The sequence below is a fragment of the Notolepis coatsorum genome (assembly GCF_963971535.1).
Source record: "Notolepis coatsorum genome assembly, chromosome: 2".
In the NCBI taxonomy this organism is placed as follows: Eukaryota; Metazoa; Chordata; class Actinopteri; order Aulopiformes; family Paralepididae; genus Notolepis; species Notolepis coatsorum.
Window position 1 is genome coordinate 226,572,931 of NC_140166.1, and position 54,681 is coordinate 226,627,611.

Below are 54,681 nucleotides of genomic sequence, written 5' to 3' on the forward strand. Positions count from 1 at the left end.
GGGGGGGGGGGGGGGGGGGGGGGGGGGGGTATTCTGTGTTCGGTCAGTGGAGATCTAATGATACTGAATTTATATGATGCCTGTCAGATTCAGATTCTATTGTCACATCTTTTCATACATACTGAAATTATTTTGTTCTTGGCTCCTTGCCTAGCTGCAGCATCATCTTCAATAAAGTAGTATAGAAAAATAGTATAGAAATAGCTGCATAAGCAATCGATAAAATGGTACTAATCTACAATACAACTAGAATGGGTGGTCATTGGAGCACATATTATGTCCTCATGCTATAGTGCAGTGGTTCTCAAACTACGGGTCGCAACCGAAATTGGGGTTTGCGGGTAGGTAATACATTTTCTTTTTTTATTATTATTATTTGTTACTGTTCTGGCAACATACTGGCATACATACAACATACCGATCGGCCCGGTACCGGGTCACAATTTCTTTCACGTCACTACTAGATCAATACAGTCCGTATTAAGTGATGTTGCGTTTCTTTTTCAAATGTAGCCAATAGTAAAGACGCTAACCCTATCAAAACAGCAGCCAACGTGTATATTTGTATTACTACGTTTGTTTACCCTGGCCCCCCCCCCACCCCCCCCCCCCCCCCCCTTGCACAGACGGGCAAGCATCCGAACGGAAGTGAACATTAACTGAATTGAACTGACACTGACTGACACTTGTTATATGTGACTGTCCTGTATATATTTATGTATTCATGTATTTATTGTGGGGATTGGGAGGTGGGAGGGGGGCGTTTGATGTTCCATGTTGATGTCCCAGTGCTTAACGATTACCACCAACCATAATTGTGTGGCATTAAAGTATCTTGTATCTTGTATGTATTTTAAGTGTTATTAGCGAAATATGAGCTTATAGAAATCTATTTATCTATCTATTATTTAGATGCGAGGACAGGAAAGCTGTCATGAAATCGTTGTAGTCATAAGAAAGATGAGACCCAGGGCTTTCGATGGATGTCTTAATTTCATAATTTCAGTCAAAGTGTATATTTTCAGCACTACGTTTGTTTACCAATGATTTTAAGTGTTATTAGCGAAATTATGAGTTTATAAATATCTCAGCGCATCCCAACGGAAACCGGATTAATTAGACGGAAGTAAGCAAGCTGTCATAAGTGTTTGTGGTCTTATGAACGAGGAGACCCAGAGCTTTCAATGGGCTTTTGAATTTCATAAAACTACACTTCCCAGCTCACGCCAGCCCCTGTCAATCATCTTCTAGACTTGTAGCGTGAACTCTTTTTTTACGTTATTTTCGGGATCATATCTCACAGGTCAAACAAACCTGAACGTTATTGCCATAAAATAGAACGTAGTTAGTTTATTTACCTTTCTAGTGAACATCTAGGGGGAAAAATGTGGCTCAATCAGATGAAAAATGGCGGAGCAATTTACATTACAAGAAAGAGCACTCTGTCCTCTGGACCTGGTGGTGTTGTTGTCCAGCAGGGAGCACTCTGTCCTCTGGACCTGGTGGTGTTGTTGTCCAGCAGGGAGCACTCTGTCCTCTGGACCTGGTGGTGTTGTTGTCCAGCAGGGAGCACTCTGTCCTCTGGACCTGGTGGTGTTGTTGTCCAGCAGGGAGCACTCTGTCCTCTGGACCTGGTGGTGTTGTTGTCCAGCAGGGAGACACTCTGTCCTCTGGACCTGGTGGTGTTGTTGTCCAGCAGGGAGCACTCTGTCCTCTTGACCTGGTGATGTTGTTGTCCAGCAGGGAGCACTCTGTCCTCTGGACCTGGTGGTGTTGTTGTCCAGCAGGGAGCACTCTGTCCTCTGGACCTGGTGGTGTTGTTGTCCAGCAGGGAGCACTCTGTCCTCTGGACCTGGTGGTGTTGTTGTCCAGCAGGGAGCACTCTGTCCTCTGGACCTGGTGGTGTTGTTGTCCAGCAGGGAGCACTCTGTCCTCTGGACCTGGTGGTGTTGTTGTCCAGCAGGGAGCACTCTGTCCTCTGGACCTGGTGGTGTTGTTGTCCAGCAGGGAGCACTCTGTCCTCTGGACCTGGTGGTGTTGTTGTCCAGCAGGGAGCACTCTGTCGTCTGGACCTGGTGGTGTGGTTGTCCAGCAGGGAGCACTCTGTCCTCTGGACTAGTCAGTAACAATGCCCCTGTTATGGTGACAGGGACACCATACAGCTGCGAGTGCCGACCTTCAGATGAGACGTTAAACTGAGGTCCCAACTGAATTTGGTCGTTAGAGAACCCAAGGTGCCTTTTGCAAAGAGTAGGGGCTTCCCCGATGTTCCTGGCCAAATTCCCAATCAGGTCTCGAACATCAAGGCCACCTAATCATCCCTCCCCACTTAACCCCTCAACATTCGGCGTACCGTATACTTTGCCCTCGTCTGCCGGCCCCGGGCTGCATTTTATTACCATACATTGTTGGAAAGTTGAATTTGCCGCCTTTCGATCGCCACCACACTCAACCTATTGCGTGCTTCGGGTCTCGAGTTACAAGACGATATATATCCGGCGAGTGTCATTTGACAAAGCCGTTCGGACGAGTGACCACGTCCGGTTGTAAACGGTCCTGAACTGACCAGTCACCGCTGATGGCAAAAAATTATTGACCACCCGTTGTAGCCAAGGAGCGTCCCGAACGCGATCCCAGACGAGCGCCGAGGAAGGTTTGAATCATACGTGTTGTTGAGATTAGGGGGTGCTATTCCATTGAAATGTGGGAAGATTATATAGATTATGTATGAGATTATTATTAGGGCTGTCAGTTTATCGCGTTAATTAGATTAATTATCGCGTTATGAAAATTAACTCAAAATTAACACTTTGAGTGCCGGGACCCGTCTTTAGACGTCTTTCCTGGCCATGCTAAAGTTGCCGGGGGACGCTGTACAGCGTCCCTATATCAATATTTCAAAAATCTGCGATCGGATTCATAATGTCCCTCCGCTGGCCTGAGATCCACCAGCAGGACCCACTGAGCTCTCTGGCGGTTCAGGAGCGCCATCTGGTGGCCGATCGGCGCAACCGCTTAACAGGAAGCGCAGTAGAGGTTTTGCTGGTCGGCCATATTACTTCCGGGCACTCTGTATAGGTTCCGGCACTCTAGCTCGTCACACTACATAGCGATCGATTGCCAATAACTCGATAAACAACATGATTTGGACGTATATACCATTATACAAGCTGGAGATGGACCGGGTAATAATATATCCCATAATGATAACATTTCTACTCAACGATGATCGCCCAACGGCGCGCAGAGACTGGGGTGAGTTTCAGCGTGTAACGTTACCGTCTTCGATAATAACTGATATTATCAACATTTGACCCACATTAGATGATTGGTATAACGCTGCCCACGGAATTATAAACGCCCCCTCGCCCATCCGGTCAACATCAGATGACGTGTAGTAACTTCTAGAAGTACGTCTAGTTGGAATTTTTTATATCGCGCTGATTGCCATCAAACTGTATTTCATCATCAATATAATGCATTTGGGGCTATATATCACGTTCTGGAGAAAGCTGCAGAAAGAGATGAAAACATACTTATACATTAGACCATACTTTACTATGAATATGTGAATGAAAAAGTTTAACGTTGCTACACAATGAACAATACATATAGGACTTTGAATGGGCCCTAATAATGGCAATGTAGCAATAGAATTTAAAAAGTTATAGCCCTGCAAAGAAGGGGACTTTCTCCATAGACAAATAGCGCTGGCAATCTATGGTATATCATTAATTTAATCTTAGGCAACCAAAGTGTTAATTACACATTTTTTTTTTTTTTTTTTTTTATAGTTTTTTTTTTATCTCATTCATTCCATAAGAACGTAGAATACACATTACAGACTTTTTTTTATATGGTCCATTTGCATGTTCTTGGTATCTGATTCTAGGGACATCTATGGATCTCAGGGAATGTATTCCCAGGGTCAGAAATACTGTCTGTTACTAGGCTTGAGTAAATTGTAATGAACCAAATGAGAATATCAATACAATTTTTTTTTTATCTTTGACTGTGAATAACACTATGCTCAAATTGACCAGACCTGAAAAATCTAAGCAAATTAATAGATGGAAGATGATTAAACAGAAGGTTTTGTAGATACAGTACTGAATTCTGCCATCCGGACACATGCAATTTGAAATATGATTATAGAATATCAGGCATAAAATGGTTATGCGGTTAAAATGCGATTAATTAGATTAATTAATTACAAATCCTGTAATTAATTAGATTAATTTTTTTAATCGCCTGACAGCACTAATTATTATATGAGACAAACAATGATATGAGATGTAATTACAAATAAACTCGACCTGACTTGACTAGCAGCCTTTCCCTCTACCCCATAAAGAAACTACCTGCAGGGGAACTAGTACAGATATACTAAGCTAACCCCCCCCCCCCCAATAAATCAATCAGCCGTCGTTCGCCCACTCGCTCTCTCTCTCTCTCTCTGTAGGTAACCATGGCAATGCCTCAGGTAGAGTGGGACACGTTGTACTCAGTGACCTGCGGTAATAATGGAGACTCTATTACACACAGTCAGTCAGTCAGCTGTTGCTAGCCAATTATGGTCAAACTCCAGAGCGAGTGGAGTGCTCTCACCGTGTCCTTGTGTTGTGTGTGTGTGCGTGTGTGTGTGTGTGCGTGCTCTGTTGAATGAGGGAAGGAGTGTGCGGGGGGGGGGGGGGGGGATAAGAGAAGACGGAGAGAGAGCATCTAATAGAATTTTTGATCTGTCTTTTCATTGATTTTTATGTAGGAGTTGTGTGTGTGTATGTGTGAGTGTTATGTAAGGGTGCAGGTGCATGCATGCATGTCTGTACTTTTAGTGGGTTGGTGTGAGGAGGGAACGGATAACATACGTCCTCCACCCACTACTTCCTCAGCGACAATAAGCTCAGCCGATCAGAAGGCTTCATGTTCTGACAGCTGGGACCAGACCCACCAGGACCGGTGGGGGTCAGAACCCCAGTACAGCAGTGGGGCCGACATGTCTACCCCCTCTACGATGAGCTAGTCAAGATGAGAAGCACGTTCAGTCACAGACTCATACCCCCCCGACACTCAACTAACCGCCTCGGCCAGTCCTTCATACCAGCGGCCATCAGGCTCCACAACAGTGGGCAGGGACTGCTGCCAGACATCCAACTACTAGGAACCTAGTAGCTGACCCCCACCTAAAAGGACAATATATACTTACCTTATGCATACCTAGGCCTGCCACGATAACACATTTTGCTGGGCGATTAATTGCCCCCGAAAATATCGCGATAAGCGATATTATTGCGACCGGTTAGATAATTTTTTTGAGAAATTAATTTCCCAAAACTTTTATTTTGAAGCCCACCGCTCCGTCTTTTCCGGTTTAAGACTTTTATTTTGAAGCCCACCGACCGGACCGGAAGTATTGTTGTGATTATCCTAGCCGACAACTTGTCTCGTCTGGTTGTGTTTTTTAGTTTTAACGTTAGCTACTAACGTTAGATGCAGCTACTACAGGCAATCAACGATGAGGAGGACGCGTCAAAGCAGTATATAATAGAATAGCTGTGGTGCGTAGGCACTGCAGCACGACTCGAAAACGACCCGTTATAATAAATTAATTCATGTTTAACTTGTCCCCGTCTCCAGTGCTTTGACTAGCCCCACCCGTTCATTGTAAACAATGATGCATGTAATTGTATTAACGTTATTCTGTGTTATTCTAACGTTACACTACAAATAACGCTACTTGGTTAAAAGGAGCAACACTATTGAGAAATGTAGTTAAGCTATGTGGCGTTGCTACTGCCCCACGAAGCTCCCGTGCTCATAGGGTGCTGTGCTCTGTAGTAACGCCAGCGGCCAACCCACACGGAGAGAGACTGCAAGGGGCACTGGTTCCGCCTCATTAAAACAAACGCGCAAATAGCAATTAATCGCGCCCGTCAAAATCATTGCATTCATTTTAATTATCGCGGCAATTAATCGATTTATTGCTTATCGCGGCAGGCCTATGCATACCGCACCTTATGTGAATACTGTATACTTCATCAGGGCATATATTTAGCATTTAGCATTTTAGCAATTAGCATTTTTAGATTATATATTAGATTACATTTAGACTATTGGATTATTAGATTATATATTGCATATATTTAGCATTCTAGCATTTTGTTTTTTTTAGATTATATTGGTTTAGATTTAGATTATTAGATTATCTATTGTAACTATATTTATTGTAGGGCAAAAATACATACCCTCATCTCGCACCTTGTTGCCCATATGCGCATGTCCAGAGTTAATTATATTGTATATTTTTTACACTGCCTTTTTATTCTATTTTAATGTTTACTTCTCCACTGTACTATAATTCTGTGACCTGTACGCGTCTATTCTTTTACTAACAGATTTCCAGTTCCGTGTTCGCGTTCTGCGATCTGATTGGCCACTGACGTTTCTGGTGCGATCTGATTGGCCACTGACGTTTCTGGTCATGTGACATGTGCGCCCAATCGCGTGACGCGCCCATTTCCGCCTCGAACAGCAGCAAACTCCCTAATGCCTAGTTTATCACTGGTTAAGCTTAGGCGACTCTTTCGAAGTTGGTTAAGGTTAGAGTTTGGAATCAGGGCTGGTGTTCTATCGCCCTGCTCTAAGACAAACTCTAACCTTAACCAACTTCGAAAGAGTGCCTAAGCTTAACCGGTGGCAGAACTTGCCGTCACACGATTGGCGCGACCAGAAACATCAGTGGCCAATCAGAGCGCAGAACGCGAACGCGGAACTGGAAATCCGTTAGTAAAAGAATTCAGGCGACCTGTACCTGTATGTCTTCTACTACCTGTACCTCCGCTCCCCCCTCCCCATGTTGCTATGATACCGAATCTCCCCAAGGGGATTAATAAAGGAATATCTTATCTTATCTTATGTTAGAACCCCAGTTCAGCGGTGGGGCAGACTCTAAAAAGCTACAAGAAATACTGGAACAACACCCCTAGAATCTGTGAGAGCAGGGGTGGAAGAGGACTCACAGGCAGATGACACTGTTACAGGCCATGACTTCTGCTTTGGACGAGCAATTCAATGAGTAGGATGAATGTAGGGCTGGGCGATTAATCGATTTTATTGATTAATTCGAATGAGTGATTTAGGAAGATTTTTTTAAATGAAAATTGATTTTCCAAAAAAAATAATAATAATAAATAAAGAGTCACCTTTTATTTTACAAAAAGTGATGTTTGGTGAAAGTTTGATTTGCACTTTATTAATCCCAATAGGGAAATTCATTCTTGTTTGATGATCAAGAGGCACCTTTTATTTGTTTTAAGTGAAGTTTGGAGAAAAAGCTAGTTATTGCACTATTAATCCCAATAGGGACATTCATCTTTGTTTGATCAAGAGTAACCTTTTATATATAATATATATATAATATTTTTTAATTTAAATTGTTTAAGTGAAGATTGGTGAAAGTTAGGTTTGCACTTCAATCCCAATAGGGAAATTCATCTTGGTTTGATTTTTTTTTTGTCAAATAAAAACAAAGCTTATTTGAATGATTTCCTTGGCATTTCTAGTTTTCAAGAGAAAAAAATCGATAAAAATCGTAAATCGGATGTGGTGTGAAAAAATCAGGGGGTTTAATTTTTAGGCCATATCACCCAGCCCTAGATGAATGCATCAATTCATGGGCAGGGCTGGAGCGGTAGAGGGAGAGAAGCTCCAGACCTTTCTTTGTGGCAGAAAGTAACAGTAAAAGGCCTCAGAATACATCAGGGAAGGAGGAAGTAGAAACGAGTAGAGCAGGGGTCAGCAACCTTTACTATCAAAAGAGCCACTTTTCCCCCCTCCCACAAAATAAAATGCTCAGGGAGCCGCACAACCTTTTTACCCTTAAAATGAAGATAACACAGTGTATAACGTTTTATATATCCCCAAGCATACCCCACATTTAGCATAAAACGCCTGACAATTGCATACCCAAAGTAATTTGCGATTTATTATACTTTATACTTATAGCACACAGTTTGTTGCATTAATGGAATTATAAAGCAACAAAAAGAAAAATGTTGATTGAAAAAATACTGGCTGTGTAGACCTATTTTTAAATAAAACACAGAAGAGGAGACAAAACACTGGTGTCTGTAGACCGACTTTGAAATAAAACCCTGAACTATGCAGCTCTATTTGAGTCCTTCCCTTATTTGTGGAAAATCTATAAAATAAAAAGTGAATTTTTCGTTGTTCGCAAATTTCGCACCACATATCAGGCATACCGGTAAGCCTGCATCGTTAGTTGTGAAAGCAAATTAATCTGTCCACGCTGAATTAAACACTCTATTTTCCTCAGACTTTCCTTTTTTTGGATTTATCCATGGTTAGCTGACTGGGGGGTCAGAAACTCAAGATTAGCCACTTGCAGACGGCAGGGAGAGGCGCAGGGTGTGACGTACTGTATATTTTAGTTGATGAAATATTTTTGTTGACTAAATATTTTAGTTGATGAAATATTTTTTCATTTCAGTGTCATAGTATGACATCGATCTCCAAAATAAGAGAACAGGGAGCCGCAGCTGATTGGCTAAAGAGCCGCATGCGTCTCCGGAGCCGCAGGTTGCCGACCCCTGGAGTAGAGAAACCACAGTTCACAGGATATCAGTCATCCTGTCACTGAGAGAAGAGCTGTGGGCAGAAATACTCCTACTGTCTGACTTGATTAAGGCTGAGACCACTTATCGATAATTATCGATAACTGCGTGAAATCGATAAGTGGCGTCACTTATAGATTTTTTTGAATGTGTAAAAAAAAAACTATTATTTAACGTTAGTGTGTGTGTGTGTGTGTGTGTGTGCGTGCGTGTGTGTGTGACCTCCTCTCCCCTTTAGTGAACAGCTACGGTGACGACGACGATGACGATGACGATGATGCGTCTCCTTCCTCGGACAGTGAAGACGAGGCCCTGAAGCAGTTTGAGATCTCCGCGTCTCGCTCCCAGAGCCTCCGGAACGCCGCGGCGGCCAATAGCGGCACCGCGGGCCAGAAGCAGACCCAGAACCAGAACCAGAACCAGCCCCACCCGCCTGCACCGTCCAAACACAGACACAAGTTCACCCGCCTGCTGTCTGACCCGGAAGACGAGGGCGCGGGGCCATCGGACGGTGAGGGTGCGGGCATCGAACGCACGCACTCACACTCACACACTCACACACACACACACACACACACACACACACACACACACACACACACACGCACACGCACTCACACACACACACTCACACACTCACTCACACACTCACACACACACACACACACACACACACGCACTCACACACACACACACTCACACACACACACACACTCACTCACACACACACTCACTCACACACTGTTATGTACCATGTTAGTCCTGTGTCTTGGGCTGCAGCTGACGGCTGCTAATTAGCTGATTGCTGCTGATTGGACACCTGCCTGCAGGCTTAAAGGCACTTCCCCACCCACACATGCACGGTCACAGTTGCTAGAGGAGATGGTTGAAGCAGTGTCTTTTTCCCTTTCCACCACTTTGATCTTTAGTTTGTGCTAGTAATCATAATTAGAATAGTCTTTTGGTTTAAACACAGACCATTGGTGTCTGTGTGCACTAATGTTGCGTCCCTTTGAGCCAGGGTCGTAACAATTGGGCGCTGGTCCGGGAGTGAATTTGGAAACAGATACCCCTAGAATTTGTTTGTTGTTGTTTTTTTTGCATGGTGTGTCTTGGTGATGTGGTTTGGGTGGTGATCATTACATGTTGTGTAACGTGGGGGCTTGAGCCGGTCTTCAAACAGGTGAGTATGTCCTTATTTTTTGTGATTTGATTTGACTACTTGTATGCTGTTAAAATATATAGTTTAGTGGACACCACATGTAGGTAGTGTCATTATTTTCTGGTTGTTTGTCAGCTTCCTGTGTACCACTTACTCCTGGGGCAGTCATAGAAGTGATTAGTACCATCTACTTGTCTTGTACCATACCATATACTTGACGGGTGGGTGGTCAAGATGATCTTTGGCTGGTAGAGGGTTAGGTCTACAGTGCTTTAGCTTCAGGGTAGGTAGGTTAGGGTGCCAGAAAATACAGGTAGTGTGTTAGGGCCTGATGTCGTTTTTTTTTTAGGGTAGACATGTGGTGGGCCTGGCAGTTCTTCGTTTGACTGCAGTGTAGATGTAGAAGCTGTAAGTAGTCATATCAGATTATAAGGGGCACCTGTTTGAATTTGTTTGTTGTATTTAATTTGTTGTTTTGAGTGTAACACAGTGTTTGGATAGCCTACCTGTTAGCACCTGACCTCCTGCGCGTATGACACATCTGCTTATTTCAGGGTGGTTGGATTATTTGCAGACTAGAAAGGTGCGCTCAGTAGAGCACACATCTCCACCAGGTCGCACGCCGAACACACAGGCGGACAGGCACAAAACTGACTGCTCTCCTTATAGTTATTAGTGTTAGCATTAGCATGCTAACGCTAACAAGGGGTGCTTCAGTGGTGCTTCAGCTGTGCTTCAGCGGTGCTTACATTTACATTTACATTTAGTCATTTAGCTGACGCTTTTATCCAAAGCGACTTACAAGTTCTGTACGACAAGCCATCAGGAAGGGCACAACTCTATCAGCTGAGCAACAATGTTCATCAAAGTGTTGAGTGCTACAGTGTAGGTTAGTTTATTAGGACAAGTGCATGACAGTACGGTTAGTTAGGGTTAGATTTTTTTTTATTGTTTTTTTTTTTTTTTTTTTTTTATTCAGATAATGGTTGAAGAAGTGCGTCTTTAGTCGACGGCGAAAGATTGGATGTGATTCGGCTGTCCTAACTGGGGTGGGTAGTTCATTCCACCATTGTGGGGCAAGGACTGAGAATAGGCGACTTCTCTTTGATGACCCTCCCGGAGCTTGGATAGGAGTAGGTCTGAGGCGGCCAGAAGATGCAGAGCGTAGGGGTCTTGAGGGTGTGTAGTTAGAGACCATTGACCGGAGGTAGGCGGGAGCGGTTCCCTTTGCCGCACGGTATGCTAGGTCGAGGGCCTTGAAGCGGATTCGTGCAGCAATGGGGAGCCAGTGCAGGTCCCTAAGAAGTGGGGTGACATGGGCCGACTTCGGTAGGTTTGAGATCAGGCGGGCCGCTGCGTTCTGAATGAGTTGAAGAGGCTTAGTGGCAGTGGCCGGGAGGCCAGCGAGCAGTGCATTGCAGTAGTCGAGGCGGGAGATGACTGTTGATTGGACGAGGAGTTGGGTGGCTTCTTTTGTCAGGAAGGGGCGTATCCTTCTGACGTTGCTCAGGAGGAATCGGCAGGTTCTGGTCGTCGCTGCGATGTGAGCAGAGAAGTTCAACTGGTCGTCGAGGACAACACCAAGGTTCTTGGCGGTCGGGGACGCAGTCACAGCTGTATTCTCGACTGTGAACTGTGCTTCAGCGTGCTTCAGTGGTCCTTTATGGTTCTTCATGGTTCTTCAGTGGTTCTTTGTGGTTCTTCAGTGGTTCTTTAGTGTTTCTTCAGTGGTTCTTTAGTGGTTCTTCAGTGGTTCTTTAGTGGCTCTTTAGTGGTTCTTCAGTGGTTCTTCGTGATTCTTCAGTGGTTCTTCAGTGGTTCTTCAGTGGTTCTTTAGTGGTTCTTCAGGTAAATTGTGTGTATGCTAGGGTGGTTTTGGCAGCTTTTGGTAACTCTAAAGTGAGTAGTTTGTGGCGCTGGTACAGTGAGGATGGCTACCATAAAGGATTTTGTTGAGAACCCTTCTGACGAGATGTTGGAGAGGTTTTCCAAAGAGCAGCTTCTGAAGCTTGCTGTGCACTACAATGTGGAGCTTACTGCCAGTGAGAAGCGGTTAAAAATGACTGCCTTGGGGACTTTGAGGGCTATACTCATTGAGGAGCAGGTGCTTGTGGAAAAGATGGATGAGCCTCTTTTGTCTGAGGTGTCTCCACAACTCTCTGGCGTGGCGGAAGGTGTTGCCATTGATTGGGGGCCTAGGGAGTTAGCATTTAAGGAAAAACAGCTGCAACAAGAGCGTGAGCTTAGGGAACAGCAGCAGCAACAAGAGCGTGAGCTTAGGGAACAGCAGCAGCAACAAGAGCGTGAGCTTAAGGAACAACAGCTACGACAAGAGGTCGCACTTGAGGAGAAACGAATGTTGCTAGAGCACGAACGTGCGCTGAAGGAGCTTGAATTTAAGCATGCTGCCTTGCAGGCGGGTACTCTGCATTCAGAGTTGCATTCCGGTTTTGATGTCGGCAAAAATATTAGGATGGTGCCTCCTTTTTTTGAGAAGGAGGTGGATAGGTACTTTCCCCTTTTTGAACGGGTGGCAACCACGTTGAAGTGGCCTGATACGGCCTGGACGCTGCTGCTGCAGTGTGTTCTCGTTGGTAAGGCACAGGAGGCGTATACTGCTCTGTCCCTTGAACAGAGTGCTGACTATGAGCTTGTTAAAGCTTCCATATTGAGGGCTTATGAATTAGTCCCAGAGGCCTATCGTCAGCGTTTTAGAGGCTATCGCAGGTCGGAGGGACAGTCATATGTTGAATTTGGAAAAAAGAAGGAGAACCTGTTTGATAGGTGGTGCACCTCTCAGAAGGCGGAGTCAAAGGAGCAGCTTAGACAGTTGATTCTCCTAGAGGAATTTAAAAGATGTGTTCCTGATACCGTTTCCACTCATCTAAACGAGCATAAGGTATTGAAGATAGGCGACGCTGCTGTCTTGGCTGATGAGTTTGTGTTGACACACAAGTCCGTCTTTGTGGAGGAATACCGTGTTGAGTCCAGGGGTAGGCGTCCTTTTCAGGGGGGCCGTTTCCCAAAACCTGTGTCTGCTGGTCAGTTTACTTCACCTTCTAGGCATGGTGGTTCTGCTAGTGCATTCCCAGAGGGGATTATATGTTTCTACTGTAAGAAGCCTGGTCATATCGTTGCTGGGTGCCCTGTGCTTGAACAGAAACATGTCAAGACTGTGGCTCTGGTAGAAACCGTATGCAGAACACCTATGCTGACGTTGGAGGGTGATGGGGGAAGTATAAAAGGTGTGGACAGAGAGCTCGAGCGCTCCTCAAGATTTATGATGGATGGATTTGTTTCCCTGACTGATGCACTAGAGTCAAAGCAGGCTATAACAATATGGAGAGATACCGGAGCTTTTCAGTCCCTCATTCTGGAGGGGATTTTGCAGTTTTCAGAAAAGTCTTCATTGCATTCCGGTGTCGTTGTTCGTGGCTTTGGAGGTGGATTTGTGGATGCACCTTTGCATGAGGTCACACTCAACTCTCCCTTAGTATCAAGCAATGTTGTTGTGGGGGTATGTTCTCACATTCCCATAAGAGGTGTGTCCTTCATTCTAGGGAATGATTTGGCTGGTGACAAAGTGCTGGCTACTCCAGTTGTAATTCCCATCCCTGTGGTTTCTGAGGTCCCTGATGAGCTGGCACAGAAACATCCAGGAGTGTTCCCTGTGTGTGCTGTGACACGGGCAATATCCATAGCTGTCAACATTGGGATTTCAAAATCCGTACAGGTTTTAGCCCCGCCCCTTCTCCTGGCCCCGCCCCCTCAGCCCGCCCCCTCCCACCCGGCCCCGCCCCCTCCCAATGGAGCTGCCTCGTCGTTGCCATCTGCTGGTCAAAACCGGTATTATTTTGTTTTCCTACTGTGTAGAGTGTAAATGCTATAAAAATACAGTAAATTACCTTTTATCAAAATATTAACCATTAAATAAAGGTTGTAATCTGTAAATGCATTTGATTTTACTGTAATTTGACAGTATTTGGAAACCATAGATGCCAGACATTTAGTTTTCTTGCAGCTTTTTTTCTTACAGTCTACAGTCAGTGAATCCTAAATCTCCACTAGGCAACCACTTAGAACATGAAGAACATATTTAGTATAACAGCGAACAGATATAATAACTAATTGTAAGAATTCTGTGTTTAAAACTGTTTTGAAACAGTTTGTACTCTCCACAGAAGAGAGGTGGGGGGGGGGGGATTTTTGCATCTGAATAGAGCTGCGCCTTAGTTAGCAATCAATCAATGTATTACCAGTGTCTTTATACCTTCATAGGCTACATATGGTAAATGTCTGCTTTTTTATATAGCGCTTTTATCCAAAGCGCTTTACAATTTGTTACTTACATATTACCCATTCACACACCGACGGCGGAAGCAGCCACGCAAGGTGCCAACCTGCTCATCGGGAGCAATTAGGGGTTAAGTGTCTTGCTCAAGGACACATCGACACGCTGCCCAGGAGGAACGGGAATCGAACCGGGAACCTCCGGATTGCCAGACGACTGCTCTACCTCCTGAGCCACTGTCGCCCCTATATTATATTAATACGACAACTCAAGAAGAATCAAGAGGTTTATTTGTCACATACAGTGAAATGCAGGTGGTCACGCCCGCATTGATTGTGCAAAATGCAAAAAAATATAGACACAGGATATGCATGATAAAAAAAGACATGCCATGTTCCTGAAAAAGCTATAAAAAATACCTATGGTCATTAATTTAGCAGTGGGAAATGGGAATATCATTTTTGGAACAGTGTGTGTGTGTCTATTAAGTCTGTGTAGTATGTCTGTATTGAGCCGTACTGTATTGTACCCATTCTGCAATCTGTTAAATAAAGTTTTCATTCATTCTACAGAGAAAAATTAGATAGAAAAAAAGCCAATGCAATTTTGTGTTTTTCCTCAATATCTCTGCAATGCCTGCGAGTTACCAGTAACTGTATTTGTCATACCATGACAATTCACAACAACTTTTAAAACGGATAAATTTATTTATATGTATAAATCGCATTCAGGAAATTGGGCGTCAGTGAAAGCATGCTATCCGTGGAGGAATGGCAGGAGAAGGAGCAAACGGCTGTTAGTGTGTTCACCAACCATCACATTTACACATTCCTGCATTTGTATTGTTTTATCCACAGAAGATTTGCAAACCTTTTGTTCCAGAGACAAAAGCCACAGAGTGGGCAATCAAGAGACACTGGCTAAGTTGATTTGATGACACCCTCGGTCCGCGGCCGCCTCGGTGCATCATCTACTCTCTCCCCTGAGCTCTGAGCTCCGGTCGCGTCGCTGTCTTCTTCTGGTCGCAACGGTCTGACTTCCTGTGATAACGGTCCAATCTACACTGCTGCCACCTGTCGTCACGGAGGAGAATTGCACCCATTTTGTAAAAAATACAAAATACGTACCAATCCGTACGCCGTACAGAGGCCGTGCAGAGCTCGAAAAAACAGGAGAATCCCGGTCAAACCGTACACATTGACAGCTATGGCAATATCAAAGGACAAAAGTGATGTTGTTGATACTTCAAATTGTGACATTACACTTAGTGACACATTCTTTGTTGAATTGAAAAGTGACCCTGTTGAGAATTTTGGAATGCACACTGTGGATGTACCTCTGCATAAGCGCAGTGTCTCAAGGTCTTCCCAGCCTGTACGGTGGCTGAGGCCATGGACAAATTGGAGGATGAGTGTGGGAAGGATGCCATGAGAGATGTTGTTGATTCATGTGACACCGTTCTAGTTGAAGAGGCTACAAGGCCTGGCTTAGGCTGCCAGCCTTCCCACAGTAGCTCTATTGTTCATGATGTTTCACTTGTGGGCAGGGATGATCCCAGTATGTCAGTTGATGATTCTGATATTGATTCACGTGTCCACACTGACTCTCTGCCAGGCACTAGGTATGCTAGTCAACCTAGTTACCTGTGTCCTGTACAGCAGGAGCCGCCTTCACAACCTGGTCTGATGAGTGGCAACCATTTTGATCAGGACAATGTTATTTTGTGTGACGCCATTTTGGATGGTATTCCAGATGCTTTTGTGACTGATGTATTGCCAGGTTCCAGGGACGGTGGGGCTGTACCTAAGGCAGCGCATCCTACTCTGGATGTTCACGGTTTGCAGTATCCTGAACTGCCAATGCCAGGAGGAATGGAAATTGGGCGCTGTGGTGGTATCAGAGACCTATGATTTTTGTTTTTCTGTGTTCTGTCCTGTTGAGCGCAGTGAGCTTAGCTCTCATATTGATTTTGGTTTGCAGTCTATTTTTGACAGGTCGGTATCGGTGGAGAGGCCTGTTGAAATGGAGCTCATATGTGATAAGGTCTTGGTTTGTCGATGGGGTCCTAAGCCTTACGCCTCAGTGGAGGATGAGCCTGCCCCACTCCAGCCATATACCGCAGTGGAGGAACCTTTTGTGAGGTCTCGCTTGCCCGAGAGTCGGGACAGTGTTGTTTTTTGTTTTAAACAGCATTGTCGAATGTTCCACAGTGGGGAGCATTCGACGAGGTTGATGGTCGTGTTCGACAGGGGCCGACCCATGGCCGCTTTTTGGTATGACTCACTGTTTGGTGGTTTGATGTGTAGTGGTTGCCTCCTGTTATGTACCATGTTAGTCCTGTGTCTTGGGCTGCAGCTGACGGCTGCTAATTAGCTGATTGCTGCTGATTGGACACCTGCCTGCAGGCTTAAAGGCACTTCCCCACCCACACATGCACGGCCACAGTTGCTAGAGGAGATGGTTGAAGCAGTGTCTTTTTCCCTTTCCACCACTTTGATCTTTAGTTTGTGCTAGTAATCATAATTAGAATAGTCTTTTGGTTTAAACACAGACCATTGGTGTCTGTGTGCACTAATGTTGCGTCCCTTTGAGCCAGGGTCGTAACACACACACACGCACACACACACACTCGCACTAACACACACTCACACTCACACACACACACACTCACACTCACACACACACACACACGCACACACACACGCACATACACTCGCATAAACACACACTCACACTCACACACACACTCGCACTAACACACACTCACACACACACTCGCACTCACACACACACTCGCACTAACACACACACACACTCACACACACACTCGCACTAACACACACTCACACACACACTCGCACTAACACACACACACACTCACACCCACACTCACACACACTCGCACTAACACACACTCACACTCAGGGGTGCAGTAGTCGTAATATCAGAACTGCCTGGACGCCACGTGCACGCGCATACATGTTTCCTCGCGTGTGCACAGACCAGCTCAAGCAAAGCCCCCACAGGGCTTGTATTTTGGTCTTGCACTTCTCTTTCTTTGTTATGCTATGCAAAGACTAGGTGATAAGTGCCGGGTACTTGGCGCACGGCGCGACAGTAGAGTGAAAGTTGTGAACGCATTTTTGTGTGCGCGCGCGTGCACATCCGTGCGTGCACTTCTGCTCAGCGAACTGCTAGGACTGCGTGGTACAGAGTGTACCCACCACTGCATCACTGCTCACACTAACACACACTCACACTCACTCACACACTCACACACACTCGCACTAACACACACTCACACTAACACACACTCACACTCACTCACACACACACACGCACACACACTCGCACTAACACACATTCACACGCATGCACACGTACTGTACGCACACACACACACACACGAACACAGTCGTAAAGACCCGCTACTTCGGAATTTTAGATTAACATCCTTCACACAGAAACACCAAACACACATTATACATCGCAGATTAAATATCACACACACAATCATTTAGTAATTTAGGTTTCAAATGTACAAATACACACACGTAGTGCACACACACCTACAAATAAACACACACATGCAGATGTAAACATACAGATAGATACACACGCACACACACACATACACACACACACACACACACACACACACACACACACACACACACATAAACACATGTGCTTGTCCGCACACATGTACAAATACAAATACACCCTCGGAGGATTTCACAAAGAGATGGAGGGATTGGAAGCGATCTTACAAAACAGCCAACTAGGCTACGCAAACGGTCTGTGTTACGCAAACATAGAGTGCGCAAACAATTCGCCCCAGCCCCCCCCACATCACATCATATCCACACGCAAGCAACAAAAGTATCGGTAAGATCCTCTAATAATCCAGCGTGAAGCCAAATGAAGCGACCTGCTGGTCCAAAAGGCCCAGAATAACATCTTCATCACAGATTAGCGGCTGTAAAGCGCTCAGGCAGAGCTAAGCTTGATTGGACCACTCTGGCGCTGGAGGAGTCTGGAGTGGACGGATAGATAAATAGCAAAACTCTGGGTCGTTAGATTAATTAGGAAGCCGGTTTGCACTCGTGTGGGGGGGGGGTTCTGGTGTCTTAAGGTTGGTGTGAGGAGGATGAGGGGTAAGGGCTGACTGAAGGATTATACACAATGGCTCAAGAGGTCAAGTAACCATGCTGGTGGAATTAGATGATCTAATTCTCCCCGCTACACACACACATGCGTACGTGGGCGATCGTACACACAAATGCAGAGTTATACATTAGTAAGATGATATCAAAGAGACGTATAGCATTACAAACCTTATTATTGGTATATAGCCTCCGTGGTTTGAGCCGGAGGCGCTGAGTGAAAGAGTTCGATGAGGTCGCGTCGCCCCTCAGAAACGATGCCCCAGATGTGCAGCACGTCCTCCTGGCGTTGCCACGGTCACACGCCAAACATTCTGAAGGTCAGCTGACATAGAATCACTTCTCATATATAATCACTCACTTAGCAATTGATTGTTTACAAAATAATAATTGCGAATAGCGATCCACCAATCCAGTCCAGTCTTTTAGACCCTACTTCCTCCTCTTTTAGACCCTACTTCCTCCTCTTTTAGACCCTACTTCCTCCTCTTTTAGACCCTACTTCCTCTTTTAGACCCTACTTCCTCCTCTTTTAGACCCTACTTCCTCCTCTTTTAGACCCTACTTCCTCCTCTTTTAGACCCTACTTCCTCCTCTTTTAGACCCTACTTCCTCCTCTTTTAGACCCTACTTCCTGCTCTTTTAGACCATACTTCCTCCTCTTATAGACCCTACTTCCTCCTCTTTTAGACCATACTTCCTCCTCTTTTAGACCCTACTTCCTCCTCTTTTAGACCCTACTCCCTACTTCCTCCTCTTTTAGACCCTACTTCCTCCTCTTTTAGACCCTACTTCCTTTTAGACCCTACTTCCTCCTCTTTTAGACCCTACTTCCTCCTCTTTTAGACCCTACTTCCTCCTTTTTTAGACCCTACTTCCCCCTCTTTTAGACCCTACTTCCCCCTCTTTTAGACCCTACTTCCTCCTCTTTTAGACCCTACTTCCTCCTTTTTTAGACCCTACTCCCTACATTTCTATTCCTCTTTTAGACCCTACTTCCTCCTCTTTTAGACCCTACTTCCTCCTCTTTTAGACCCTACTTCCTCCTTTTTTAGACCCTACTTCCCCCACTTTTAGACCCTACTTCCCCCTCTTTTAGACCCTACTTCCTCCTCTTTTAGACCCTACTTCCTCCTTTTTTAGACATCGTCTAACCATTCATAAACACTAGTGTAGAGAGAGTTAGATGAGCGTGTTGGTGGTTGTTGTAGAGAGTGTATTCAGAGTTTCGTGACAGTGTGTGGTGGTAGAAAGAGAGAGGAGAACGGAGGTGATCATGTGTGTATCGACCCTGGACCGGCTACAAATCTTCCTTGTGTACATGACCCTCGACTGGACGACAAACCTGAGTATTTGAATAATCCCTTTTCTGGCAACGAACCGCCTTTGTGTTATTGACCGCCGGACTGTCTGACCATTCTATTTGCCTGTCGTGTGCTTGTGGTGAGAGGGACATTGGGACACGCAGTCTGCTGGTGCATGTATTTGTTTGGCTATTATTTGTGTGTGGAAATTACAAGTTCTTGTGGGTTTTTGGACTGTGGCAAGCCTGTTTTATACACGGTTTGTTACAATGTACACACCCTTTTTAAGGGACCAAAAGTAATTGGACAAACTAACATCCATAAATAAAATGGTTACCTTTAATACTTGGTTGCAAATCCTTTGAAGTCTGGAACCCATAGACATCACCAGATGCTCAGTTTCGTCCCTAGTGATGCTCTGCCAGGCCTCTACTGCAACTGTCTTCAGTTCCTGCTTGTTCCAGGGGCATTTTCCCTTCAGTTTTGTCTTCAGCAAGTGAAATGCGTGCTCAATTGGATTCAGGTCAGGTGATTGATTTGGCCATTGCATAACATTCCACTTCTTTCCCATAAAAAACTTTTTTTCGCAGTATGCTTTGGGTCATTGTCCATCTGCACTGTGAAGTGCCGTCCAATGAGTTCTGAAGCATTTGGCTGAATATGAGCAGATAATATTTCCATAAAATACTTGGGGCCATACATGCCCACGTCATAACACTACCACCACCATGCTCCACTGAGGTGGTATGCTTTGGATCATGACCTTTCCTTCTCCATACTCTTCCAAATCATTCTGGTAGAAGTTGATCTTTGTCTCATCTGTCCATATGAACGGTACAGGCTGTTTTAGATGTATTTTTTTTTTGTGGCAAACTCTGATGCTCACCGATGGTTTACATCTTGTGGTGAACCCTCTGTATTCACTCTGGTGAAGTATTTTCTTGATTCACCAGTGCATTCTTTCTTTTTAAGAATGTTAATTTGGCCACACCAAATGTTTTTGCTATATCTCTGGTGGGTTTGTTTAGACGTTTCAGCCTAATGATGGCTTGCTTCACTGATAGGGACAGCTCTTTGGACACATTTACTAATGTCATTAACTAGCTATCCTGCCAGTGTTGGGAAAGTTCACTTTCTACATGAACTAGTTCAGTTCACAGTTCACAATTTTTAAAATGAACTAGTTCAGTTCATAGTTCATAATTCAAAATGTTCATCGTTTCAAAAATGAACTAATTTATAGTTTATAGTTCTTTTTTCAATACGTTCCTGCTATTATTTGTAAAAATTATTGAACCACAGATAGCAATCAGAATACTGGCATTTCCATAACGCTTTGCTGCAGCTTTCTACAGTATATTTTCAAAAACATGAGGAAAAACTTTGCTTGAATTGTCTTTATTATGAAAACAAAAACAGGACTTTTGCTTATTGTCAATGTGCCGTTTAAGGTTTGCTGTCGATGTCATCGATGTACAGACTTGCTTCTTCAAACCGGGTGGTTACGTTAAAATCTTTTAAATGCTCATACGCCGACGTCGTAGAGGTAGAGTCTGACTCTGAGCGAGTGCTGCTGCAGCTCTCGGCTTCGTCCATGATACTGCTCGCCGATTCCGCGGTTCCACTGTTTGTTGTGAGGAGTCTGATGACATAGCCAGGCGGTGACAGGCGCGTTGCCAGATTGGGTGGTTTTCCGCATTATTTTTAACCCTGTTTACGGTGTTTTAACTGGGTTTTCGGCTGAAAGGCATATGAAATCTGGCACACCTTTGAACGCCGTTATAATAGAGTGCTGAGAATGAATACACTTTTGAAAAGCCGTTATACAGTGCTGAGAATGAACGCGTTCTCAATTACGTTCATTTAGCGGAAATACAGTACGTTCAGTTCACGTTCGCCCAAAATACGAACGCGTTCATGAACGATCATTCATTGAACGTGTTCAGGTACATCACTGTACCCTGCTAACACATTTACTAATGTCATTAACTAGCTACCCTGCTAACACATTGACTAATGTCATTAACTAGCTACCCTGCTAACACATTTACTAATGTCATTAACTAGCTACCATACTAATACATTTACTAATGTCATTAACGTTAGGTTATGACTATAACCAAGTTCTGTTAGTTAGGGGCGATGCTTGGCATCGCTACTGCACTATCTCGCGTACGTGCACGCGTACTGAATAAACCACAAATGTACCTCTAATACCAGTATTAGTCTGACCACACCCCTCATCAGCTTACCTTCATAAGCAGGTGTGTGGTCACCTGCTCTCCTCCTTCCCAAGCTTTCACCACAAGGTGAGGACAAGGGCTGCAGCGGCGTCCGATGCCAAGCATCGCCCCTAACTAACAGAACTTGGTTATAGTCATAACCTAACGTTCTGTATCGTTAGTGGCTTAGCTTGGCATCGCTACTGCACAAGGGAGGCCAAGCGGAGCCACTTGGCTGACAAATACACCCCGCTGACAGCCCCCCAAAACCATCAGAACAGGGAGGGCCGAGCCCCCCCGACCCCCCCTAACGGAGGGTAGCCCCCCTATTAGGGACGTCACGGGAGGGCGACGGACCCGACCGTGCGAAGAGGCACTCAAGCAACTCAACGCACAGGGTGAGCAGACCGTGGCTTGACCCCACGACTACACACACGCACAACCCGCATGCCACCCGGGAACGAACGGAGGAACAACCTCGTTACTGCCCCCAGAATCACGGGGTCAAGGGCAAACCCAACCCCGTGGCAAGGCCGTAGCAGCGGAGCACGAAGGAAGACCCAGACCCACCAAAAGGACTGGACTCCCTGGAATGGGGGCCCGGAGAAGTCCATGATGCCAGCATCAAGACCCCACCAGGTGGGCACGTAGTGCCCCGCCCCCCACATCGCCAGCGTATTCGGACAAAGGCCCCTCAGTTACTGCACCTGGTATTCCCAGGCGGAACCAACCAGGCCAGAACCTGCCCAGCTTCCGAGATCGGACGAGACCGGGCGTGTTCAGGTCGGTATGGCCGTAAGCCGAGCGGGCCCCGTCCCCCCAATAGTACACCGCCTGGCACACTGACCCTGCAGAATAGGCAGTCAGCATGGCCGTAAGCACACAAAAAAGGTTAACCAACGGAAGCAGGCAGCGCACCGGGGAAAAACCAGGCAACAGGCTGTTAACCCTAGCCTGGAGACTGCGGACGAGACAGGCGCCAGAGGGGACAGCTGAACACAGCCGCCCCGGCGGAAGGAGCGTAAGCTGGCGGTGTTGCATGACCAAGCCTCCATTTAACAACCCCCACCCAGAGGGGTCGAGGCAGAGAAGGCTGACACGATTGGCAGACGTCATGAACGTGCAGGGGCACCCTCAAACGGTGAACCCGGGAGTTGACACTGCTCCAACACACCAGGGAATCAACCACCTCGGTGTTACCCAATGCGGTGGTTGTTCCTATAACCCCTCAAGAAAAAACTCCAAAACACACCTGCGGGTATACACCGGCTATACCGCAGTACAAGTGTTTCAGTTTCCAAAAAGGGTTAACCCAGGCCTACGGGTCGCAAACATCACTTCGGACCGGGCCTGGCGGTACGGGAAGCACAGGGTCACCAGAGGAGGTCAAAAAACCACCCCCACAGGCCCCTCTTCGCCATGCGTGAGAGAGGAGCGAAAAATAATGGAGAACCAGCCCCTAAGCACACCGTACCTGGTATTCCCCGGCGGTCTCCCAACCAAGTACTAACCAGGACCAACCTGTGTAGCGGCCGAGATCCGACGAGATCGAGCGCGTACAGAATGGCATGGCTGTAAGCCATGACGACAGTGCTGAGTAAAAACATACCCAACCAGGGTCTCCATAGTGCTTAACCCTGTGACACCCAGACCGACCTGGCATTTTTCCCCCTGAAAAAAGCCCAAGTCCCTCAGGGTACCAGAACAGCAGATCTGCATCCCCGGCGGACAACGGGTTCAACTGATCTGGACCAGCGTGACCAGAACCAGTCCCGTGCCCTAACCACGCCGACATGCCTACTCCAGGAGAAGGGCAGATATGCGTGTTGATCTTAACATGAAAAGAAGGCGCCACCCAGACGTCGGGACGAACCGCGCCTGGTGGCCCACCCCAAGGGCGTGAGACCCCACTACATATGTTCAGATCCATCCCGTCATCATCCCCCAGACATGAACGAGAATCCGTCGACAACCCACCCAGGTCATGGGATGTGGTCGCCGGAAGAGGAAAAACCCCCATCTCAGTTGCTTTATAAAAACGCTGTTTCAACCACAAGCAACTAAGGCGTGCCAGTCAATCGCCTGTTTACAGCGAGCTAGCACTATACGTGCGTCGGGACACACCCCCATCAATGAACAGGCTATTTAGACCTGTCATTGAATCCCCAAGGCGCCCAGGGGAACGACAAGAGGGGTGTGACACTCCCTAACTCCAACACTTCTGGAATAGAAAGAAGGAAGCATCAACAGTATGTATCCCAGTCTACACAGCCGGGGTAAAAAATGTTCACATTTTTACATCCCACCACCCTCCCATAGGAAAGAGACAGGGATCCCCAGAGAGACTTCCCACGCGAGCTGTACAGATTGAAAAGAATATATTGCACCTTGAGCCATGTAAAAAACTGGTTTTAGGGCCTCCGGGGAAGAGGCACCGAACCCATACACACTCAATAAACGAATTGAATCGAATATACATACAATAGAAAAGGACCCTTCTAGAGGGTCCACTCACTTTGACAATCTGAGGAGGAAGGCTCTGTACTCTGATGGAGGCTTCCTCACATGGAAGAAGGAGTCCGAACTCACAGAAGGCCTGAGTAGGCGCTTGGTGAGGAGGAGCCCTGACCACCCCCCCTGAAAACAGATCCATCACATGGACCTGAACAGCACACGGAAGTCCTACCAACAGAGACGCGCACGGTGACGTACTCTATGGCGGGGGAATTCCTGCGGTGCACACGCCCAATATACCAGGCCGTGGGACCAGGAACTCCCTCCTCCCCCCCCCCCCCCCCCCCCCCGTAACGTGCCGAACCGCCACGTGACGGGAACCTTGAAGGACAGGGGGTGTACCCCTGACCGACAGAACAATGGGGAGAGGAAAGGTTACCAGTTCACCCCTTTACGACCCCACACCCATGATACGACGTAACGACAAAAAGAGAATATGACACAGTCATAGTCAGCTCTATGAAGCGTTTCACAGCTCCACACAGCGCACGAGCTAACCTGCTATCTGATTTTTACTAAGGAAAAACACAGAATAGAGAGGGCTCTAAGAACCCCGGTCCAACATACACATGTGCTTCTGTGGCCAGTACAACCCAGTTGTAGGTCACATGACACACACAACCCATCATCACCTACAAAAAATGGCAAAAACACTCAACAGAGGAACGCCGTTTTTTTTCACAATGAGAGAATACATCATTCTTGATTAGTATCGACCACAGGCCTTGCTAAGCACACATGACAGCAACCAAACCAATTTCCCTTTAGGAAATAAGTTTCTCCAGCAGATTTAGCACAACCTCAGCAATCAAGCTGAGAGTTACATCGTATCCCTACCACACAAAAGACACAATTAATGCAACATGTCTGATAGGAGGTGATAAAGTCCCCAGGGAACCGGGGGGGGAAACACAATCCTCCTATTTTACCCTCAATACGGCCAGTTAAAACAGGAAAACCTGTTAATGTGTGAACTCACTGTTCATTGTCATTACAGTCTGAGAAAGAACATTCTTTTACTCACTCGTCACCAAGCATAGCTTCATAGGTTAGTTGCCTTAGTAGTGAGTACACGGTACACATAAACACCATGATGTTTCTCACACAACAACCAGATCAATACATCACGATCTGCACGGAGAAGCTATCTGCCAGTGACAAAAACAGCTCACACACAACCCGCAACGTATCTCAAATGCATTGCAACAACACACGTTTTGGGAAAAAACACCGTTATTCACAATACATTTAGCAAGGTAAAACCAGAAGACGTGTTATGAGGTCTGGCCAACCCCGTACCTGCCCGGAACGCAGATCAGCGAAGTGCAGTCACAAGCCACCGTAGAACACAGCCGTCCCGTGTTGTTCGATCCGGGCAGCGTCGCCGCTCCACCAGTCGCTACAGTCCTCTTTGTTGACGCAATCCCCGTCTAGGCTCAGGCAGGGTCGACGAACATCCCCTGTCAAGGATGACGTCGTGGTCAAGAGTGTAAAACATGTTAAAAATCAAAGCACGTTCAACAGAATAGCATCAAGCTAACGGCTGCTCCAACCGTTCGGGTGCTATTGCTTCCGCTCGCGAGACGCCGATCTACGACGCACGCGATCAGGAGCGAGCTCCCGGCGGCGCGCGAGAAGCCAAGCTACCCCGCGCCAGGCCACCGACCGGCTAACCGTAAGCTATGAACATGTAAACAATGACATAACACTCACCCAGACAGGCCGCCGTTCTGAACCCTCCTCACTTTTTAAGAGAAAAGAGAAAACAAGACGTCAACACCGCTTCACAACGGTGACATTAACACGTCCGGCGGAATCAGCACAGTACCAACTGGCCTGTATAGCTGACTTTGAACATGAATCTGCCGCTATCGCACATTACATGCACATATCCCCTCGTGAAGGAATACTCTCATTTGGATATGAAAGATGGGGTCTTAACACGGTGACAGAGAGAATCCACTCGTCCAGAACACACAGGGATCACCAGTGTCAATGGTCGCGGCCCACTAGTTAAAACTATAATGGTCGCCAGACCAAGGCCTTCTGTCGCCTAGACGGCTAAACAAAGGACCCTAGCCTGGGGCCGGTTTCCATAAACTTTGTCAAGTAGCCCCCATAGCACTAACAGACAAGTGGAGCCCGCCAGCAAACACTACTCACCCAACCTGGAACGCACCGCTCCTCACAACAGCGGCATGTCCGACAGTTCAGCTGTGGCCTGACAGGTTTCACCCCAACAAACACAGCAAGGAACTGCAGTTGAGAAGCATGCAGCGGCGTGCTCCCAATACGAAAACCGGTGGAGGGTTTGTAGAATGATCATCATCTTCTAGACACTCCAGTACGAAGACAATATCGCCGTATTTTCTCGAAAATAGTGAGAGAGAAAATAAAGATATGATGTCAACGTATCCTTGTTTCCCAAGCTGTTCCTAATCCACTTTCTTCCATCATGGTGTCAAGTGTGGGGATCTACCGAGGCACCTCTTCCTTGTGGTGAAAGCGAGAAGGAGGAGAGCAGGTGACCACACACCTGCTTATGAAGTTAAGCTGATGAGGGGTGTGGTCAGACTAATACTGGTATTAGAGGTACATTTGTGGTTTATTCAGTACGCGTGCACGTACGCGAGATAGTGCAGTAGCGATGCCAAGCTAAGCCACTAACGATACAGAACTAGCTACCGAAAGTCTTTCTCTGGTCTGCATCCTCTTAGCAGTTGTTAGTATTGAGCTGTACTGTATTGTACCCATTCTGCAATCTGTTAATACAGTTTTCAATCAATCAATCAATCAATACCCTGCTAGCACATTTTAGGGTTGCCACCCGTCCCGTAAAATACGGAATCGTCCCGTAATTGGAAACTAAAAGACGCGTTCCGTATTGAACTCATACGGGACGCACTTTGTCCCATATTTTAAGGTCGGGAATCAATATGAAAGACAGGGCGATGATGTGCTGTCCTGTCTCTCCGCTGTGTGACTGGGAATGTGAGAGCTCCGCTGTCCGCAAGTCAGTCAGTGTTGCCAGTATAGTGAGAGAAATTAGCCAGCCGACCTACAAAAACAAGCCAAAAACAAGCAAAATGTTGTCCAAAAGTTGCGGAAAATAAACAGACTTGACAACTCTGGTATGATGGGAGTGCGCTCAGCAGCTCACGACCAATGAGAATGAGCGCTTTCACGTTCTGTGCCGCTGTGCCAATCCTGTGTCTGTGCGCTGCCTGTCATGGTTGCTGTTTGAATTGTCTACAGCAGACACTCCACCGTGTCCTAAAAAGACAAATCGCCTCCAGAAGTACAGAGGTGAGTGGAATATAGTAACTGTTCCAAATTTTTTTAATATAAATGTCATAGATTGTTTTATTTAGATTTCATAGATGTCTATGCATTTCAGGAGTTTGGGGGGCTGGCTCCCCAAAATAATTAAATAACATAACCCTAACCCTAAAACCGAAATAAAGTTAACATTTAATTTCTTTTACAAAATCCGCCCATTTTCGCCCAAAAAAACTTCCAAAACCGCCCAAAAAGGGACGACAGGTGTCCCTTATTTCTTTTTCTGAAAGGTGGCAACCCTAGCACATTTACTAATGTCATTAACTAGCTACCCTGCTACTAATGTCATTAACTAGCTACCCTGCTAACACATTTACGAACTCTGACCAGGATGTCCATTAACTAGCTACCCTTCTCACTCACTCACTCACTCACTCACTCACTCACTCACTCACTCACTCACTCACTCACTCACTCACTCACTCACTCACTCACTCACTCACTCACTCACTCACTCACTCACTCTGAGTCACTCATTCACATGCACGCACGCACGCACGCACACACACACACACACACACACACACACACACACACACACACACACGCACGCACGCACACACACACACACACACACACACACACACACACACACGCACACATATCCTGGTGAGTCACAAGTGCCATGTTGTCATGGTGAGCACTCTATGCAGCCATTGATATAACTGGCAGGCTGCCCTTAATGATGGTGAATTAGAGTTGATTGCCATTGATCACTCTGTGGTACAGTCTGTACCGAGTGTCTCCATCCTGGGAAAAGGCTGACAAATACATTTCTGACAAAGGTCGGACAAATGATATAATATTATTACTTCTGTGCAAACGGCGGACGTGCCCACGACACCTTTACACTGCATACTGATTCAACACAACAATGAAGTTGAATTATTTTTCAGTAACCTATTCAGGACCTTAATTGCCTTCTGTTTCTTTCTTTTCTGTTCTTTGTTTCTTGCAACGAGCCGAATGTCTGAAGGAGTCGACTGAAGGCTTCTTGTCCTCTGCGAAAGCATGCAATTGGTCCACTGATGGATACATCTTGATATTTGTCTACTCTAGTGTGTTCATTAGACAGGTGAAATCCTCTTTCAGTTTTCTTAGGCAGTTAGCCTCGCTTTTTTTTTTTGCATTCGACTAAGAGTTTGGCAGTCGACTACGGCTCCTTTCGATCGATTAGTCGACTATTCGACTAGTCGAGGTCAGCCCTACCGTCCTCTACATTAGGCTATGTTCACACTGCAAGCTTTAGTGCTCGGTTCAGATTTATTGCTCAGATTTTTGTTTGGCTGTTCACAACATTTTTCTTTTAAATGTGGCCAATATTAGATTCCTGTGCAAACTGGTCGCGCTCCTGACCCGCCTGCGCAAATGAACAATAATGATGATGGACGTAAACATAGGACACTGAAATCACAGTTTATGGTTTAATGCAGTGGAGGCCAGCTAATTAAAACACATCACACCTGTATCTGATTTAGGGTGCTGCATTGTGTTCTATACAGATGGCTATATTTTCAGACTTCCTCTGCCAGTCTTTCTTAGATCTGGTCCATGTTTGTAATGTAGTTAATCACGATCGATAACGGAGCGTTCCGACCGAGCTCCCGAGATGATAAATGGTAAATATGGAAGTACCCAGTTAGGCCCAGTCCAGGGCAGTGGCCAATCACAGCTCTGCGCTGTCCACCTCAGCTCACATCTGATTGGACACACTGTTACATTTTTGGCCAGCTGCATGTAATAACTGTATTTATATAGCACCATTCATACAGATTGCAACTCAAAGTGCTAAAAAAAAAAAAAAAAAAAAAAGGGATAAAAAATAAAAACATTAAAGTGATAAAAATGGTAATAAAACAATTAGATAAGATAGGAAAATAGCTAAATAAGACAAACAGGAAGACAATAACATAAGACAAAGAATTACAAATAAAATACTAATAAAGACTGCAAAGTAAAATAGTTAAAATAATAATAACAGCAAAATTAGACAGTAATCAATAAGAGAAAATAAAATAACAGTAAAATAAGACGTTAAAAAATAACAAATAAAATTATAAAAACGACATAAAATAATGATACAAATTATAATAAAATATTTAAGTAAAAAGAATAGAAATAAAGAAAATGAAGACAATAAAATAAAGATAATAATTAATTGAAAAGCTAGTTAAAAAGGTAAGTTTTGAGCTGTTTTAAAAAAAGAAGTTACCACTAGGCTTGCAGGAGCTCGGCAGGCTCGCCGCAACCTTCACAACCACTTTCACGACTGAGTATAAATCGACCACAAACAGAAGGTTCCCGGTTCGATTCCTGCTACTCCTTGAGCAAGGTACTTAACCCCCTAACTGCTCCCAATGAGCAGGTTGGCACCTTGCATGGTTGCCTGCGACGGCGGTGTGTGAATTTGTGAGTCAATTTGTGAGTGAATGGGAACAAAATTCTAAAGCACTTTGGATAAAAGCACAATTTATTTATTACATTTATTCTTTCTGTGTTTTCTGTTTCTCAGACATGGACGAGCAGCGCAAGCAGAGCTTCCAGGATCCTCTGACCTACGGGGCCACAGAGGAGAGGGAGAGGCCCCCCACGGCTCCTCCGGACACGCCTGACGGCCCGGACGGGCCCCCGCGAAAGGGCTCTGCCGGGATGGGAGGTACCGGGGGCGCGGGCGACGCCAGCCCGACCCCCAGCGGGGACCCCCAGGCTGCGGAGGGCGGCGTGGAGACGAAGATGCCGGACAAGCAGGGAGACGACAACGAGCCTTCAGACAGCTCCTCCACCTGGAGCCCCGAGGTATACAGTGCACCCTAACACACACACACATAAACACATGCACACATGCACACACACAAACACACGCACACCTAAACACATGCACACACACACACACCCATGCACACACACACACATGCATGCGCACACACACACACATATGCAGACACACACACACGCACAAACACACACATGCATGCATGCACACACACACACACACACACACACACACACACACACACACACACACACCACTTATAGAACAGTGATAGTCGTGGTGCAGGGATATTGAATTTTAAGAATTGAAAGGAATGAGTATGATATATTTACTGCATATACATATCATATAGTGGTGTGTGTGTGTGTGTGTGTGTGTGTGTGTGTGTGTGTGTGTGTGTGTGTGTGTGTGTGTGTGTGTGTGTGTGTGTGTGTGTGTGTGTGTGTGTGTGTGTGTGTGTGTGTGTGTGTGTGTGTGTGTGTGTGTGTGTGTGTGTGTGTGTGTGTGTGTGTGTGTGTGTGTGTGTGTGTGTGCGTGCGTGCGTGTGTGTGTGCGTGTGTGTGTGTGTTGATGGGCAACATTTTGCAACATGATGATGTGTGACGACCTCAGTGTTTAGCTAATGTTAGCTAGCTTCCCATGCCTGTTCTTGGAGCAAGTCTGTGTACAAACAGTATACTGTACATGAGGGGCCAGATGCCCTGTTGTTCAGCCGTTCTTGATCAGTAATGGGCAGGACTGTAAAATCGAACCAGCGACCCCACATCTACTAGTTGGCCTCTGTAAGGAATCAGTGTCCTGAGTTCCTGTCCATCTCCTCGGGTCAAAGGTCCATGGAAATGGCTTCCAGGTCACATCCCTAATTGGATGCGACAGACGTCGGGTGGGGGAGGGGTCGATACGATTGCCGTTTGATTGACATCCTAAAGGATCCTCGCATTTAAAAAAATAAAAGTCTAAAGATGGGGGAGCGGCAGGGTTCAAAATCCAATTCTATTGGACGATATCTGTGCCGTTCAGCCTGGAGCGCAGACTGACTCATCAAGTACAGACTTTATTCCAGGAAGAGAAAACAATGGATTTCTTTAGTTTTATTAATAAATGAAAAACTAGGTGCAGGCATAGTGATAACTAAATGAGAACTAGGTGCAGGCATAGTGATAACTAAATGAGAACTAGTTGCAGACATAGTGATAAAGGATGAGAACTAGGTGCAGACATAGTGATAAAGGATGAGAACTAGTTGCAGACATTGTGATAAAGGATGACTACTAAGTGCAGACATAGTGATAACTTCCGGTTACGCTACAACATGTAGCACACGCATTTTGCAATTGCTCCGCTCCCACTAACGCTAATTTCGTTTAAAAACATTATTTGGACAGTAAAGAAAGAGAATAGACCACATCGTATGAATTGTTAAGACCCTCTACTAACCATATCAAAAGACAATATGGTTAAAGGTGGAAAGAAGGCAGAGAAAATAACTACGGCAACTTCAACGGCGCAGGACGCAAAAAAACGAGAAAGACGCGTCCTAACCGTAGCTGGTTCTGAGCCGACGGCGACAAGCTCCGAGGAGGAGAAGGAAGAGGACAACTTATCGGGATCATCGATTACGGTCCCCGAAAGAGAGTCAATAGAGACCAACATAAAAGAAGGTACAGATTCAAGCTCCGTAAGAGGGAGAGCAGCCAGATTTATGGATTCCAACGTCACTGCATCTATCTACCATATGCCGTCAACTGAAGAAAGCAGAAATCCACCCGATTTCAACACACTGTCTAACCTGATGAAAGAACAGTTAGAACAGTCTAACCTGATGAAAGAACAGATGGTAGAACAGTCTAACCTGCAGATTACACACATCAAGGCGCTCGAGGCAAACGTCGAGGCTAAATTCGATCGCATCGAGGCTAAATTCGATCGCATCAATGAGAAATTAGAAGAAGTCAAGGAAGCGATAGATGCACAGTCAAAGCGAATCACGACAGTGGAGATTTCGGTGACAGAAAACACAAAAGCAGTCAAGGCGAACGAAGGTATCATGACAGAGATGGGAGAAGAGATGGAAAAAGTGAAAGATGAATACCGGAGGGAAATAAAATTGCTTAAAAACGAAGTGATGGAGAGGCAACTAGAAACCCATCGTTACCACAGGCGGAATAACATCCGCATTGTGGGGCTTGATGAATCAGTGAACTGCGATGACATCAACTTTCCAAAAGAGTTATCAACGATTTTGGAAAACTCCGATCCAAACAAAGTGCCAGAAGTGGAACAAGTTTACAGAATTGGTTCCCAGGGGCAAAATATCAACGGGCCGAGAGTCATCATTGTCACTCTGCGGAAAACTACAACAAGGGATGAAATCATCAAATATGCTCGCAACCAACGTGGGAAGCTGAAGTATGGTGATAAACCAATATTTATCTACGAAGATTTGAGCAGAGAGGCCATCATCCAACGTCAACCATACAAAGTTGTGATGCAAAAGCTGTACATAGCCGGCCACAAGCCAAGGCTAGCATATCCGGCGCTGTTATCATTCTTGGACAATAACGGCCGCAGGTCAGGTCCATTTACACCCTTTGATGCTGAGGATTTCCTGATTCAAAATGCAGCAAATAACCCAAAGCATGACGGAAATGCCGGAATCAGTTAAGCCTCTCTCTAAATATATACCAGTGTGGGAATGACTTTATTGTGTTCATCAATGAGGTCATTCCACCAGTGTTGGAATGACATTGCTGTGTTCATCAAAGTAGCAAACGATATGCAAGTCGTCTATAACAAAGTGTACTGTGTAGAATACGATTCATAATACATTATAATTTCAGTCTCTGGTCTCTGAGGGGACAAATAAATATCAATGCAAAAAGATCTATCTGGAATATTCTGGGTTTATCGCTCAAATGCCCTGGGTCTCTTAGATCATTCTGGAATGTAAAATAGTCTAGGCACTAGTATATTCTACAACCTTCTAGAATATAAGGCACCATGACAACGAAGCATACAACTCTAACAATAACATTCGGTGTGCATACACATAGCAGATAATAAATTAAATGAAGTGCAATCAGCCCTTAATAATAATACTTTAAAATTATCCACACATAAACGTATGAGCACAGCAAGGTTATTCTAACAATTTAAGTAATCACTCCATTAAAGGCACATTGAAGCGCTAAAAGGCGCTGCTTTTCTATCTTATCTAATCAGTTAAATCGGTTCTAGTGGCTTCTCCACGTTGATAATTATTTATCTCTTATTCCTTATCTATATCTTTCCATTGATTTTTATTTTATTAAATTTTTTCTTCTCATTACTCTATATTTTTTAAATATAATTTAACTTACATTGTTCTTTTCCAATGTTCTTCACATTAAGGTGTCAATATTACTATATATTTTTTAAATATATTGTAACTTACATTATTCTTTTCCAATGTTCTTCACATTAAGGTTTCAATATTGATCTACAATCTTTTCCTTTTTTTTTCCCCCACACGTTGGTGGAGGGTTCAAAGGAATATGTCGATAAAGGTTTATTCTCTTTTTATTTTATTTTTTATTTTTATCTTTAGGTTATTTATCACAATACTTCATTACAGTAAGGGAAGGTGCAAGACCAAAAGCGACATTCTATTGCAATAGAATGGAAATGTTAGATCCTATGGCAATGAGCATAGGAAAATTAGGATTACAATGCTCAGGTTGGGCAATCCGGTGGACCATGGGAGAAAGTCAATCGCGGAGGATGTGTTCTTGGAACACAGGCATGTTCGACTTTCTGGGAGAGGGGAAAATAGGGGATTTTTATTTGTATATATATATGTTTTTAAGCTCAGCTCTCAACGGGACCTCATTAATTGGATGTGCATCTATTGTAGCTTCATACTCCAGAAACATTACCAAAAACTACACGAAAACATGCATAGACTATGGCTAGTTTGAATATAATGGTATGGAACACCGGTGGGATAAACAAACAACACAAGCGCAAAAGCGTGCTTACACTGATGGAAAAAGAACATGTGGACGTGGCACTATTAAGCGAAACGCACATTTTAGAGGGAGACATAAATACGTTAGCGGATAACATATACCATAATATTGGTCACTCTTCTTTTGCTACGAGAACTAGAGGGGTAGCCATAGTCGTCAGACGCAAATTAAATATCGAATTGAAAGGGGTATGGTCGGATGCTGAGGGGCGCATAACTATAGCTAGGATTATACACAATAACAGGAAAATTGCATTGGCAGCGGTATATGCCCCGAATTTGTACGAAGTGGGGTTCTTCACTTCACTAACAGGAGAAATGTTAAACCATCCCGAGTACTCATATATAATAGGTGCGGATTTTAATGCCATTTGGAACCCAAGGATGGACAAAACTTACCTTTCCTTCTCCAGCGAACAAAAGAATTCATCTAAAGCATTAAAAGATTGGTCGAAATCAACAGGAGTAACTGATTTATGGCGTTCACTTAACCCCATGACCCGCAAGTACTCCTGTCGTTCGGCGAGACACAACACACTATCCAGAATTGATTACGTCTTTGCATCCCCGAGAATATTTGATAAATACGAAGTGGAAATGACACCCAATGCGCTATCAGATCACTGCTACTTAATCCTGAAAGCAACATTTGGTACACTATCTACCCGGGCCCCAAGATGGCGTTTTAATTCGATGCTGCTTAACAACAAGGAATTCATTACACAAATTAAAGAAGCTCTCACAGTATTCCTACAAGATAATGCTAACTCGGTGCAAGATCCCAGAATATTATGGATGTCGGTAAAGGGTATGATCAAGGATTTCTCGGATAGATTTACCTCCATATTGCGCAAAAATCAAAACACAAAACTGTCTGAAATGGAAAAGCTTTACTCAACGCTTTTTAATTCTTTAAAATACAACAACTCTACTAGACTAGATAACCAAGTTAACATTCTAAAGACCGAGATCAAAGCAATGTACAGACAAAAATCGGAATTGCAAATACGCAGCACTAGACAACAGCAGTACTTCCAAGGTTCTAAACCTAGTCACCTATTAGCCATGCGACTAAGAATTAATGCAAAATTTGCAGATATAACTGCCATTAGGAAACAACAAGCTCTAGTAACAGAACCCAAAATAATAAACGATACATTCAAAGAATTCTACTCCGATTTATATAACTCAGAAACGACCTTTGATCAAGACAAATTAGACACATATCTTAATCAAATTACTCTCCCTAAACTTACGGATGAAGAAGCTAAACAGTTAGAAGTACCGATCACATTAGAAGAACTCAAGAAGGCCATATCCGGAATGAAAAACGGCAAAGCTCCGGGAATTGACGGTATCCCATCAGAAATGTACATTTCTTGCTGGGACATATTTGGACCCTTATTACTAAATATGATCTTATACTCAGTCAAAGAGGGAAGCTTCATTGAACACCAAAATACCGCACTCATTTCAGTTCTTCACAAAAAAGACAAAGACCCCACTGAATGCGGTAGTTACCGTCCTTTAAGCCTCCTCGGAACCGATGTCAAACTGTACTCTAAGATATTAGCCATCAGATTGCAAAAGCATATGACGTCTTTAGTTCATACGGACCAAACAGGCTTCATAAAAGGTCGCCTGATCAATGATAACATAAGGCGAATACTGCACGTACTAGATACAGACAAAGAGGACATCACACCTAAGGCGATACTATCCCTGGATGCTATGAAAGCATTTGACAGGTTGGAATGGTCGTTTCTATGGGCAGTATTGGAAAGGATGGGGTTAGGAAAAGGTTTCATTGATATGATTAAAGTACTATACAAGGACCCATCGGCCATGATTACAACAGGCACAATCATCTCCAAAATCTTTCCGGTATCACGATCTGCCAGACAGGGTTGCCCTCTTAGTCCCGGACTATTCAATTTATCATTAGAGCCTTTAGCACAATATATAAGACAATCCCAATCCATAGAACCAATCGTAATCAAGGGCACACAACAAAAAATTTGTTTATATGCGGACGACGTAATATTGTTCATGCAAAACCCCAACACCACATTGCCTCATCTGCTCAAGTTGATTGAGAACTTTGGTGATTTATCGGGATTTAAGATAAATTGGCCGAAGTCGGCTTTCCTTCCACTTAACACCCCTGCAAAAAAAGATATAACCCTCCCAGGTGCGATACCGATGGTAAAACATTTCAGATGCTTGGGAGTGGAAATATTCCCCACCATAAGACAAACGGTGAAGCACAATTACACAAAAATACAGAACAAAATCAAGGACGACCTGGACAGGTGGGCAAAACTTAAAAACTCAGTACAGGCAAGGGTATCAATAGTTAAGATGGATGTATTACCAAGAATCAATTTCTTCAGCTCAATGCTTCCGTTACCTCCTCCAGAGGGCTACTGGAAAAGATTACAAACCTCCACATACAAATTTATTTGGAATAACAAACCACCTCGCATAAAAAGATCCACCGCACAGAGAAGTAAAGCAGACGGTGGCATGGCAGTCCCAGATTTTTTACAATATTTTAATGCCTTCACATTAAGACCATTGAAGAAGATATGGTTTGACCCCGAGGCTTTGGTATCTTGGAGAAAATTAGAAGAAAACATAGTAGCCCCACAGAGATTGAAAGACATAGCATACACTAAACTTTCAATCAAGCATTGTGAGCGAGAATTTGGCCCAATAATAACCCATGCAATCAGGACATGGCGGGAAACACAAAGGAAATTTCCTAACAATCAAGTATGGCATAATCACACTCCCATATTCAATAATAATGCTCTCTTAATGGGAAAACGACCTATAAGATTCCCTGTATGGGAAGAAAGAGGCATACACTCATTAGGGGATATTTTTAATAACAAGGGCCTCTGTAGTTATGTCGAAATATGCATAAAGTTTAACCTCACCGAGTCCACATGGCTTTTTTACATACAGTTACGACTTTGTATGAGATCTCACGGTGTTCCATTACACATACCAATTGAACACCACAGATACCACTAATTTTTCTATGAAAGAGATACATTGGGAGGTTTTGTATCAGGTTTTTATTATCAATTACTAACGTCCTCGTACGAAACCCTTCAACTAGACAATGTCTGGAGGAGGGATATACCAGACCTGGAAAATGACTTTGATTGGCAAGGAGCCTGGGCAAATGTCCGACTTACATCAAGGAACCCGGATCATCAACAAATCAATCTGAACTATATTCACAGGACATACTTGACTCCTATAAGGCTGTGCAAAATGGGGCTTATACAAGACTCCAAATGCTCCCAATGTACAAATGGGGACGAAGGAACATTTATGCACATGTATTGGGACTGCCCACCAGTTAAGGCATTCTGGAAAGATGTGTCCCAACAATTATCAATACTCGTATTTTGGAATATACCTGTACACCCCGCGGTATTGCTATTGAATGATGTTTTTGAGTTTGCAGTGAACCCACAACTAAAAAGATTGGTTTTATCGGGTATCACAGTAGCTAAAAAACTGATTGCATCACGTTGGTTTCAACCGGAAAAAATGTGCCGGAAAGTGTGGTTTCTTACATATCTTGATGTGATATATCAAGAAATATCAACAGCAAGAATTCTGGGGCTCAATGAATCCAAAATGTTAATGTGGTTAGAAGTGGTGGAGAGAATAAAAGCTAGCCTATAATGGTGATGTCTGGTTAGGAGTGAGGGATAATGGAGGTACTATCCAAGAGGGGGTCCGGGAGGGGGGGATTTGAGCTGGAGCATATGTGTGTAGGGTTTTAGAAAATAGGTATTAGGGGTATATTATATACTAACATTTATATAATTGTAACTTCGCTGGATATACACGGTATACGGTTAAAATGTTATTATTGACTATTTTTGTTTTATCCTGTTTCTGTACTTGCATATATTTTAACCACCTTTACTGAAAGTTTCATTATACATTGTGTGTTGAGTACTGACTTTTAATAAGTTTTGTTTTGCAATAATAAAAAAAAATTAAAAAAAAAAAAAGACATAGTGATAAAGGATGAGAACTAAGTGCAGACATAGTGATAAAGGATGAGAACTAGTTGCAGACATTGTGATAAAGGATGACTACTAAGTGCAGACATAGTGATAAAGGATGAGAACTAAGTGCAGACATAGTGATAAAGGATGAGAACTAGGTGCAGACATAGTGATAAAGGATGAGAACTAGGTGCAGACATAGTGATAAAGGATGAGAACTAGGTGCAGACATAGTGATAAAGGATGAGAACTAGGCGCTCACTTTTACAAACACGTCACACACACACTCACACACACACACACACACACAGACAGGGAGGTGATATTGGCGCCTTGAAATGAGTAATGAATAATAAATAAGACAGGTCACCTGAACTGCAGAAAACCTGGGATACAGAGAGATATAGAGATATTGAGAGATATAGAGAGAGATGTCTGGATTCAGAATACATGCATGCAGGTTAACCGGAGACAAGTGTTTATTGGAGACAGGCTTGTATGTCCTCCACACGTCAAGAACAAGCTGCCACAATTACATTTTGTAAACACAAATCTAAGGTGGATACTTGTTATACTTGTGTCTGCATACAGTCTCTCCTACAATAACTTTGATCATCATCATCACCACCATCATTATCTTCATAATAATAACAGTAATAATAATAGGACTCAGTTGATCTGTTCCTGATGGCTGTAGCAGCTAGTATCCTGCGAGCCCGCCCGTGTCAGCGCCCGTGTCAGCGCCCGTGTCAGCGCCCGTGTCAGCGCCCGTGTCAGCGCCCGTGAGACGGGCAGCCGTCGGATGTGGTTTTTTGAAGCGCGAACCTCCTGACCCGAACACTCAATAGATTGGCGGTCGGGAACGCTGTGATTATCTTATCTCGTTCCGCGGTTGCCATGCCGACGCCGACACTGGTGCCCCCTACGCTCTGTCAACACGGCGACACAATCGATTGGTCTGTCTGTGTTTACCGACCGTATAAGAAAGAGCTCAGGTTCCTCCTTTGAGGCAACATAATCTGCCTGGATTCAGGCTCTGATAGGGCGGATCTGTTCGTTTGAAATGATTAGGGTTATTATGATTTGATGGGTTGCCCCGCAGGGCAGAAGGAGGTCGGGATGAGTCATTGTCCAAATGAGTAGTTGTTGTTTGTCCGCCCTCGATCATCCAAGCGGCAACGTTTCTATTTATATCTCGGCTGATTGTGTCTGAGGACACAGAAATAGATGGCGGCGGCGGTGGTGGTGGTGATAGTCTAATGGTTACAGAGGACTTTGGACCAGAAGGTCACCGGATCGAATCTGCAGACCTGTGGGTGTGAATTAATGAGAGGGGTTTTCTCTCAGTTATTACCCTCCAAGGCTGTGTCCTCTTTTTGTCGACTAATTGATTAGTTTGTTTCATCTGGATTCTGTTTGAGTTTCCCCCACATGTAATAGTGCATAAGGTCCTAGTGCTTACCAGAGAAGTGTTTTCAGTAAATAATGTATTCAGCTTGGGAAATAAATCATAGGAATCGACTCGCAAATCCTTGGTCGACTAAAAGACCAAAACGACCGATTAATCAGCTAATCGACTTTGACCAAAACGACCGATTAATCATCAAATCGACTTTGACCAAAAGCGACCGATTAATTAGCTAATCGACTAAGACCAAAGCAAGTGATTAAACACCTAAACAACTAAGACCAAACTGACAGATGAATCAGCTAAACGACTATGACCAAACACACCGATTAATCAGCTAATCGACTAAGACCAAACCCACCGATTAATCAGCTAATCGACTAAGACCAAACCCACCGATTAATCAGCTAATCGACTAAGACCAAACCCACCTATTAATCAGCTATAAACAACTAAGACTAAACTGACTGATTAAGTGAGGTGGGCAGCCCTATTACCATCAGAGGCCATCGATGCGAGGCAACGAACCTGCATCAGTTTCCCAGTGGCTAACAGTAAGTGGGTATCTACCACAACCACTCACAGGAATCGTGTGCTGCGTTCTCACAAACACAGTGTTTGTGGCGGCACTGTGGCACAGTGGTTAGCACTGCTGCCTCACAGCAAGAAGGTTGTGGGTTTGAACCCCAGCAGGGGCCCTTTCTGTGGGGAGTTTGCATGCTCTCCCTGTGTTCGCGTGGGTTTCCTCTGGGTACTCTGGTTTCCTCCCACACCATAAAGACATGCATGGTAGGCAGGGACTACAGATGAAAACTAGCTCATTAGCTAATTCTGGCACATTTACATTGATGTGGAAACTGAAGATGTTGATTAATGTGCACTGTCCCTGGGTAAAAAATGAAATAACTTAACTTAACTTGTGTCGTCACGTCTTTGTGCTGAAGCGTGTGTTTTCTCTCCGGAACCTTCCCAGCAGGAGCAGCCTGCCGCCGACGAGCTCCTCCCCCGTCCCGCCGGCTCCTCCCCCCCTCGACCCCCCATCTCCAAGTGCGGCGACCTCATCCTCCACATGGAGTACCGGCCCGACGACGAGAAGGTGCTGGTGACGGTGATCGCGGCCCAGGACATCCCGGACAAGGGGCGCAGCGGGATGGACGCGTGGCAGGTGCACGTGGTCCTCCTGCCGTCCAAGAAGCAGCGGCACAAGACGTCCGTCCAGAAGGGCTCGCTGCCGCGCTTCAACGAGACCTTCCGCTTCTCCCGCCTGGAGCCCTCCGACCTGCCGGCGTCCGCCCTGCGCTTCCGCCTCTACGCCCTGGGGGGCCGCATGTCCCGCGAGCGCATGATGGGGGAGAGGGTGCTGCGCCTGGGGGGGCTCAACCCGGAGGGGGGCGAGACGGAGACCACGCTGGTGCTGGAGCCGCGCAGCAACCTGAAGGTGAGGAGGCGACCGGGGATGGCTGCTTTTTTATATAGCAGCTTTTGTCCAAAGCGCTTTAAAATTTTGTTCCTCACATTTTACCCATTCACTCACACATTCACACACCGACGGCGGAGGCAACCATGCAAGGTGCCAACCTGCTCATCGGGAGCAATTAGGGGTTAAGTGTCTTGCTCAAGGACACATCGACACGCTGCCCGGGAGGAGCAGGAATCGAACCGGGAACCTCCGGATTGCCAGACGACTGCTCTACATCCCGAGCCACTGTCGCCCCTGGCACGGTAGCGTCGCGATTAGGGTTGATTACCGTTGGAGCGGCTGGGTAGTAGCACTCGCCTACCACCAGAGAGACTCTGGGTTCGAATCCAGCTGTCAGCGGTACCTCCGGCTTGGTCAGTCGTCCTACAGTGCCTAACAGTGCACTTTCTATCTTTTTCTCCGCATTGCCCTACTGTCGGTCTGGGGAGGGTGTAGACTTACTACCACATGCTGCCCTACAGTGTTCGCGGGTGGGAAGCCGGTGGGGTACGAGTCCTGGTCATTGCAAACAGCGACTCCTACTGGTCGGTCGGGGCACCTGTTCAGCAGGGAGGGGATCTGGGGGAAATAGCGTGAACCTCTGCACGCGTTACGTTCTCCCAGTGAAACTCCTCGCTGTCAGGTGAAAGGAAGCGGCTGGTATGTGATACTCTACACACCCTCCCCAGACCGACAGTAGGGCAGCATATGGTAGTCAGAAAAAGATAGAAAGGTAAAAACAAAAAAAGGTATGGGTACCGTTCACATTTGAACCGATACCGGTACCTGTATCAGTTCCTGGAATTCGGAATCGGTACCCAATGGTACCTTTTTTTGGTACTTAACTCTCTGTAATAGCAAAACATCTAATTTCAATTGTAAAATATAAGTCCAAACTTCAAAATTTCAGCATTGTTATTTATTTAGAACATTTTGTTATTTACTGTTGTAACACACCACACAAAATTAATTGCATGATCATGTATTATGTTTTTAAACGTTTAAATATCAACATTATCTGGCCATCCTCAGTAAATATGATCAAACTCCTCTGACCCTGTCTGGTCTTTCCAAAGACCCAAGAGACGAGACAGTAATATATATATATATATTTGTGAAAAAGGCTTGTCTAGTATATTACACTCTTATACTAAACATATAAAGGTACCCAAATTTAGTACCAATTGATCTAGCATGAATCTGTCCTCTGTAGTAACTTAAAAGTACAGAGTTCGGTACCCAACCCTAATCATAATAGAGGAAGCTTTCAAATGTAAACAAATCTGTGGGACCAGTGGAATAATCTGCTATGGGTGTTAAAGATGCCTAGCAAAGGCAGGGCAGCTGGGTAGCGTCGTAGAGGACTAAGCACTTGCCTACCACCGCAGAGACTCTGGGATCTAATCCAGCTGTCAGCGGTACCTCTGATCTGGGGGAAATAGCGTCCAGTGAAACTCCTCGCTGTCAGGTGAAAAGAAACGGCTGGCGACTCGTCTACACCCTCGCCAGACCGACAGTGGGGCAATGCGTGTAACGACCAGGAAGGGAATTGGCCTAACGACTAAATTGGGGATGGGAGAAAATGATTGAAAGGCAAAAAAGAATTATAATAATAAAAAAATATGCCTAGCAAAGGTATCAGATCTTTATCCCTTGTGTTCTTTGATTGGACAGTAGCTTTAGTGTATTTCTCTGTGCTGTCTCAATGTAGCTGAACATTATTTGAAGTGTACTTGTGTGTTTCTCTGTGCTGTCTCAATGTAGCTGAACATTATTTGAAGTGTACTTGTGTGTTTCTCTGTGCTGTTTCAATGTAGCTGAACATTATTTGAAGTGTACTCTGTCTATTTTATCTTACTCTTTTTATTATTGTCTATTTAAAACTGAATCAAACCATAGACAAAGGTGGCCTGTTGGGATGTTAGATCCTAATGTAAAAAAACTGTGATTTGATATGTCTGCACTTTATGTGCTAATTTTATGCCCGTCTTTTTTCTGTCGTGAAGCACTTTGAGCTGCAGTTTCTGTATGAAAGGTGCTCTACAAATAAAGTTTATTATTATTATTATTACTTGTGTGTTTCCTGTCTGTCCTCCAGAGTGTGGACTCCCAGCTGAGCCTGTCCACGGTGTCCCAGAGCGACAGCGCCTCCTCCACTCAGTCTCTGACCCACGGGGGCGCCCCGGAGCTGCTGGTGGGCCTGTCCTACAACGCCACCACGGGACGCATGTCCGTAGAGATCATTAAAGGAAGCCACTTCCGCAACCTGGCCATCAACAGACCGCCAGGTCAGTACAGCAACACTGTTTCAACCAAATTAGACATTATGCCATTTGGTGGAGGCGTGTATCGAAAAGTACCTTGATTGCGTACATTTTTAGGCATGGGTGGGCTTGGCCCCAGTGGGAATTGAACCCCTAACCGTGGTAGTGCCACGCTTTGAGCTACGCGGGACTCGCGACAAAAAAACGTGAACCATGTTTCTGTTTCTCGATCGTACAAATGCGATAATTGTCGTACGTCTAGCGAGCCTGTACCGTCAAAATGAAATTCAGATCAAATTGTCAAACTATAGGCGCTGCGGATCAAATATGACTCACGATCCAGCGATATCGTACCAAAACGGACCGAAATGTTGTCAGGAACATATTTTTAGCTTCAACTTTAGGTAGAAGAGAGTTTATGAGCAAGTCGCACATGGATGCACGTGGGTACACTACACACACTCATCATAACTCTTCCCCTTCTGTGTCAGACACCTACGGGAGGCTGACGCTGCTGAACTCGGCGGGCCAGGAGATCTCGCGCTGCAAGACGTCGGTGCGCCGGGGCCAGCCCAACCCCATCTACAAGGAGACCTTCGTGTTCCAGGTGGCCCTGTTCCAGCTGTCCGACGTCACGCTCACGGTGTCCGTCTACAGCCGGCGCAGCATGAAGCGCAAGGAGATGGTGGGCTGGATCGCCCTGGGGGGGAGCGGCAGCGGGGAGGAGGAGCGGCTCCACTGGCAGGACATGAAGGAGTGCCGGGGCCAGCAGGTCTGCCGCTGGCACGTTCTCCTGGAGGCCTGAGGACGGGCCCCCCCTGCTCTCCTCCTGGAGGCCTGAGGACGGGGCCCCCCCTGCTCTCCTCCTGGAGGCCTGAGGATGGGGCCCCCCCTGCTCTCCTCCTGGAGGCCTGAGGACGGGGTCCCCCCTGCTCTCCTCCTGGAGGCCTGAGGACGGGGTCCCCCCTGCTCTCCTCCTGGAGGCCTGAGGACGGGCCCCCCCCTGCTCTCCTCCTGGAGGCCTGAGGACGGGGCCCCCCCTGCTCTCCTCCTGGAGGCCTGAGGACGGGCCCCCCCTGCTCTCCTCCTGGAGGCCTGAGGACGGGCCCCCCCCTGCTCTCCTCCTGGAGGCCTGAGGACGGGCCCCCCCCTGCTCTCCTCCTGGAGGCCTGAGGACGGGGCCCCTGCCCTCCTTAACCCTTTCACTACCACACTACCAAAGGGTTAACCCTTTCACTGTGACAATACCAAAGGGTTAACCCTTTCACTACCACACTACCAAAGGGTTAACCCTTTCACTACCACACTACCAAAGGGTTAACCCTTTCACTACCACAATACCAAAGGGTTAACCTTTTCACTGCGACAATACAGAAGGTTAACCCTTTCACTACCACACTACCAAAGGGTTAACCCTTTCACTGCGACAATACCAAAGGGTTAACCCTTTCACTGCCACAATACCAAAGGGTTAACCCTTTCACTGTGACAATACCAAAGGGTTAACCCTTTCACTACCACACTACCAAAGGGTTAACCCTTTCACTACCACAATACCAAAAGGTTAACCCTTTCACTGTGTTAACCATTTCACTACCACACTACCAAAGGGTTAACCTTTTCACTGCGACAATACAGAAGGTTAACCCTTTCACTACCACACTACCAAAGGGTTAACCTTTTCACAGCGACAATACCAAAGGGTTAATCATTTCACTACCACACTACCAAAGGGTTAACCTTTTCACAGCGACAATACCAAAGGGTTAACCCTTTCACTACCACACTACCAAAGGGTTAACCTTTTCACAGCGACAATACCAAAGGGTTAACCCTTTCACTACCACACTACCAAAGGGTTAACCTTTTCACTGCGACAATACAGAAGGTTAACCCTTTCACTACCACACTACCAAGTCTGTAGTGTGGTAGTGAAAGGGTTAAATAGGTTCTGGGTGTTCGACACCGATTTACCGTGATTCCGATTTCGATTCAGATTTGATGCCGATTTGATTAATTTAGGCTTTAATGGCGCTGGTTTCAGGGGGGCCTATACCGTTGCTGTCAAAAGATGTCATTTGGTGGATTGAGTTCAGTAAAGTAGTAGTTCAGTAGAAACTCAGTGACGGCTGCAGGAAGGCAGGCAAACTAGAAATAACGTTATCTTCACACATCCACTGAAGAAAGGCATAGATTAAAGGTCCCATATTGTAGTCCTATTCAACAAGTTAATACAGGTCTTTGAGGTCCCCTAAACATGTCTTTTACGTTTTTTGTAAAACACAGATTATGCATCCTAGCAGCCTCTGTACCTCTCTGTTTCAGTCCTGTTCTCAATGGGCTGTTTCTGTGTCTGTAACGAGCGAGCCGCCTCGATCCTACAAATACGATCATTATCGTTCATCTACAGTATATTCATCTAGCAATGCTGTACGAGCCTGTAAGGTCAAACGAAATGCAGATCAAACTGTCAAACTAGGCGTCGCAGATCAAATGTGACTCTTTTTAGGTTCAACCTTAGGTAGAAAAGAGAATGTTCACGAGCAAGCCGCCATTTTGTACATGCACGTTTTTCATATGCGCACACGAGTCAAGGATGAGATTTGCAATGAGCTTCCTGCACGTAAAGACGGAACTCCAAACGACCTGTTTAAAGGCACAGTTTCTGAATACGGGCTAGGTGCAAAATCTGATTTCACAGTTTGAATGTTAGTAAGCCCGTCAGAGACCCAAATATATAGCACAAGCACTGAAAAGGTGAATTATTCACAATATGGGACCTTTATAAAACAATCTCTGGATTTTAAGAATCGATGTTGGCTCATTTGAATGAAACGTTTCGATATTGGACTTTTTCAATATTTCTACCCGGCCCTATTCTTAACATATTCTGGCAGGTCCCCACATGACAACAGTTGTAATATGTTTGTGATGTGTTTCAATGTAACTGGGTCCCACGGCGAGAGAAAAACACATCTAATTTGGGCCCCTGACTTGAAAGGTTTAGGAAATCCTGAACCTGAGGTGTCTTGGACCAATCGCAGGGCTGGGGATCAGTGCCAAGGGTGTTGTTGTTGGGTGGGCTGATTAATAAAAAAATTGAAAAGGCTTTAAGAATTTAATGAACTAATTGAGGTCTAGCAAATATGTGTCTCAAACTCTCACAGTTAAGACGGGTATGGGGTGTTTATTTCTCAGCCTGAGTGGTCCTGCATGGACTAATGATCTGATATTGAAATCTGTATTTGCCATGTCTTCATAGAGTGCTGTTACATATATGTCTCAAACCCAGGGCAAAGGATGGTTTCTCGTTTGTTTTAGCCACGTGATTATCTGTATTGAGATAGACTTTTGACACATGATCAACACCTAGCGAACGGGCCCTGTTTCATTGTGACATCGCTAAGTGACTAAATCGTCTCGTGGGGGTGAGGTTAGCCCGTCGAAATTAATTGAGATTTTGCTACTTTTATCTATTGCAACAGCTATTTATTACATTAAAATACAAGGCGTAGATATGACTGTTAACAGTTGATTTTACAATCAACAGAAATGACGAGAATTTGGCATCATTTGGCAATTAACAAAGCTAATGTCAACACAGCTCTTGTCTTGTTGTTTTCGATTAGAGCACATGGCATTTACACCCATGTGGCAGGAATATGCGGTCTGGTGAAATGAGGCAGATGGGTCTCAAACCTGGACTCGGAACTTGTCTGGAGTCGTCCCTGAAGTGATTTGGCACACACTGGCAGGAAAGAAAACGTACAATCTTTTACCTTTTGTCACCGGTATCAGAGCTTTGTGTTGCCATGCGGCCCCATTGGTGAAGGGTGAAGGCACAATATTGTATGTTTTATCTAAGAGTGTATAGAAATATGGCAGGCTTTTGTCAAGTTCTCACCGACGCCAGGACAGACGTGTGAGGAATACGGAGTGGATTATGATATCAAGCTCTTTCACCTTGATTGAACATTTGCTTTAGCCCGTTGGATGGTTTAGTTTGCACTTTGGAACACGTTGTCACTCGTCGGCCAAGCTGGAAAGCCGGAACTCGTTGCTTATGAACCCAACCCAACCTTACCTTAACCCTAACCTTAATCTTACCAAAGTCCTCATGTCTAACCTTAACCTCAAATAAAGATTTCAAAATGTTTTTTTTTTTTTTTTTCTTACTTTTTTCCCGTATTTTTCTCCCATCCCAATTTAGTCGTTATGCCAATTCCCTTCCTGGTCGTTGCGCGCATTTCTCCCCCCACTGTCGGCCTAGGGAGGGTTGAAGACTATCACATGTCTCCTCCGATACATGTGGAGTCAGCCAGCCGCTTCTTTTCACCTGACAGCGAGGACTCTCACTGGGGGAGTGTAACACGTGGGAGGATCACACTATCTCCCCCAGATCCCTTCCCTGCTGAACAGGCGCCCCGACCGACCAGTAGGAGTCGCTGTTTACAACAACCAGGATACATACCCCACCGGCTTCCCACCCGTTAACACTGACAATTGTGTTAGTAGGGACAACTGACCAAGCCGGAGGTACCGCTGACAGCTGGATTCGATCCCAGAGTCTCTGCGGTGGTAGGCGAGCGCTTAGTCCACTGTGCTAGCCCAGCCGCCCTCTCAAAATGTTTTTCTTGTAGTCATTCACCATTTTCAAAGATGTAGCGATTTTTGCCTTTGCAGCTTGGCCAACAAACGGGGGAATGCTTTGGAACCTACTGGAACTCGTTCAAGACATTAGAACCATTTTTAAATGGTAGTTTCACCAGATCTGATGAACCGCTGTCCTCGGCTGAGGGCCGCGTCTCACTGCACACCAACACCTATGACTCGGCAAAGAGAAAACAAGGGGGCGTGGCGGCGTGACTCAGCAGAAACAACATCCAATCAAATGACTCAGCAGAAACAACATCCAATCAGAGTGCTTCACTTGTGTGTTGATGGTTATGCATATTATACAATCAGCTGTTGAACTTTACTGAGATGGATTGATATTTACAGTGTGTGCGCCATGCAAACACCCAGGGCTAAACAGGAGGTGGAGTTTGGTCTATTCTGTATATCGGAAAAATAACTTTTATGAATATTTTTTTTTACGATAAGGCAGGGATGACGTCATTTTTCAACTCTGACTCATATCTCATTCCATGTCGCGAAGCGTCGCGGTTCATCTGAAGACGGATTCCGGATTACACAGCCGTACAGACCCGGTGTCATTACCGTTCAGGGTTTTCTCCTGACACACTCGGCTTCCCCGCGCTCTCCGTCTCCCTCTCTCATTCATATTCCATATACATTCATGATTGCCCATCCACTCCTGGGAGAGTTGTGCTACTACTACAGGAAGGAAAGACTCTTAACCCCATTTGATGAGAACATCTGCCCTCTCTGGCTGACTGGCTCATTGAGAGACTTCCACCCGGGGCAAAGCGCTCGTTTAAACAGCCCATCATCAACACTTGGCTCAGAAGAGGCTTTAAATATCTCACTGCAGCCGCTAATAACACCAGATGAATTACCCCGGCAATGTGTGTTTTTCACCCCCCCCCCTCTCTCTGTCTCTCTCTCTCTCTTTCTCTCTCTCTCTCTCTCTCTCTCTCTCTCTCTCTCTCTCTCTCTCTCTCTCTCTCTGACTGTCTCTCTCTTTCTCTCTGTCTCTGTCTTTCTCTCTCTCTGTGTGTCTCTCTCTTTCTCTCTCTGTGTCTCTGTCTTTCTCTCTCTCTGTGTCTGTCTGTCTGTCTGTCTCTCTCTATCTCTCTCTCTCCCACTCTCTCTCTCTATCTCTCTCTCTCTGGTAATTGGTAGTTATGGTATTTGGATTCTACAGTGTAGAGATGATGTTAATGCCCACACAGCACACACACACACACACACACACACACACACACACACACACACACTGAGGAGAGGGAGTTAGAGAGGATGTTTATGGTGATGATGCTTTCCCAGACGGGCATTATGGATGAAGCCACAAGATGTTACACTCTGCTACTAACGCGCCTGCAGGCTGTGTTTCTCTGATTGTCACCAGAGCCACAACACAACACCAGATCTTGGCCAAAATATATACACGCCAAAAAAGAAAGAAAAGGCACGAGGCTGCTGCTCTCCCCTAGTTTTTTTTATATTATATTATTTCTAGTAGTGGGACTTGATTAAAAAAGTCTTTATAGTTAATTAATCTAAATTAATCGCATTTTAAATGCATATCAATATGCATTTTCAAATCCCACGGAAACAGAGTGTTTCACAAAGGTTTTTGTAATGTGTGTATACCGCAATAATTCAGCGTGATTATCCAAAATGGCCATCCGCTGCCTTTATTTCACCTCTCGAGTCAAAACAAAGGACTTCTTCATCTTCTCGTGTCACCTTCCCCCACTCTGAGCACCCGTCTGGGATCGCTTTCGGAGCAGATGCTCCTTGGCTACAACGGTGGTCAATACCGTTCACGACCGGACGTGGTCACTCGTCCGAACGGCTCGTCAAATGACGCTCGCCGGATGTTTCGTCTTGTAACTCGAGAATGGAATCACACAATAGGTTGAGTGTGGTGGTGGTGACGATCGAAAGCTGGCAAATTCAACTTTCCAACAATGTATTGGTCGATAAAGTCCCAGCCCTAATTATTTCAAATATTTCAACTACTGTATGTGAGTAGCACTTTGTAATTTTGCTGGCATTTGAAAAAGCATGATAAGAGAAAACATCACTTTCCAACATAATTTATTATTTTCAGTCGTTTCAGCTCACGTCGAGACGGAGGAGGGAGGAGCCACGGCGCGTATCCCCTGTTATTTTGAAACGTCTTTGGGTAACTTGTAGAAGACGACAGAAAGGCAGCCTTTGGTCGAGAATTTGTGATTTGTGACTCGTCGTTGTGATTAATTGTGATTTCAATATCAATCGAAATAACCTGGATTATCATTTTTGCCATAAATATCGAGCAGCCCTATTATCCGCACACAGTACCTGCCCAGTGAGTGGGGGGATCGGATCTAAACAACTTCCAGAACCTTTCCGGCCCCTCAGGTCCAGGTAATAGACATGATTAGAGGAATTAGACCCTCTACGCCTCAAACCACCAGAGGACATGACTCACTCTACTGAACCACGTGGCCCCTTGGGAACAAGTTCCACCGATCACCCGACTAATCATCCTCATTCATCTCCATGACATCTCCGGCTAAGACAGCGACGCGCTGCGGTCGATACCGGCGACTGTTCTTGGAAGTGGGCCAATTAGACGAAAGAAGGTCAAACATTTACAATGTTGTTGTTTTTTTTGTATCCGAGGTCAGAACCACTTCTCTCGCGAACAGTGAGGTCATTTAAGACGTGAGCGAGTAAAACCGCAGGCATGAGACGAGTTTATACGGAATTCGGGGGAAGCGAACGCGGCACCGAAAATTGATAACGAGGTAGTTCATGTATAACGTTGAGTTATACACTGTATCGAATGAAGGACTCGTGGGAATACTGTATCTGATGAACCTTGGGAAGCCGGGTTGTAACAGGTTGTTGTTGTGTTTATACTGCAGACATGTTTTGACTCTTCGGTTCAGGCACGTGTGTGAGGTATCTTTGAATAGGAGAGCTGATGGGAAATGAGTTTTGCCCCTTAGATTCTGGTTTCTTAAACCAAATAACCTGACCCGCCAGATGGGTCAGTTGCACAGAACCACCATCTGGGAAGTCGCTCTTTGAAACTGGTTGGAATAGGGCCGGCACTTAAAAGAAACAACCTGGCAGAGTATCTTCGCCCCTAGCTGCCAGTAGTAGTTCCTCAAAAGACACTGATTGGTCCGAACCCACTGTGTTTCGGGGCACAAGAGCATAACTTGAACCCTGACTAAATGGATTCGTGGAAGCCATGCTGCCGTGCAAGATTATTAAACCATGGCTTCAGGATCCAAAATAGGTCTGAGAATCCCCCCCCCACCCCTCCATGTTTAGATCTAAGTCATGGTGAAATGTAGGGCTGTCCTTGACTAAAGAAATCCTTAGTCGACTAACAGTTCATCTATTTGTTGATTTAATCACTCAAATCTATAAAATTGTGTTTTCTTACATAGAATTAAGATGTGCTCATTATTTTTCAAGAAATAACTCATGGGAAAAAGCACAAAAAAGTCTTAGTCTTGTCTTGGTCTTGGTCGACTAAAAACAAAACCAACCAGTTCATTGACATCCCCGGGGAAATGAATACCACTTGACTTGATAAAGAACCCAGGGTCAGTGCTCCTATTCTCAGACGCTTTAACGCCTCGTATAACGGGTCCAGAGATGACATCAATGTGACACGTACATGGTATATCTACTGCACATAATGTGATGTATTTTATGCATGTCATTAAAGTCTCTGTACATACTCCATAATATCTATAATATATTTTTCAAAAAGGTGATAAATCCTTAACATGTTCTCCTGAAACCATTAGGCCAGTGTATTAGTCCGGCTGCATGTGCCATCCCTGCTCCCAGGTCGAGAGACTCATGTGTGAAGTGCCTGTAGGGGTATGCCTTTTTACGGGAGATACATCTATTATGAATAAGAAGAGGTCCAAATATTGCATGAACCTGTTTGATGTGAATGCAGTTGTCGTGGGATTGTATGCATGAAACGTTGAACTCCTCGGCGAGGATGCACCGATACCCACCGTGCGTTTGAAGAATTCACGTACGCTCCCCCCCCCCCCCTGTTCCCCCGGGACGGTTCAATCAGTATTTGTGAACACGCACCGCTCTCCTGAAGCTAGAAATTGGAGAGAGAGAGAGAGAACTCCCCAATCTGTAATGTAAACATGTGGGGCTACTCCATAGATGTTGAATGTGGCTCGGTTCAGCTCAGTTCATTTTTATTTCGGATATCGGACACATAACAATGGTCCGATGGTCATGAATTGAAAATGGGGGACCCTGATGGAAACAAGACAAACGTCTTTCTCAGGTCTGCATCCCCTTAACAATTGTATGTATTGAGCCGTACTGTATTGTACCCATTCTGCAATCTGTTAAATAAAGTTTTCATTCATTCATTCATTCATTCATTCCATAAATCGCCAACGTTTTACCAGCTGCTCTGATCTTAGGAGGCCATACAATGTTTATGTGAGCTCTTGCACCCAAATGAGGTTTTAATTCTGCATGCTTCAGACCTTCTAGCAACGCTGGGATATAAATCTAGTTTTGAGGCCATGAAGTCGCAAGCCCAAATTATTAGGTTTATATTCTAGCAAAGGTCTGAACCATCTCAACCTCATTTGGGTGTAAGAGCTCACATTCATAAACATGTTATGGCCTCATGGAGTCACAAGCCCCATTCACATGTCTATGGAGCAGCCCTTGGGTTCTCTCTCTCTGATTTCAAGCTTTAGGAGAGAGCGTTGCGTGCTCACAACAAATACTGACTGAACTGTCCCCCGGGGGGGGGGGGGGGTAAACGCGGAGAACGCGGTATTTCCCTCTCAAGTCCAGACTCCCGGCCGCGTAGAGGTGGTTATCTGTGCATCACCGCTGCTCGTATCCAGCTTTCCGTCGAGCCTGGACCAAGCATGTGGCACATAGAGAACTCTTCTTTTTTTTTGTACCAAATGTTGTCCTTGCCAATAAAACAGATCCCTGTTGTGGTAAATGTCTGGTCGCCATCTGTTTCTCTTGAGCCTTTTCCTCCCGCAGCCCCGTGGTCCTGTTGTTACAACACGGATTTCTTCACTCTTGAGAGGCGGGTCCTCCTCTTTTTTTACGACGGTCAACAACAATAACAGTTTGTACCCTGCGGGAGACAGACTCTCAGTCTTTAAATCCGTTGGCCGAAACGCTCTGAAGGAAATCCCACAGCGTGCAGATTAAGAGGAGATTAGGGGGGGGGGTGGGGGGGGGGGGGGGGGGGGGAGTATATCTTGTGATTTCTAAGTGTTTTGGATGAGATGAGAGTTTAATCTTTGGCAGGCAGATGCTTGATTTGGTTAATTTTTAAGTTTGTGGCGAGTATGAATGTTTTATTGATTATTAGCTATTTCATTATGGCGGCATCCCTGTATTATATTAATAAAAGCTACTACATCCTATTTAAAAACAGGTTGACTAAATGAACCACTGATGCAGTGTGCACTGGTTCCCTATCATACATATGGGAACCCATCACACTGAACACACATGCAGGGAGCCAGGAGGATGTGAGAAGAAGAATGGCGTCTGATGATGATGAAGCGTCATCATCGCCTAGTGACTCCTAGCAACAGGAAACATCTGCTTCTACGAGGACCAATGGGGTTGCGGGGGGGGGGGGGGGGGGGTTGGTGTTGTTGCTCGTTGCACTGAAAGAGATATTTTAAGGAGTATTGCGTGCAGCCTACTGTGAGGGGATTATTCTAACGGGAGGACGACTGTGTGAAGAAGAGGAAACTTCAGGCAAAAGCTTGTTGCAACAACGAGGCTAATCGGCAGCGCCGTTTAAATGTCGCAACGAGGGACGGATGAATATTGGACGTGATCCACTTTTTTTCCCATTTTTAAATATTTTGGACAACTGTGGACGCGCTGTCATCAAGAGGTAAGAGATGCGTTATAACTTCACAGGTTGACACATTTGAGCCATTCATTATTATCTTCCTGGATTAGAAGAACTAGTTGTGCACATCTGATAAATGCACATCTCGGAATAAAACATTATTAGAATGTCACTGTGTCAATTTGCGCAAAAATTTCGAAATTCGAATTTTGCTTTATTTATTTGATTTCTAATAAACACTGAACTGAAGGGAAACTAGTTTAGCAGGTGTTGTTGCGGAGCGCGTAACACGCACGCACACACGCGCACGCTTGATGATGCTACCCACGCACAAACTCAATTCAATAGTAGGCTGTGTGTTGTGTTGTCGCCCCGCTCGCATCTTCCCACAGATGAAGTGTTTGCTGCAATGGGATATATATAAGTGAATGTGAAAATTATGACTCACAGTCACAGACAGGCTGTTCAATTACAACAAGGCTTAACGCCCCCCAGTGTGGATATACTAGCGAGGAAATTATGTTTAGTGATTAGATTTTCTTTCTCTTTTTATTTCATTCTAATAATAAATAGAAAATCCTTTTAACACC

At 45.2% G+C, this 54,681-nt stretch overlaps 1 protein-coding gene across 1 annotated transcript; it reads left to right on the forward strand.

Moving 5' to 3' along the window:
* Positions 1 to 4,468: 4,468 nt before the first annotated feature.
* LOC311223828 (synaptotagmin-16-like) lies at positions 4,469 to 44,383 on the forward strand (the record flags this gene model as incomplete). Its single annotated transcript, XM_084308593.1, has 6 exons — positions 4,469 to 4,517; positions 8,872 to 9,144; positions 30,144 to 30,427; positions 40,829 to 41,293; positions 43,413 to 43,602; positions 44,070 to 44,383. The coding sequence occupies 6 exons, from the start codon at positions 4,469 to 4,471 to the stop codon at positions 44,381 to 44,383; spliced, it is 1,575 nt and encodes a 524-aa protein (XP_084164719.1).
* Between the last annotated feature and the right edge of the window lie 10,298 nt (positions 44,384 to 54,681).